Source organism: Helianthus annuus, chromosome 9, assembly GCF_002127325.2.
Source record: "Helianthus annuus cultivar XRQ/B chromosome 9, HanXRQr2.0-SUNRISE, whole genome shotgun sequence".
In the NCBI taxonomy this organism is placed as follows: Eukaryota; Viridiplantae; Streptophyta; class Magnoliopsida; order Asterales; family Asteraceae; genus Helianthus; species Helianthus annuus.
Window position 1 is genome coordinate 98,903,162 of NC_035441.2, and position 72,089 is coordinate 98,975,250.

Sequence of the window (72,089 nt, forward strand, 5' to 3'; positions counted from 1 at the left end):
CTCATTGGTTTGTACAGAACCTTGGTTATCCGATGGCAGTTCATGGCGGCACACGGGGCAAGAATTACGCAAAGCTAGCCACGGTAGAATGCAGTCCGAATGGTACAAATGTTTACACGGCATTTCTCTAGCTTCTGTTCCTAACTCAAACGCTTCTTTACAAACAGCACAGTGAGGATCAGTATGTATATGTTTTTCTTGAAACTCAATCGTCGGCATCGATTCAATAGCCGCCTTCGATGCAGGCGGATTAGTATCAATCCTCCCCAACCCATTAGCTTCAATCTGCGACAACTGATCCAAAAACCGATCAAACCCCGAACCCAACAAAAACTCCGACATACTCGCCGGCAACGGCCTCAAACCCGACCCTGCTTCATCATCATAATACAACTCAAACCCTCCAGTACCCGACTCAACAGACGCCACATCCGGTGTGCTACCATTACTAGTCGGTCCACGAAGAACAATAACCGGGTTAAACGGCGATCGATCACCCGTATTCCTTCTAGCCCGCCTAAGCACCGGCGGGCTCGGGCTCGGGCTCGAGTTTTGTTCGTTTGCCGCCATGTACATCGCCGCAGCAGGAAAACGACGATGAATCGATTCCGGAACCATCGATCCAGTTAACTGTGTCCTATCAATCTCCTCTACGAATCCCGTACTACAATTAGGGCAAATTAAAGACGTCTCGCGTATACCAGTAAGAACGGTTACAAACCGATTGCATCTATAGCACCAGTAGGTTGCTGATGTTTCCTCGGGTATAGGCATCTACAATTCAATTAAGATCTGAACAACAAAACAATTCTCAATTGTTTATACTATAGTCAATCCCCAAATTCACTACGAACTTAATGAAATTGAAAAGAATAACAATTAGGAATGATATAACAACCTCAGGAAAACCTTAATCGTGTTACTAGATCAGAAACGAAACCAACAAGTATATGATTCATGGGATGTATAATAAAAAAACTGAAACCCTATAAATATATATGAAGAATAACAATTAGGGAATGAACCTTTGATTGAGAAATTGTTGGGCGGAAACTTTGGAAATGAGATTGAATTTGGTGTGAGGGGAGGAGGAGAGTGATCGGAAAGTGGTGGAGAATGTGTTGATGGAAAATTATATGGAGGAGGGGAAGCGGCGTGATACAAGGGTACTCATGATGCCCACTGTTTGTGATGGATGGGACACGTGGCGTGTCTTGAGTGGAGGGGTAAAAGGGGGTGCTTTTATGAGTTTTACCGAACGTTGGAGGTATTTGAAGCTTTTTTACTTTGCAGACTGCAGTTTGCACACTTGTTTTGAATTTGGTTTTTATCTATCTAGAAGGAAACTAGTTATTTTTTTTTGTAAAAAGAAAGTAAATTACAGTTTAAGTTCCTGAGGTTTACATCCGCTTTTAGAGTCCGTCCCTATTTCAAAAAAGTTAACACTTGATGTATTTAATTGCTTACAATTAAAACCCTGGCACTAATAGACTATTAGTATTTCTGTGAAAAAAATAAAATACCCCCAAATTTTTACTTACAATTTCAATCCGTGTAGGTTGATCTCTTAATTTCCCTCAATTTTCAAATGTTTTTCCTAATCTAGTAATAAACCACATGTACCCAGAAAATTAAACAACAATATCAAGGTACTAAACATAACAACAACAAGAGATCAACACATGTAACAAGAATTGGAGTGCAATTTATAAGTTGAATTGGGTTTGACTTTTTGGAGTTGGGTTGAGTTTGACTTTCAATTGTGACCTTTAGGTGGTCAAACAGTTCATGTGTGATCTGTGTTCAAGTGATGCAGTTGGATTTACCAAACAACTCATCTTGGGTTGGGTTCAAGTGATGGACTATGTTTTGCACAACTAGATTTACCATAAATTGGAATGCAACTTAATTTCCTTCCATTTTCAAATGTCAAAGATCCATGTTCAAGTGATTGACAAATCCTGCTATGCATAAAATAGTCTATCAGCCCTGTTCCAGAGTTTGGTAAATCAAGTTGTGCAAAACATAGTCTATCATGTGTGTTCAACTTATAAGCAAGTTCAATTGAAAACATAATACAATGAGAAAACAACCAGTGTGCATTTCATGTTCAAAGCCTTATGTGCATTTCAAAACTTAATGTGCAGTAGTTGTTCAACTTAATGTGCATCAGCTATTCAACTTATATGCAAGTTCAATTGTTCATTTCATTTTCAAAGGATTATGTGCATTGAAAACATAATAGCAGACATCATCCTAATGCACAACACTACTGACATGATCCTTATGCATAACATAGAAAACATAATTGATTCTAACCCAACTTTAGAATCCTGTTTGACAACCAAACACAGTTAATGTTATTAAAGTCATTATCTTCCACTTTATTAGCCACACCCTGATTAATAACTTGAAACATAGTAGAATAATCATCATTAACACTTTCATTTAACCATTAAAGACTACCATTAGCATCCACTTAATAAGTAAAACATAGTTTAATAAGCATTAAGAACAGTTTAATTAGCATTCTAATGAACATCACAAAAAGGTAATCCTGATCATAAACTTCAAAACCCAAAAAATGATCAAGATCGGTCCAAAATCAACCCTATAAAGTGCTATACTTATCCTAATAGTTAGATATAATATGTACAACAAACCAAGCACACCCACGTCTTCATCCTTGCCGACTGAAACAGAGCTCAATCCTGAACCCCTTCCTGTCCTCAACAGGACTCGGTATTGGATCTGGATTGTGCATCGGGTGACCTACACGTGAATTCCAACTAGAATTCAATGAAAACCGACCCACATTTCAGATTACATACATGGCACACATAATGAAATCAACGAATTTAAATAAAGTTTATGCAATGTCGTACCAACAACATGGATTGTCATCAAGATTATTGCGTATTGCCTTATGTTTTCAAAGATTGGAGTTGATCGGAGGTGTCTGTGGGGCTTTACTGGAAAATCGTTGTTCGGCAGAGGGTTTTGGAGGAGAGAGGGTGTGATTGTGTGCTTCTTTGGGAAGCTAGAGGGTTAAATGGTGTGAAAAGGGTCAGTTTTTGGTGAAATGACCAAACTGCCCTTAACGTCGTTAAGTAGTCTAACGGTCAACTGACAGAAATTAGTGCCAGGGTTTTAATTGTGAGCAATTGAATACGTCAAGGATTGGAGTGTCGATTTTTTTGAAATAGTGACTGAACTTGAGAGCGGGTGTAAACCTTAGGGACTGAAACTGTACTTTACTCTAAAAAATATGGCTACGTTTCGAATTTGTTTTTTGAAAGAGTAATATATTTGGTTCTTTTCATTAAAAAAATTTGTTAGCTTAATATAAAATAATTGTTATACTTCTATACTTTACTTTAATAAAATACCCCGTCGCTCTTTCTTCTACTTCTTCAATTGGCTTCACTGTGATAAAAACTCATCATCGATTATAGTCATTGTGTCTTATATTTCACCGTGGTGATTCAAATTCAAATCGACATTAACTTAAAGAAGGCAACTTTGGTTGATCTTGTTGTTGACTAACATGCCATCCTTTGATCAATTTCTCCATAATGGTATGTGATGACGTGGGTACTTAGAGATCGCAGTCAGCAAAGTCAAAGTCAACGACAATCGTAAAAATAAAATAAAAAGCGTTAAACATAAACTAGAAGAAAGAAGCTGAAAGTCAGAAGCTAGAAGCTCCTGACCAGAAGCTGATACACCAACAACTGATGACAGGAAGCTAAGGTTACTGTACAACCTTAGGACTTGAATTCGATAAGTCAAACTGATTAGACATCTCTCTATAAAGCATAAAGGTATCCTCAAGACACACAAACCTGAAACATACCCAAAGAGGCAAGGCTAACCCTGAAAGCAACATCAGGGAAGGATAAGCTTACCAAGACTAGAAGGTGCAAAGCTGGCATGAGGCTCCCTTGGCAGTGCATCAAGAAACTTTACATTTTTTTCATTGTTAGACTTTTCAATACCAAACTTCTTAAGTTCATTTAAAAGTTTAGTGAACCTATGATATGTTTCTAAAAAAGTCTCATTTTGGAGACTTTTGAATCTTTCATATGAAGAAACACGGTTAGTTCTCTTGTTTCTTTTCATTCTTTCTCCTCCTTCACAAAGATTTTCCAGTTGATCCCATATATCCTTAGCAGATGCACAAGCATCTACTTGTGAAAATATGTCGTTTGGAAGTGCCATAATCAGAAGTGATTTGGCCCTTTTCATCAGCAGATACCAGATACTTATCTTTTTGACTCCAATGTACTTCACTTTTAGGAGCCAAGGAGATAGGGATAGATGGTGTGTGCTCAGTTACTGGAACTGCTGGTATTTCAAAAATGGGTTTATGATGCAGGGCATATCTTTTATTTAAAATTCAAATTTCCTGATTTATCTTTTTACTTGTGTAGTATAAGTAGGGTATTTAAGGTTTATTGTGTTTCAGTTTTTGGTTGATTATTATTCAGTTTATGAAATTTGACGTTTGTCAAGAAAACCTTTATGGTTTCGGTCATTGATTAATCGATTGTTCTTGAGCCATTTGAGTACGCTTCCGATCCGTATCATGTCACACCCTGTCTTTTGCGGAAGCGTATGATGTGTGACTGGTTTAATATCATTGCATTCAATCGTAATAAACAACTACATGATCAAAACGATGTTCATCCATTCATAAAATTTATGTATTACAAACATTGTTTATTCAAGTTTTTAAAACACAACCTTCGACTAGGTTACAAACCGACAAAAGTGGGTGACATCTAAACTTCTAGTTACGACACTTGCGTCCAAGATCCATCCTGTTACCTGAAATACATGTAATTTTGGAAAACATCAACAAAAAGTTGAGCGAGTTCATGCGTCTAGTTTGTGTACTGTAATTGTTGTAAATCTTTGATAGACTCTTTTGTAGACAGATATGAAAAACGAGTATGAACATGAATGTTTTACAAGAACTTTAAGGCATGTGAGGACATGGGGAGTACTTGTTATGACTCCTTGTCGGAATACTGGTTCTGATTCCTTGTCGGAATAATCGTTCTGATTCCTTATCGGAGTACTCGTTCTGACTCCTTGACTGTGTCGATTACCCTCGACTGTGTCGATTTCCCTCGACTGTGTCGATTTCCCTTGACTGTGTCGATTAACCTCGACTGTGTCGATTAACCTCGACTGGGACTCCGAAGCACTACTAGGTACTAGTTGTGACCATGAGTGGGGTTCCGCCGTACCCGTTAGATCTAACCCTCGTCCCTAATTAATGAATGTTTTTAATGGCTTGGTACTAGTTTTCACCAAGACTTTATGGCATTTTTAGTATTCAGTCGATGCTCACATTATCTAGTATTTCATAGGCATTTCATACCATTTAAGTATTTGTACATATATTTCACCCCCGAGAGTTATAAAACCAAAAACAGTTAAAGAAAAGGGGGAACATGAACTCACTGTTTTGCGTCTTCAGTACTCGTAACTCAATTCTCGTCAGCGAACACGACTACCTACAATGTGCTAGGGTCTATTAGACGAGCGGGCCGTGCCTTGCCTTAGTATTCATGTTTTGAGTTACGTTTTTCTTTATGTCTTTACATCATCCAGAGTTATAATACTTTTCAAGTATTTGTTTTCGCGTTTCTTTCCCAAGGATGGGAGTATTTCATACATGTATTCTCGTATTCTTGTGTTCTTGCATTTGTAGTCTCCAAAATAATATATTTTCACTTAGAAAATATACGTAGACTTGTTTTGTCCAAAATAATGTACCGTCAAGAAAATATATATTTTTCTTCAAAAAAATCATATATCTTCTAAATATTCTAAGAAAATATATTTTTACTTCCAAAAGTACTATATTTCCACTTTGTCGAAAATATGATATGCTTTGTAATAATAAAAATCATATTTTCACTTCTTTCGTTTCCAAAATTATGTTTACCAAAAATATATTTGTAATTGTATTTTCCGGAATATTTTATAAGTTACGTTCTTGTTCGGTTGTCAATATTTAAGCGTGTAACTTATATACTTTATTCCTTGTAACTTTTGGTATTATTTTGGTGTTGTAAATTCTTTATATTTGTGAGTTATATTATTTTGAATCCTAAAATAATATAACTATTTCACATAATCACACACAAGTGTCTTAATACAAAATATATTCTAAATATATATTTATCCATTTTTGTTTACAAAAACCAACCTCCAATACTTGTATTTTTGTAACAAAATCTATGGCAAAGTTTATGTTGAAAACCATAGCTAAAACTCACTTGCAAATACTTGTTTAGAAAATATTTTTCTAAGTGTTTATATTTTTTAGAAATTTTGCCATTGTTTCCCCTAAAAAATGGAGGTGTCCATGCTTTCAAAGCATGTCATTTTCTTTTAAAATCATCATCATTCATCAACAATTCATTCAACACTTACCATATGTCAAAAATATGAAATTTACACTATGTCATGAACTTGAAAATTTACAAAAAAATTGTAGTAACCTACTCATGTGTTTAGTAAGCTTAGTTACCCTTTAAAGTGTGGTTGTTTATTTAAAAACATCATTTTTGAAGAATTTAGATCTTTACAACTTGTAAAATATTTTTCTAAAAATATTTCTTCTTGCATTTTTCTTGTTAAATACATGTTTATACACCTGATTAACCATTAAAAATGTGATTGGTTTCTTTAAGAACCAAGTTTATATAAATCTTGTAATTTAACTTAGTTTCTTGAGAAAACTAGTTTTGTAATCACCCATTTACAAGATTCATAACATGTTTCATACTTCATCATATATAAAAATAACTTCATTTTTTTTTCAAGTTCATGTTTACATAAAGGATGATCATTATGATTTTCTCAAGATCTATCCTTATACTTGCTAGATCATGTGTTTAATCATCATTTAGCAAGGTTCTTATTATGATCAACATCATAAACACAAATAATCAATCATAAAGAAGCATAATAACACTTAACAACATTTCTTATGATTTTTAAGCTTATGTTTAAGTTTCATGTTCAAGATTCATAGTGTTGTTCAAGATTAGTTACTTATATCATTCTTTAACCAACTAAATAAGGTGTAAAATGGAGTTTAGATGATCTTACCACTAGCTCAAGGCTAGGGATGAACAAGAGAAGAAATGAGGTGGATAAAAGCACTAGAGAGAGGTCCTTCCAATTCCGTTGCTTACAACCTTCTTAGATAGGCCCGAGACACCTTAGAATTACCTTGGATTGTTTGGGATTGGATTGAAAATGGAAGTGTGAAGAGGGGTGATTGGGGTCGTGAGTATGGAAGAGAAGAAGAGGGGTGATGCTTGTTGAAAGATGTTGGATGAAATGGGTTAAAGTCTTAAGGTCTCTTTTATAAACTTCCAACATAAGTATAGCATATGGAATAATTGTGGGTATATTCCCCAACATGATCTAATAAAATAATCAAAGAAATCAAATGTGGGAACTATGTCCCCTAACCGGTCATCAAAGTGGGGGGGGGGGTCTAGTTGGATCTTGATGGTTAGTTACTTGGTTAAGTTGAAATCTAAGAGTAATAGTTAGTGTTTTAGTGTTTAGTGATTTTTAAGATGTAATATAGTGTTTAGGGTTCATAACTAGCTTCATAACACTAAAACAATGCTTCTAGTAATATTTTAGTGTTCCGGGTAATGTCCGGTTGGTTACCGGTTCGTTAAAGTGCTAAAGAGTGCACTTTAGTGTGCTTTATGTTATATTTTATGATAGTTTCGATTCCCGACACTTAGGAAAGTATTCTGGACCATCAAACCATTTTTCTGCATTATAATTAGATGTTTAAATGTTGAAATAGCTGAATTTCAGGTATTTTCTGCAGAATTCTGCACTTTTAGTGTGTTTTAGGCACTTTCCGGCACTTTATCTATCACCTAGAAAAGCAGTTTTGTGGTCCTTACTTCCCTACACACTATACTAGTGTATCACTTGGTCTCTGGCTCATACTGGGCCTCAAAATATTGTCTGTCTATGTACTGAACATCGTCAGTATTTTTTTTGTTTGTCTAATAATGGTGCCAATTCTGTTCTGTGCATTATTAGCACTATATCGTGTTGCATGTAGCAACGAATTTGAAATGCCATTGTATGCATATAACAGTAATCAAAAATTCATTTGTCTTGTAAACTAGATCATGCACAATTATTACAGTACAGATTACTGTTTAATTAGTGTACGGAATGTACAGAAAAGTGACGGTTGTCACATATCATTTGGTATTAGAGCTTTTGGTTTTCAAATGGCTCTACGTGGAAAAGAAGAAACTTTCGTTCGTAGATTCGCAGCCGGAGGCAACGACGGAGTTCCTTTTAATTCGCGAGGATATGGTGATCATTCTTGTAGATTCGCCGCCCGAGGCAACGAGATTGTGGACATTGAAAACTTTCGTGAATCATGTGATGGTTATCATCCCCGTAGATTCGCCGCCCGAGGCAACGAGGATCCTGACCTTATCTATGATTCTTCTCCCGTATTTGATGAGTATGAGGATGATGTGTGGTATGCTTGGGCAACCAGTGGTTCATATCGTTGTGGTTTCGATGAAGCCGTGAGACTGAATGAGAATTCCTTGAGTCCAAAGATCGCAGGAGTTGAAACGGGTCCGTCGATGGGATTGAACGGAAAATCCGTAAATAAAGAGAAGACAGAATGTACAAAGGTTCCAGCGGCTATTTTCGTTGATCTTTTTTCCGGTGACGAAATCATTATCGGAGGTGGGGCGGTAAGTTCTGGCGGTGAATTGCAAAGCATGGTAAGTACAGGTGGTGATGTGCCGTATTTAGAAGTCCCAATATTTCAGCCACCAACTAAGGAAATTTTGAATTTTGAAGTGCACAAGATATCATCTCCTATGAATTTGGGATTTCAAATCAATGGTGATCTTGCGGAATTAAATAATGGAATAAACATTCAAATTGAAGAGAATATTTTGGTTGCTATAGATAAGGATAATTTTGATGGAAGTGAGGTATGCATGCAAGATAATGGTACACGTGGACCTGCCAATTCAAGTAGCTTGCATGGGAAAATAAAAGATGTCCACGTAGGTAATATTACCATCCAACAAGGTCATCTAATTATTCCTAAGGGTGGGCCTCACAAAATTGGTGAAAACATTTCTTTTGAAGCAAATAATGATAAAGTGGACATGGGCTTATTTGTGAATGTATTTTTTGCTAACAACAATCGTCTAGTAGATTGTGGGCCACAAGATCAGATGGTAAGAAACGATTGCGAATGGCCCATTACTACTACTTTCGTTGAGATTAATTCACTGACTTCAAAAATTGCCACAATAAATTGTTTAGTTGGAGTTGAATTGTTTGAGCGGGTCAAATCTATAGCGAACAACAAACATCACGATGTTCCCTTTGATCCAGGTGGTACAAGTGCGGAGTCGGGCAAAACGATTCGTAAAGTTGAGCTGTTTAAGTGGGTCGTGGTGATAATAAATCGGAATTGGGTTGATGTTCCCTTTGATCCGGGTGGCTTTGGTTCGAAGACAAAACTCGAGGACGAGTTTTTTTTTTTTGAAGAGAGGGAGTATGATGCAGAGCATATCTTTTATTAAAATTCAAATTTCCTAATTTATCTTTTTTACTTGTGTAGTATAAGTAGGGTATTTAGGGTATATTGTGTTTCAGTTTTTGGTTGATTATTATTCAGTTTATGAAATTTGACGTTTGTCAAGAAAACCTTTATGGTTTCGGTCTTTGATTAATCGATTGTTCTTGAGCCATTTGAGTACGCTTCCAATCCGTATCAGTTTATGTGGGTCTCTCACAATTGATTGAAACAATGCTCGATCATGCCCATTTAGGAAATTGATCATCCTGATTTTCCATTGGGGGTACTCCTCTCTGACCAAAGTCGGAGGCTTTGACATAGAACCAATGTTGAAAGCATTATTCTAGGTTTGAAAGTTTGCTATTTTTAGTATATGAGATGGATATCAAAAAAATATAAGCAGTTGATGTTTTGAAAATAATTTATTCAATCTGCTCTGATATCAATTGTTGATCCCAAATAAAGATACCCAAAAACTTAATATGGCAAATAGATTTCAACAAATAGGAAAATATTGTGCGGAACTAGAAATCAAACTTTCAAGAAACAACTTACAGAATTTCCAAGTATATTAATGACTTTGTAAAACAAAGTATTGACTGTTACAAAATGAATGCTTAAAGAATTCCGTGTGAAGGGTAATGGAGTTTGTGGTGTGTGTATTAAATGTTTAGCTCAACTCATTTAACCTTCTGGGTTGACATCTCTAGTTATAGAGAGTCTGGATCATGAATAAAATTTGTTTATTCATGCACTTGCTCTGCACAAAGTGACTTTTTAGCATATTCATTGAATCGGTTATTGCCAACTTGCTACTTTTGAGTTGTGTCAGGGCTTATCTCTAAGACAAGTTGGTCCACCAAAATTTCTGATGACTAGCTTACCAGAATTCTGATGAAATTGATCATCAGAAATTCTGATGAACAGACTTACCAGATTCTGATGATGAATACCAGATTTATCATTAGACTTCATCAGAATGGTCTTGCCTGATTGTCTTTTCTGTCTTGATCACTTCCTGATACTTAGTTTAAGATATGTCCTTCATTTCTTCTTGTCAAGCTATCATGTAGGCACATTTTTAGTGATATTCCTTGACTGTATCTTTAGCGTATGATCAGGTTGATCATCTTTTTCTTCATTATTTACATAAAAGTTTCCTAACAGTTAGAAGGCAAGGACACCGCCAAATTGATATGTCTTAACTTAAAGGACAATTAGTGTAATTTTGTAGTTAAATAACACTATCCGAAGAACATTTAAACATAGAAGGGTGTAAAGTGCAATTTAGCCTTATTTTTAAAACTATGATTTATTTTTAAAGTACTTAAATAATAAAAAAAATGATATTGTCAAATTGTCAAAAGAAATTAAGATGTAACATGATTAATGAATGGTGTTGAACCCACATGCCTGACTCACGTGAACTATAGTGAAATTGTAATATAATTAATATTTTGTAATTACATATTTGATATGTTGACATTTTAAAATTGAAATGCAATAAATGGGAATATTCAATTTAACTTTTATTCGTGATTTCTTGTTTTACTTTTTTAATAGAATTAAATGCCATTTTAGTCTCTATGGTTTAGGCAGTTTTGTCAGTTTAGTCAAAACGTTTCATTTTTAACCTGTGAGTCCAAAAAGTTTTCAGCATTGTCATTTTAATCCAGCCGACTAACTCCATCCATTTTTTAATGTTAACTCGAAGGGCATTTTCATCCTTTTCCTAATTGTTTATTTATATTCATATATAATTTATTTATTTGTTTATTTTTGTTATCAAGTTTTCAACCATATTAACCCAACTCTGTTCCACCTCAGGCACATATGCTCTATCTCTCTGTAACTATGAACACCACCACCATCACCAAGAATTATTATCCCCACCACCACCTCTATCCAATAACCACCACCACCACCTCTATCAGACAACCACCACCACTATCTATATTCGGCCATCACCACCAGCCCCTATGTTTGGCCACAAAATTCATCCTCACCACAAAATTCAACCAGCCCCTATGTTTGACCACATATGTCCGGCGACCAACATCACCATCAATTTCCGACCACCATCCCATGCCACACTAATGTTTGCAAAAAAAAAATGTTTCTCTACATAAAAAAAAATCAATTATTTGCAAAACCCCAACAGGAAAAATAAATTAGGAGCCGCACCAGATCTCGATCGTCTTGTTTTTATTACGGTGAAGGATCATAGTCGCATTAGCACCATCGGTTTTGGTCAGATCTGAACGATTTTGTGTGGAGACAAGGGTTGTGAGGGATGGCTATGGGCGGTGGTGGTTAGAGGTTGTGGCTATGTGCGGTGGTGGTTAGAAGTTGTGACTGGTAGTGGTGATTAGAAGTGATGGCCGACAATGGTAATTAGCGGTTGTGGTAGATGTGTGGTGGCTGTGGTGTTTGGTGGTGGTGTTTGCCATTTTAGGTTTTCAAAAGCTAGTGTAGATAGATAAAGTGAAAGTGCAGATGAATATGATGTTTGGGATTTGTTTTAAAGTTTTAATTAAAATAATAGAAGAAATGACAAAATTGCCCTTTGACTAACTGAGGTCATTGGATGAGGTTAAGTCGGTTGGACTAAAATGGCAATGCTAAAAACTTTTTGGACCCACAGGTTAAAAATAAAACATTTGGACTAAACTGGCAAAACTGACCAAACCATAAGGACTAAAATGGCAATTAACTCTTTTTAATATTATTTATCCATATGAATAGAAAGTTTGGATGAATAGTGTCATGATATGATAGTATATTAATTATCGAGAATAAGAAAAGTCATGAAATGTTAAAATTGTAAGAAAGCTCCATGAAAGCTGTTTTTTTATTATTCTTTATATATCTAAGGTTAGGTATTTAACCAATCAAATTACATAAAAACAACTTACATCTATATATAAATGAGATGGATTTGGGCTAGGTGGCATTTGTATTTGGTCATCTTGGCTGATGTGGCAATTTAGTTTAGGAGGGAAATCCCATTTTGCTTTCTACATTCACGATTCCAAGAAAAAAGAGGCGGGATCCGAAATGTGTTGGGTCGGGTTTTTTGAATTCGGGTCATAGTATATATTTCCTTTTTTTTCCTCATTCTTCTTGCACACACTTTACAAACCCTAAAAAACTAAGTTGCATCCTCTCTCCTATCACCACCACCAAGATCCTCAATTCTAAACCATAGCCAAACCTCTGCAACATCATCTTCTTCACACAAATCAATCCTATTTAACCAATCAAAGGTATGTTTCTATGTTTTTGATTTTATTGTTTCTGATTTCTTTGTTTTACGATTGTAATCTACACAATCGATCCTAAATCTGCTTTATTTATGTTATTCAATTCTATAGAAACTTGATTTTATAAAGATTGTGTCGAATGCTATTAACTTCTTCTTTGTCCTAAACTTTGTAGATCTGATCATAAAAATTGAAGGTATGTTGTTTTAATTTGTTGTTTATCTATTGTGTATCTTTAATCAAGCGATTGAACATTTATCTTTTTGTTTTTTTTTTGCAAACAAAATCAAGATCAGAGGTTTTATTATCATCATCTACATTTATCAAAGTTACTGATTTTTGTTGATTTTGTTTTTCATGTGGAACCCTAAATCTTGGATAAAATCGGACTCCGATCATTCGTGAAACAACAGAGGTTAGTTAAATGTTATAGTTGTTTTCTTTTTTTTTTAAGTTTGTGTAGGTTTGATTTTATCCTTTCTGTTCGGTATTTTTTTTCAAAAATTAATAACATATGTTCTGAATGTTTTATGGTTTGTTTTTCTCATGGTAAACCCTCAATATTTTGTGACAATTGGACTCGAATTGTTCGTCGACCAAAACAGGTTAGTTCAGTTTTGTTGGTGTTGTTTGTTTTTTGATATGTATAGTCTTTCTTTTTTATTTTTGTCTTTAGGCGTTAATTTGAAATTTTATGTGATTATCTTTTGAAGTTCTTATGGTTTGTTTTGTGAGTTATAATTTTTTGTATTTAGTTATAATTTTTGTATTTAATTAGTTTTTAATTCTTTAAATATGTCTTTAATTTCTTTTTAAATCTGTTTTTGTTTCTATAAATAGATTAGTGTTGTTAAAGATGATTTTTTTATTCGAAATTATGATTCGGTTTCTGTAAATAGACTTTGTTTCTATAAATATATTACCGTTATATTTTTTTAAACAATGGTTACTTCCATTGCAGTTATGGATCATGAAAACAACGCTCCTTCGTTGTTAAAGTTGATTGAGGACTATGATCCTATATTTTTCGAATTGTTCGTCGACCAAAAATAGGTTAGTTCAATTTTGTTGTTTGTTTTTTGATATGTATAGTCTTTCTTTTTTATTTTTTTCTTTAGGTGTTAATTTGAAATTTTATGTGATTATCTTTTGAAGTTCTTATGGTTTGTTTTGTGAGTTATAATTTTTTGTATTTAGTTATAATTTTTGTATTTAGTTAATTGTTAATTCTTTAAAGATGTCTTTAATTTCTTTTTAAAGTTGTTTTTGTTTCTATAAATAGATTAGTGTTGTTAAAGATGATTTTTGTATTCGAAATTATGATTCGGTTTATGTAAATAGACTTTGTTTCTATAAATAGATTACCGTTATATTTTTTTAAAACAGTGGTTACTTCCATTGCAGTTATGGATCATGAAAACAACGCTCCTTCGTTGTTAAAGTTGATTGGGGACTATGATCATATATTTTTGGTATGTTTCTTAAGTTTTCAGTTTTGTGCACACAATAAGTTACTGCAACTTATATGTTTTTTTTTTTGTTTCGATTGATAGGAAATACCGTATGATTTTGCAACCTTATTGTGGGGAGAACAACTTCCATATGTCAATGTCTTAAAATTATTGATGATGATTTATCGTGAGTCATTTAGTTATAATTTTTGTATTTAGTTAGTTGTTAATTCTTTAAAGATGTCTTTAATTTCATTTTTAAAGTTGTTTTTGTTTCTATAAACAGATTACTGTTGTTAAAGATGATTTTTGTATTCGGAGTTATGATTTGGTTTCTTTAAATAGACTTTGTTTCTATAAATATATTACCATTATATATTTTTTAAAACAATTGTACTTCCTTTGCAGTTATGGATCCTAAAAACAACTCTCATTCGTTGTTAAAGTTGATTGAGGAATATGATCCTATATTTTTGGTATGTTTCCTTAGTGATTTGATTTTTAAATTTTAAATTTTGAAATCAATCATTATTTTTAATTTAAATTTTGAAGTAAACCATTATTTTGTTTGATTTTAAATTTACAATTACGAAGTCAATTATTATTTTAAATCTAAATTTGAAAGTTTTCCATTAATGTGTTTGATTTTAAATTTTGAATCTGTAAATTGAATTTAAATTTGAAAGGTTAGACTTTCCTAATAAGTTTGCTTGATTTACGGGATTGGATATTAGTGATTTGATTTTCAGATTTTAAATTTTAAATTTTGAAGTCAATAATTATTTTAAATTTAAATTTTGAAGTAAATAGACTTTGTTTCTATAAATAGATTACCGTTATATTTTTTTAAAACAGTGGTTACTTCCTTTGCAGTTATGGATCATGAAAACAACGCTCCTTCGTTGTTAAAGTTGATTGAGGACTATGATCCTATATTTTTCGAATTGTTCGTCGACCAAAAACATGTTAGTTCAGTTTTGTTGTTGTTGTTTGTTTTTTGATATGTATAGTCTTTCTTTTTTATTTTTTTCTTTAGGTGTTAATTTGAAATTTTATGTGATTATCTTTTGAAGTTCTTATGGTTTGTTTTGTGAGTTATAATTTTTTGTATTTAGTTATAATTTTTGTATTTAGTTAATTGTTAATTCTTTAAAGATGTCTTTAATTTCTTTTTAAAGTTGTTTTTGTTTCTATAAATAGATTAGTGTTGTTAAAGATGATTTTTGTATTCGAAATTATGATTCGGTTTATGTAAATAGACTTTATTTCTATAAATAGATTACCGTTATATTTTTTTTTAAAACAGTGGTTACTTCCATTGCAGTTATGGATCATGAAAACAACGCTCATTCGTTATTAATGTTGAGTGGGGACTATGATTCTATATTTTTGGTATGTTTCTTAAGTTTTCAGTTTTTGTGCACACAATAAGTTATTGCAACTTATATTTTTTTTTTTTTGTTTTGATTGATATGAAATACCGTATGATTTTGCAACCTTATTGTGGGGAGAACAACTTCCATATGTTAATGTCTTAAAATTATTGATGATGATTTATTGTGAGTCATTTAGTTATAATTTTTGTATTTAGTTAGTTGTTAATTCTTTAAAGATGCATTTAATTTCATTTTTAAAGTTGTTTTTGTTTCTATAAACATATTACTGTTGTTAAAGATGATTTTTGTTTTCGGAATTATGATTCGGTTTCTGTAAATAGACTTTGTTTCTATAAATAGATTACCATTATATATTTTTTAAAACAGTGGTTACTTACTTTGCAGTTATGGATCCTAAAAACATATCTCATTCGTTGTTAAAGGTGATTGAGGAATATGATCCTATATTTTTCGTATGTTTCCTTAGTGATTTGATTTTTAAATTTTAAATTTTGAAGTCAATCATTATTTTAAATTTAAATTTTAAAGTAAACCATTATTGTGTTTGATTTTAAATTTACAATTACGAAGTCAATTATTATTTTAAATCTAAATTTGAAAGTTTTCTATTAATGTGTTTCATTTTAAATTTCGAATCTGTAAATTGAATTTAAATTTGAAAGGTTAGACTTTCCTAATAAGTTTGCTTGATTTACGGGATTAGATATTAATGATTTGATTTTCAGATTTTAAATTTTAAATTTTAAATTTTAAATTTTGAAGTCAATCATTATTTTAAATTTAAATTTTGAAGTAAATAGACTTTGTTTCTATAAATAGATTGCCGTTATATTTTTTTAAAACAGTGGTTACTTCCTTTGCAGTTATGGATCATGTAAACAACGCTCCTTCGTTGTTAAAGTTGATTGAGGACTATGATCCTATATTTTTCGAATTGTTCGTCGACCAAAAACAGGTTAGTTCAGTTTTGTTGTTGTTGTTTGTTTTTTGATATGTATAGTCTTTCTTTTTTATTTCTTTCTTTAGGTGTTAATTTGAAATTTTATGTGATTATCTTTTGAATTTCTTATGGTTTGTTTTGTGAGTTATAATTTTTTTGTATTTAGTTATAATTTTTGTATTTAGTTAATTGTTAATTCTTTAAAGATGTCTTTAATTTCTTTTTAAAGATGTTTTTGTTTCTATAAATAGGTTAGTGTTGTTAAAGATGATTTTTGTATTCGAAATTATGATTCGGTTTATGTAAATAGACTTTGTTTCTATAAATAGATTACCGTTATATTTTTTTTAAAACAGTGGTTACTTCCATTGCAGTTATGGATCATGAAAACAACGCTCCTTCGTTATTAATGTTGATTGGGGACTATGATTCTATATTTTTGGTATGTTTCTTAAGTTTTCAGTTTTGTGCACACAATAAGTTATTGCAATTTATATGTTTTTTTTGTTTCGATTGATAGGAAATACCGTATGATTTTGCAACCTTATTGTGGGGAGAACAACTTCCATATGTTAATGTCTTAAAATTATTGATGATGATTTATCGTGTGTCATTTAGTTATAATTTTTGTATTTAGTTAGTTGTTAGTTCTTTAAAGATCCCTTTAATTTCATTTTTAAAGTTGTTTTTGTTTCTATAAACAGATTACTGTTGTTAAAGATGATTTTTGTATTCGGAATTATGATTCGGTTTCTGTAAATAGACTTTGTTTCTATAAATAGATTACCATTATATATTTTTTAAAACATTGGTTAACTTACCTTGCAGTTATTGATCCTAAAAACATCTCTCATTCGTTGTTAAAGGTGATTGAGGAATATGATGCTATATTTTTCGTATGTTTCCTTAGTGATTTGATTTTTAAATTTTAAATTTTGAAGTCAATCATTATTTTAAATTTAAATTTTGAAGTAAACCATTATTGTGTTTGATTTTAGATTTTCAATTTCGAAGTCAATTATTATTTTAAATTTAAATTTGAAAGTTTTCTATTAATGTGTTTTATTTTAAATTTTGAATCTGTAAATTGAATTTAAATTTGAAAGGTTAGACTTTCATAATAGGTTTGCTTGATTTACGGGATTAGATATTAGTGATTTGATTTTCAGATTTTAAATTTTGCATTTTCAAGTCAATCATTATTTTAAATTTAAATTTTGAAGTAAACCATTATTGTGTTTGAATTTAAATTTTGATTGCTTTGAAATCTTGATGATTTTTATGAGATGCTTTGACTATATTATTTGTAATTTTAGGGATGCTTCGAGTCTTCGACTATTATTTTTGTACTCGAGTTGCATATCTAATTCAAATTGTGTTTTGTATTTTTAGGTGAAGAGCTTCTTTCAGACTCCTTCCCCTACAAGGAACTCTTGAATGAGATCCTATGAGAAGTTGAAGGAAAGTTATATCTTGCACCGTTCTTTATCTATATCTATATATCTATATATCTTAAATGGGATCCTATGGGAAATTGATCTCTATTCGATTCACTGATGTATATTTTTCTCCTCACCATTTTGTTCCGTTAATCAACTCATGTGTGCTCTTATGTTTGATACCCGATCTTAATCCAGTGATTAACATCCGCTTGGGTAACCCAATCTGAGTGTGATTTTTTTCGTTAACGATTCAGGTAAAATTCCCGATTTGGGTTTTCTGCAAGGCTAATCATCTAAATTAATTTGTTATTTTTATGGTTTACCATTGCATAAGTTAGTATAATTTGTTGACAAAGTTTTGTTTTGGGGGATAGTAGTCATAAATTGAGTAATATTCAAGGTTTATGTGTTTTTATTTTGATTCATTAGGTGTTTATTTTGGATGGTCCGGGGTTTTTGGCTGCAACTATGTTGGACAGAGATATGCTTGCTATGGCTGGAAACAACATTGTTATGCTTGATTTTAAATTTTAAATTTTGAAGTCAATCATCATTTTAAATTTAAATTTTGAAGTAAACCATTGTTGTGCTTGATTTTAAATTTTCAATTACGAAGTCAGTTATTATTTTAAATTTAAATTTGAAAGTTTGCCATTAATATGTTTGATTTTAAATTTCGAATCTGTAAATTGAATTTAAATTTGAAAGGTTAGACTTTCCTAATAAGTTTGCTTGATTTATGGGATTGGATATTAGTGATTTGATTTTCAGATTTTAAGTTTTAATTTTTGAAGCCAATCATTATTTAAAATTTAAATTTTGAAGTAAACCATTATTGTGTTTGATTTTAAATTTTGAATGCTTTGAAATCTTGATGTTTTTTTATGAGATGCTTTGACTATATTATTTGTAATTTTAGGAATGGTTCGAGTCTTCGACTATTGTTTTTGTACTCGAGTTGCATATCTAATTCAAACTGTGTTTTGTAATTTTTGGTGATAAACTTCTTTCAGACTCCTTCCCTTACAAGGAACTCTTGAATGGGATCCGATGAGAAGTTGAAGGAAAGGTATATCTTGCACATTTCTTTATCTATATCTATATATCTATATATCTTGAATGGGATCCTATGGGAAATTGATCTCTATTCGATTAACTGATGTATATTCTTTTCCTCACCATTTTGTTCCGTTAATCAACTCATGTGTGCTCTTATGTTTGATACCAGATCTTATTCCAGTGATTAATATCCGCTTGAGTAACCCAATCTGAGTCTGATTTTTTTCGTTAACAATTCAGGTAAACTTTCTCGATTTGGGTTTTCTGCAAGGCTAATCATCTAAATTAATTTGTTATTTTTATTGTTTACCATTGCATAAGTTAGTATAATTTGTTGACAAAGTTTTGTTTTGTGGGATAGTAGTCATAAATTGAGTAATATTCAAGGTTTATGTGTTTTTATTTTGATTCATTAGGTGTTTATTTTGGATGGTCTGGAGTTTTTGGCTGCAACTATGTTGGACAGAGATATGCTTGCTATGGCTGGAAATTGGTACCATGTCGGTTGGTTTTGCTTGGCAAGGTTAGACTTTCCTAATAAGTTTGCTTGATTTACGAGATTAGATATTAGTGATTTGATTTTCAGATTTTAAATTTTAAATTTTAAATTTTAAATTTTAAATTTTGAACTCAATCATTATTTTACTTTTTTAGCTAATAGTTTGATTGACTCGGTTGTTAGATTTGTGACGATGCGTCGGACAAACAACATTGGAATAAGATACAACCTTGAGCCTTGGCAAGTTAACACATTAGTTAGGGTTATGAAGTTTTTCATGGCACTGACACATTATTGAGCAGTAGCGCATCAGTGTAGGATCGGATTCTGACCTAAACGAGTTGTTCAGAGGCTTTCTCCTTGGTTTCAGGTGCGGAATAACAAGAAACTAAGGTAGAAATAGCACGCAGATCACTTTAACTACTTGTTTTATTGATTTGACGCTGATTACACTTCAAATCTCGCACCGGCAGAACTTCGGCACGTTTTCACTAACTGTTCTAACTGTTACTACTCAAATCGCTCATAAGGGTATATATAGGCCTCTGGGACCGCTTATTGGACAGGCCCAATAAGCGGCCCATACATGTCATTGGAGCGGTCCAGACAATATGTCCACTCGAGCGGTCCAAGTTGTTTGCTGTTCGAGCGGTTCAGTCCACTAACCGTTCGAGCGGTTCAGCCCATTAATGACCTAATGAGCGATCCAGCTTGCCTAATTCTATACAATCACTATTTCTCGTATTTCGTACATTTTACAACCATTCCTATTCTAAGACTCGAACGAAGATGTAGTCGACAGACAACTGCACCAACAGACTCCCCCTTGAATGTTGACGGAATCTTCAGTGAGAGTCTTCAACAAGACATTCTCGGATATTGTTCGGTCTTCTTCAAGAAATCTGCCTGGATCTTTCTTTCTTTGACTATAACTTTCATCAGACTCCCCCTATCACCCTGCTAGGATAGTCGTCTGGGATTTGTTACCACCATAGAAATTATCTCCTGGCTTTTTCTGTTCAGCTCATCATCTGCATCATCTGCATACATCTCAAACACTCTATCATAAACAAATAAAGTTGTGATTCAACTTAATGAATCAACAAATCATTTGAGAATTTTTACAAATTAAACACTGATCACAAATTTGAAACATTCCGATTTCTAATTCAAATTAATGAATCATTTTAAACATTTCAAATGACTTAACCAACCTGTCTGTTCATCAAGTTTAGCCTTTGAGATTTTGAAAATCAGCTCTTCACCATCAGTTGTCGAAAATCTTTTTGGATTTTTCAAAATATGAAATGTAAACTCAAAGACAGAAATTTAAATGCAAAACAAACATATTTTTGTGAGTTTGTGCAAGAGGATCATATCAGTTTTGAGACGCATCACAAGCACCGTTAAGCTTCTAATCGTTTTAAGTTCTAAACGATTCACGTAGATTGACGATATATTTGTCCTCTTAAATTTTCATACAATTTTCAATCTATTCAGGATACTATTTAGGCGTTTTATGAACTTAGATCAATTCATGTGTCCCACCTCTTGAATATACTCCCATATCCAGAATCCCAATATTCAGTCTTACAGGTATGAACACTACAATGATGTCTGTACATAAATTAGGGGAAAAATGCGAGAACTGAGGGATCTCAGGTCAGAACTTCCGTTCAGCAGAGAGATATCAGCTTCGACTTAGCAGTGTGTCCCCTTTAGAGGATCTTTTCAGCTACAACAGATGATTATCAATTTTATTGTCTAATCAACTGAGGGCTTTATGCTATATTTCAAGCATTTTATGGAAAGTATTAGCCAAGGACTAGGTCAGAACTACCGTTCAGCAGAAGTCCCGGAATAATACCCCAGACATCATAGAGTATAAACACCTAGTATATCAGAATATGAGACCTTTCAAACGAGATTTCAGGGGTTACCTATATATCCAAGTAGTGTTCCCCACGAATTTCATAAGTTTGAAATCTTAGGTTTATATCCCGAATAAATCTACTAAATGTACAAAAACCTATCATCACATCATTAGTGAGACCGTTTATCACATTTTACATTACATTTCTTTAGCATGCTGTGATAGTCCAACTGATTTACTATCATGTCCTCTTGTTTCGCAACAAAACTCATTTTTACAATTTTTCAATGTTTTTTACATTTTCAAATTTTCTAATTTTTTTAAAAATTTTTCTCCCCCTAAAATCAAAATATGTTTCAATTTTGATTTTCTGGGAAAATTTGAAACAAACTGTACAAACTTGACAACCTGATGAGAATCACTTCAATTCTCTATCCACCTAGCATAAACAATCAGAACTCCCCCTCATAACAAACTATTTTCCCATTGTGATTTCAAAACACTTAAGTTTGTTTTAATCAAAATGGTTTTTCCGGAAAACTTAGTTTGTTTACCAAACAGTTTAGGTACGGGGTTACTTCATCATCTTGTTTTCTACACAAAAGTAGGAAAATCCAAGTACAAGTTAATGTCCTTGATTTACCATATGCAGTCCAGAATCCTCTGTACCACTTGTAAAACATTCACAAACACAACCAAACCTCTTTACCGTTTGCATGATTGACGTTACCGAATAAAATTCAAGAAAGATGCCGATTCATGATCCACGATACCATCTTGGGATCTCCGGCAAGTCAGATTTTTCTATTTGAAAAGTTTCACCCAAGCCTGACCAGCCTTGGGTGATTTTGAATTCTTATTCAACAATGGTGGAAAATTTTTCTCATCCATTGTTAAACTAGAATTCTCGACCTTTACCTCAACACATGGCTCCTCTGGCTTTACCATTCCAGAATCATTTCCTGAATGTGGCTTGTCTGACTGTAATGAGTCAGATTCATCGCCGACATGTGGCTCCTTTGTTTCCGAAGAAACAGATTCATCGCCAGGAAGTAAAAACTTCACTTTCTTCTTTTTCTCCTCTTTTGTCCTCAGATTTGCATCTGATGAATTCAACTTGTTTGACTTTGCAGTTGAGGGAGTTGATTCATCAGCACTCTTCTTTGATCTGTCGGATGAACCTGAGGACAAAATTCTCTCTAAATACTCTCTCGCTTTCTTTCTCTTCTTTCTCAGTCGGTCTTTCTGCCCCTGAGACAGTTTCACTTTTGTTTCTTGAACTTTAGGTTCTTTGACCTTCTGTTCTTTGACATTTTGGCCTGAAGCTTTCAATTCTTTGGGCTTGACAACAACTGGTTTCTTCTTTGCCATTTTCTGAGAATTGGCTCTCAATCTGTTATTCGATCTTCTTGAGCAATCTCTGGCAATGTGACCTTTAATATTGCAGTTATAGCACCTCCTGGTCTCATAACTCCAGTACTGGCAGTTAACAGCAATGTGTCCGTGATAGCCGCAGCTGTAGCACATTTTGTTATCATACCAGTTACCACCGTTGTTCCAAACATTCAAGTCGTAACACTGTTTGGCCTGGTGGTATTCCTTCCTCACATTTCCTGGATTTGACGCTTTAGCACTGTGGTCTGACCTGCACCACTTATTACCAACAATTTTTGAATTTTCATTTTTTACTTTTTGTAATTTTTGTTTTTGATTGGATGATCGACCCGATGAACTTTTATTATCTTTTTGTTTCTGTTCTGCTTTCTTCTTCAAAGACTTTTGCTTAGAGCATTCACCTTTTTCAGTTGATTGCAGAACAGTTTTCTGAAATTTTTCTTTCAACTTTAAAAACAATTTTTGTTTTTCTTTTTTAACATTTTCATCATCAGGTGTCTCATCACAATCTTCAACTTTAACAGAGTCAAAGTTTGTGACTACGTCACTTATTGGAACTGAATTGATCGGTTTTGGACAAGGAATATTCAACTTGTCAGATTTAGTCGCAAAACTGATCAATTTCTTCTCAAGTTCATCTATCTTGATCCTGGAATTCTTAGCTTCTTCCTCAAGCTGAGATATTCTCTCAAGATGAGACTTGATGGAATTTTCATTCTCAACCTTCAAATTTTCAAGAACAGATGTTTTATCTTCCAGAACTTTTATATGTTCTTGAAATTTTGATTCATTCGCTTTCAAGTTCTTGTTTTCCAACTTGATCCAGAAATCTTCATCTTCTGATAATTTCTGTTTACTTTCAATCTCTTTTTCCAACTCTTTGATTCTCATTTGAGCATATTCACCTTCTTTTTCAAGTTTGATAATTTTCTGAAGATGGGAATTTATCATTTTCTGTTTTTCAATGTTGTTTTTACTGAACACATTTCTCCCATCTTCAAGAATTTTCATTTGCTCTTCAAATTCTTGATTTTTCAAAGTTAAACAGTTAAAATCATTTAACAGTTTGTCATTTTCTGTTTTTAGTTTCTCACAGTTTTCATGTAACCAAAGAATCTGGTTTTCAGCAGCGTGCTTCTCGTTGTTCAGCTTTTTGACTTCAGATGCCAAACTTGTCATGTCTTTCACGAGTTTGTCATTATCAGTCTTGACGTTATCGCATTTTGAGCACTTTGTTTCATTCTTCACCGATTCTTCAGCTTTTGGACTTTCTTTTTCCTTTGCTATGTATGTACCTGCACAAAACATTTTAACGAAATCAAGAGGATTTCCATTATTATCAATATAACAACCTCTCTTAAAATCGTATTTCATCACATGTTTTGCCCTGATACATTTGCCAATCCTTTTGATCATCTCCTCAAACACATCTAAACTCAGATCTAGCACATTATTTTCCAAAACCTTGATCATTTCTTTCTTTTTCTTTCTGGTTTCAAATTCATGATCTCTAAGTTTGCTGATGAATTGATTTAGAGGAAGTTTTGAAAAATTTGAGTCCTCCCTTAAATTTTTCAAACATTCACCCCATTCAATCGGTAATGCATCTGCAAACTTCTCTATCTTCTCAACATTTGACGGATATATCTCATGATCTTTCAAATAATTCAGTAAGACACTATATCGGTCTTTAAGATCATCCAATGTTTCGTCTTTCAGACACACAAAATATTTAAACCTTTTTGCCCATCCATCTTTGCTCACTTTTCTATAACCCTCATCTAGATATCCGTGGTGCCAATTATTAAATCTTTCGAAATAATAGTTCTCCTGTTCATCAAACATCATCGCCATGTTTCGCAAAAACTCGACACGTGTTTGTTGACAAATAAGCGAGCTAAATGTGACAGAAAAGCGAACCAAACAGCAATTGTGCCAAATAAGCGGTCCAGATAAGCGATCCGGATGACTATACGATCGAGCGATCCACTACCCGTCCGTATAAGCGATCCAAGAATTGTCCGCTCGAGCGGTTCAAGATCTGTCCGTTCGAGCGATTCCAGACGGTCCAAATAAGCGATCCACCACTCGTCCGTATGAGCGGTTCAAAGTAGTCCGAATAAGCGGTTCACAACAGTGAATTTGGAGCGGTCCAAGATCAATCCGACCGAATGAGCGGTTCACGATCCGTCCGGATGAGCGGTTCAAGAGCAATCCGACCGAATGAGCGGTCCACAATTTCAAATCCAATTTTGACCCACTTAAACTTCGAATTTTGATCTGAAACTTTCCAGGGTTTGTCACGATACTATTGCGCACAATCTGTGAGAATATGAGCGAATTCTGACCGTGAAATCTTCCCGAATCAGAAAAAGAAGGTGTAGAAGTAAGAAAAAGTGACGAAATCCGGCTAATTTCTGCAGAGAACCTCCTCCTGAGCTCTGATACCAATTGTAGGATCGGATTCTGACCTAAACGAGTCGTTCAGAGGCTTTCTCCTTGGTTTCAGGTGCGGAATAACAAGAAACTAAGGTAGAAATAGCACGCAGATCACTTTAACTACTTGTTTTATTGATTTGACGCTGATTACACTTCAAATCTCGCACCGGCAGAACTTCGGCACGTTTTCACTAACTGTTCTAACTGTTACTACTCAAATCGCTCATAAGGGTATATATAGGCCTCTGGGACCGCTTATTGGACAGGCCCAATAAGCGGCCCATACATGTCATTGGAGCGGTCCAGACAATATGTCCACTCGAGCGGTCCAAGTTGTTTGCTGTTCGAGCGGTTCAGTCCACTAACCGTTCGAGCGGTTCAGCCCATTAATGACCTAATGAGCGATCCAGCTTGCCTAATTCTATACAATCACTATTTCTCGTATTTCGTACATTTTACAACCATTCCTATTCTAAGACTCGAACGAAGATGTAGTCGACAGACAACTGCACCAACAATCAGGTTAGTGATATTAGACTTTGTGTCTTGAGAAATTTTGTATATTGATTGATGTTTGAAATTGATTGTGAGGTCTTTGATTGTGCATTGTATTGCTGATTGATATATGAGATTTTGTTGATTGGCATAAGGTATTAGATAAGATGTGTTTGAAGTTGTGAAGATGATTAAGTGAGACGTGTGTAACAGATATTAGTGAGTGCACAACACATTAGTTAGGGTTTTGAATTATTGATACAGGTTAGTGATGTTAGAGATTATGTTTTGAGAAAGTGTGTAGATTTATTGATGTCTGTGTTTGATTGTGACACCTTTGATTGCGCATGAAATTGCTGGTTATATGAGATTTTGTTGATTGTAGACAAATAAGTTTGAACAGAACTTATTAGATTCACATTTAAGTATAAAAAATGAGAGGTTGTTATAAACTGAATTATATACTAAACGAAAAACTGAAAGGAAAAGGAAAAAAAAAAACAATTTAACACAAAGAAAATGAGAGAGAGAGAGAGAGAGTTGCCACATTTTTTAAAACCAAAAATATAAGGTAACCATGCTTCTAAAATCTACTATACTTTTTAATAACATTTGGTGGAAAACTAGATGGAAGCTCCCCGCCGCGATGCGGCCGGGGGCCTACAAATTAAGACGCACACCCAACTAAACACAATCGATTAAGCATTCAAAAGCTGTAAATTATCAAATCATTATGATCTTATTGACCGTAAAAAACGTAGCAAATTTTCTCAACAATTTCAATCAGATTGTAAATCTATAATGATTACAGCTAAGTAATCTAAAAGCAATATGGGTTACTAATTCATAGTTGATAAAAAAATCTACAATGCAACATGGTTTACTAATTCACATTTGATAAAAAAAAAGATCTACAATCTTGCATAAATCTATTAAACAAACATGTAGCAAAACTCACATTCTCATGATGCGAATGTCGAAGAAGCTTAATCTCATGAAGCGTCCGCTTTGCATCCACACAATTATTGAAAGCATACGCAATCTTCTTCAATGAAACCATCTCATTCGTCTCTGAGTTCAGCATCAAACTGATCACAATCACAAAAATATACACATACCACATGATCCCATAAGCACTGCGTCCAATCAACATCCTACCCACAGTTAACAAAGAGAGTCGCAAACTGTTCTTGGGTTACGTACATTTATAAAATAGTAAAAAAGATACATTATAATCTAATTTTTTACCAATAAGCAACAAAACAAAAACATATTTTCTTTTATATATATCCTTATTTACCTGCTAATCAATATCAAACACACATACTGTTTTTTTAATCACATCGTCCCGTCGTGCCATTCTAGTTCTGCTGTTCACCCCCCAGCCCCTTCTGTCCATGATCAGAATTCCCCTTCTGATCATAAACATCATAAGCCACCAAGAATTCGCAAACTAACTGAAAACTTATACCTTTGTAGGAGTCTAATTGAATAACTGATTCTTTAGAAGTGATTTGTCGAGATCTATAGCAGATGGAGGCTGATGGTTCCCACTTGCATACAAAAAGTTTTGAGCTTGCCTGTAACAACTCTCACTAAAATCAATACTTAGTATGATAATTATCCAATAAGGAAACCCTAATTGAGACACCCAAGTGATTTTGCATAAACCCTAAAATTTCCAGAACAATCGGAATCAGGATCAGGGCCCCTAAAAACTCAGGGGGGGGGGGGGTAAAACCTAGCCAACGATTATCTAACTAATTCGTTGTCAAATTAGAATTTCGCAAAATTGTCAAGTCAGCAAGCCTAGTCCCGAACCCAGCTACCCTATAAATAGACTGCTTCTCTTACGGACCGTGAGGGATATGGCTTACGGTCCGTAAGCATGTCCAAAATTCGGGTATAAATAGCAGACTTTGGGACTGGATTCTGGGATGTGAAACGACGTAAAAACTCACTGTGTACGTCGAGTTATAGCAGAAACAATACAATTAACACACACGATTCACGAATCGCTGCCGCAATCAGGGTAATAACTCGATCGCTATTACGATTCAACGTCCGATCGATTATAACTATCCAACGATTGTTTGAGTGCTGCTCGAATTGAGCTTATACTTTGTTATTCGTCGTGATTTCGACTTGAATATTTGAGTATTGTCTGAATCCGGACTATGCTCTGTTATTCGTTGTGAATCCGTTGAATTGTTAAGTATTGCACCTTATTAATCGTTGTGAAGGTTAATCTCGTGAATTGTCGTAACTGCTGTATTAGTTACTAACCTAGTTTGTGTGCATTGATTGTTTAAATTAGGTTAATCAAGGCTAATCAGTAGGCTTATACACTGCTCGTTAAATCTGCAATGTGAGTCATTCTCTTTTTATCAACTGTTTTACAAAACTCCAAATTATTTTCAAAGTTATAATTACAGGGATTAAGTCTTTGTAATCACCAAATTATAGCCGGTATGTGGGGTTTTGTATACATTACTCGATAATCTTCACCATTGGACAACGAGTTAGCCAAGGGGTGATATGACCATAGTCACAGACACTATTGGACAACAGGAGGGCCAATGGGTCGAGTGACAAATACTGTGGGTAGTTGGTTGATATCAGAAACATTGTAATCGCTCTTAATACTGCAAATTATAACAACCATATTGTTTTTAGTAAAATGAATGATTCACTCAGTATTTCCCCGCTGACAAAACCTTTTTCAAACATGTTTCAGGTGATCTGTTGTGATCCAAGAAAAGTGCCGTGAAGCACTACAAGCTTAGAAAAGTGGCTCAATGTGAATAAATAAAGAAACATGTTTTGGAGAAATAAAGATTTCCCTGTGAAATCATCTTACTGTAAATTATGGGATTTTATCCCTAAACTTTATGTAATATATTAAACGGGCATTTTTAGTATTAAAAGATCCTGTATTAAAAGACTTCCGTTGTCGCCTAAATTAGATACTACGGGATTCCTGCCTCGCGGCTCTTGAACCGGGTCAAACCGGGGCCGAGGGCCGTGACATTGCCTCATCAGACTATTTGTATTCGCTTGTAATATTGTAAATTTCTTGTTAAAGGCGAATTTGTGGGATATTACAACCAAATTTCACTTATTTTGACTTGTAATATGACATTTTATCAGGCTAACCTTGAGGGAGAACATGTCGAAAGAGCTTTGTACAGTTTTCAGCATTGAAGCAACAATGAAGATGGCTTTCGCGACTTTAGTTTAAAATATCTCCATTGCATATGATATGCATACCCTGCCAACGTGATGACCAACCAAAATCACCTACGAAACTGAGTAGGAATACCAAAACCGAGTTATAATAGTTTGCGAATAAGCATTAGCTTAAAAAAGATGATTCATCGAAGTATATCTATTGCTGCTTTTATATTACAACGAACATCAATAAACAATAAAAATTATAAAGTATATATGTTGTAATTACAGGAATACATATTAATACTTATCATGGCAACTTTAAATATCCAAAGTCTTTTTAAAAGAACCAAATTAAGAAGGTGATAAACATTAATCATTAATTGAGAAAAATAGCTTTACCTTATGAACTAAAAAGATGTCACTTTCCTATACAGTGTTCTAAATTGGAGAAAACTTTCTGCAAGATTGGCCACAAAGTCAAACTTTGTAAACCCAATTTCAAATGTATGTCATGTTAAAAGTAAAAAGATACATAACTCCTCATATGGTGTTATTCAATAAACTATGAAAATCATAAAGAAATTATAATCAGCTAGAAAGCATCACATGCATCACTTAATGATAAGTAGGTTCCTAGCTGTGATGATTATGCAAGCATTCGAACAATACAAAGCATCAAAAAGAATTAAAAACACAAACAAATTAATACTGAAATCAAGATTGATGAACCTTAGAAGCTGGAGTAGAGAATTGACAATGAGGAATTTAGAAGATAGATAAGAGAAAGGAGAACACCACCGTCAAACCACCTACTAATAATCAATCAAAAATAGCAAAGGGTGAGATGAATAGAAAAGATTCAAAAGAAAAGCCCCAATCTTGAAAGTTGAAGAAAACCAACCCTCGTCCAGGCAAAGGCGGTGACGCCGCGTACACCATCTCCGTCGTCATCATCGCCTATCAATCGAGTGAGATCAGGTGGAGGAGTTGTTGATGAGAGTGAAGTAGGCGTCGGAGTGGATGCAGGAGCGATGGGAAGACGGAGAAGAGGGCGGTGGAAGATAGTTAGGGTTTCTATTGATGTTTTTGTGTCCTTCTCTCTCCCCTGCGATTTTGTGAGGACCTGATGATGGGTTTCCAGCATCAAAAAGTTAATGTACATATATCAATGCTCAAGGTACAAAGGTTTAGCTTGAAATACAATAGAAGCACAAGTTACAACAACTAATGCACCTTTTTGTTGCAAATTAGAGTATATATAAATGGACTATGTTGGGTAGGTAGTCAAATATGGTTTTTAGGGTCAAAACGACTCTGTTGGGTTGACTCGGGACACTTTTATGAAAAACTTTATGTTTTTGACCTTAATAAACCATTTTTGTAGATGACCAGTGTATATCTTTACTTAAGGAATTCTCCAAAGATCCAGAGCCGATTGTATCATAGAGCTGTGAAGTTGCTCTAAACATACTGGATTTTGAATGATCCGGCAAACCATTCGAGGTACTTGGAAGATTAAGTTTCGCTCATTTTATACGAAAAATGTATCGTGTTAAGAGCGATTAGTTTAATCTATGTTTTCTGCAGTACATCTTTATGTAGGCACCTCAATTGCAGGAGGCAGCATGATGGTTTCACTTTGTTGTGTGTTTTGTTACCATTGAGTACTAAATGGCATACATTTGGATAGAGTTTTTAATGATTTACTCAACATTATTATTTGAATGGTTTTTTAGTGTGTGTGTTTTATTTATTGATTAGCGTATCATATTAGGTATGAATGAATACCATTAGCAAGTCAGTTTAATGTCTTCAAAGTTAATGGATTTTTTTTTAATAAGCAAGTGATTATTTAAAAATGGGAACAATCAACACTATATTAATATCCATGTTATTAATTTGTTATATTTCGATTGGTCATGATTGTTAAAAAAATATATAATGTATATTTAATGAATAAAGTTTTTTTTGTTTATATTTTCTTATGTAAACTTTTAATTAATTTCTAAATTTAATTAAATGAGTTTGTTTTGTAGGTTCGAACAACTCCATGCGTATATTTTATTATAAAAAATAAAAGTTTTTTTTTGTTTCTTGGGTCATTCAGTGAGGCAAGTTTCTGCCTCTGGTTCTTGCCCGAAGTTTCTGACCTTACTCGCAACCCAATGACTACAATTTTCAATTCAACACAATTATAAAAAAAATTATGTTCGAAAACATGTATTTTTATTTTATTTAATGACATAGTTCGATTAATATAAAGTTAATGTTTCTACCCGCGAAGTTCGCGGGTGATAACCTAGTACATTTATAAATAAAATGAATATCGTAAGAAAACATATTATTACATTATACGATGGCTGTCCAAAAAGCTCGCGGCTCGGAGCTCACTCGAAGCTCGCTCGGATTTAGCTCGGAAAAAGCTCGCTCGATATGGCTCGGTTTGAAAGTGAGCCGAGCCGGCTCGGCTTGGTTAGAAAGTGAGCCTAGCTCGGCTCGGCTCGTGACGAGCCAAATTGGCTCGGTTTGGCTCGCTTGGTAGCTCGGTTCGGCTTAGCTCGAATTATTTTACTTATAATAGATTTTATTTTTTATACATCTAATATATTACAAAAAAAAGTGATTATTATTTACATGTATTTAGGCTTATAGTTTGATATCTATGACATATTTAAAGGTTGATTATCGTGCTAATGAACAAATACTGTATTCAGTTCAAATATAAAACTTATTTTGCGTTGTTGAACGTGATATTGGCTTGTAATGTATTAGGTTGAACTTATTTTGAATATATTCTTTTGAAGTATTGAATAATATTTTAGAATACTGAATTTTGAGAGTTATGTATTAATTTTTATTTTAAAAAACGAGCCAAACCAAACCGAGCCGAGCCAGCTCGGTTTAAAACCAAGCCGAGCCCGAGCTTAGATTTTCAGGGTTTCAAATCTGAGCTGAGCCGAGCCAGCTCGGTTTACAATTGAGCCGAGCCCGAGCTTTCCCTAGCTTAGCTCGGCTCGGCTCATGAACAGCCCTACATTATACATATTTAAAATAATAAGTATCCTATACCTTAAACCCTAAACTCATAAGAGATGTCGTGCCCTTACATAGTGAACTGAATTGAAACCAACCTAACAACAACGATATTGGTACCGGTATTTAATTTTAATGTTTTTTGTTTCGATAACTGAAACTGTATCACTACCGTACCGTATTGCACAACATCGGTACTGGTATATGTATTTTATTTTATGGTAATTGGTTTCGATACATGTTAATATATAGATAAAAGAATATCGGTACCAATAACATGACACTGATACCGGTGTTCGTTTTTATTTTTTTCAGTTGATGTAAAATACGTGTTAACTTCTATACCAAGTGCATGTACCGTAAGAGTACTGTAACGAACTGAACCGATGCCGGTCGAATGCCCGCGATAATATACCGTTGCAACGCGCGAGCATATAACCTAGTTCAATATCAATAGGAATTTAAATTGTAGTGACATCTTCCAAATCCCCCTTTAAAATCCCCCTTTAAAGGGTACCTACAAATAGATTCGACCATCCATACTATTCAAATCAAAGCTATTACCCTTCTGTTCAAATGGAAACCATTCTCTTTAGAGTAGGGGTGCGTAAAAAACCGAATTAACCGAATCATAACCGAATTAACCGATAAAACCGAGACCAAATAAAACACCTATGGGTCGATTAATGGTTTTTTTTTGAAAACCGAAAGTAGCGGGTCGGTTGTGGTTATCATTTTTTCCATACCTACCATAACCAAACAATCGACATGTAATAAATCTTTGTAGGATTTAGGACTTCTCACCATATTTTTAATATTTGATGTTTTTGACTGAATATTTTTAGTACTTATGGGTTTTTCATATCATTTTGTGGTTTTGATTGAATGTTTATTTGAATTTATAGAATGTATCATATCACTATATTTGAATATTCGATAGTCATTGGTATTAATATTATAGATTATATGTGTTTTTTAATACTATATAATATGTTAATATATACAAATATGCAATAACAATTTATTCTATGTTAAAAAGATTAAGTTATCTTTAGCTAAGCTAAATACACGGTTAACCTTCCATAACCGACCCGCTATAACCATCAAAACCGAATAACCATAACCACCATAACCGATCGGTTATGGTTATGGTTATCCGGGGGCTGCTAAATATACCCCCTCTTATTACTTTTCTGAGTTTTTTTCCCAAACTAGTGTTGGTGGAAAAAATATTTACTATTTTGGTGTTCTCTTAAAAATATTTACCAAACTAGTGTTTTTCATTTATTTTGTACTTACCTTTTCTTTTAATTAACATATTATACTTTATTTATTCATTTATTTTGTTATTGTAGTTACATTTTCTTTATTAAGTAATAAATAGAACGAACATCTGACAAACTTACATTTCAGTTGAATATTGAATCAGATTCATATTCTTCTTATATAAAATACAAACCAAGTCATGGTTTCATCATTCTTATGATAAAGTACAAAGATTGAAATCTTAAATTAAGTTGTAATATAATAAGCATAAGTAATATCAAATCAAGTTTTAATACTTGATCAGTTACTATATTGAGACTAGTAGCGACCGGCTTTATTTGATATTTTTTCGTCTTTATGTGATATTAAGACCAATATCAAATCAAGTTTTAATACTTGATTAGTTATTTTATGTTTCTTATTTCATTGTTTATATTTATTTGGGATGATTTTTGTAGTTAACGAGTTGACGTCAACCCGCGCGTTGCGGCGGGATCTTGATTATGAATGTTTTTAATACCGATGATTTTTAATTCCCAACTCTAACTACACGTTCGCAAGGCTTTTGATACTCACAGTTTCAAAACACAACGAAAAACCTAAATCCACAAATGGTGTTTGAAGATCAAGATCAATATAAACTAAAATAGCATAGTAAATTTGTCTTCTAAGTAGTTATTCAAGCTGCAAAGAGCAACTTATGGCGTTCATATCTCATTTATATATGCACAAAACTGACAATGAAAAGTGGACAGGAAGTGAACGACATGGCTACTATTAAAAGATAGAATAGCAGATGAGATGTAGAGATAAATTATACGTAGGATTATTGGTTGCTTAAGAGGTTATACACATGCTTTTAGGGACCTGTACTGTTTGTTAAAGTTAAACTAATTTTCAATGTTTGACGGAACCCTAAACGATGCCGCCTTGTATCCGCCACCTCTTCTGTCTCTCTCTCTCTAGCGTATGCTGTTATACAAAACAAACAGATGAGAAAAGTTTCAAAAACATGTGCTGCTAAAAGGGACATGGGGTGCATGGCATGTGGAAGGCTGACTCACAACGTCCGAGTTGTAAACTTTTCCATTCCACCTAGCTTTCCGACTCTACGGATGATCACCCCCTTTGATCAGAATATCACCTTTTGTCCCAGTGTACATCTAATCTCTTAAACCCAATATCACCCTTTACTGAAGTTATAATGTAATATATGGTTAAAAAAGTCAAATAGACTTTAATTGATATAGGTTATGACATGGCAGCCAGTTTAACCAATTAACCCATTAAAAATCTGTCAACCAATTTACAACTTGTCAACTCGTTTGAGACGGTTAGATAAACGGGTTATAAAAATCATATTCGGGTTAAACAAATATAAATGTGCTTAGGTTAGGGTTGGTTTACAATACCGATAAAAATATGGGTAATGTCCGGCTTCACCAATTCAACCTGACACGAATGCCACCTCTATTCGTATATGTTGGGGCTCCGTTAAGAACAACTGCTCAGGCCTACGCAGCACTTGATTGATTGATATCCACCTACAACATAGAAAAATGCAATCTAAATTACAGAAAAAGGAAAACCTATCAAACTTCAAATCAACGCCAAACACCATTTCGAGTGCGTAGATCAATATATTATATACATAAGTTTCATTTTCACAACTAAACAATAGAATTAGTTAATCAAAAGTTATACTTCATATAAAATGTATATAAGATTGAGATTCTAAGGCTTTAATTGAGTTTTTCTAATTAAATGAAATATAAATTTACATGTCGATGGCATCAGATGTTAAAGCAATCTCTTTAGTAGACCCCTTTCTTTACAGAATTAAACATTACCCATAGCAAAAGGCTTTTTTTTAACCAAAACAGTAAACCAAAAAACAATATTTGCCCATATATAATCATATTCCTTGAATGTGTACCGAGGTCTTACAACAAATCCATATGCAAATGCAATAATGAAATTAGCATGCATAAGACAAAATCATTTACTTTCTTTTAAACCAACAATAAAATCATATTTGACAGTCAAATTTATCTAATTGAGGATTGATTCTACTTTGTGAATTCTGATGATTAGTCTTAGTGCATACACAGAGATGTCACAAAAAGGAATCAACCGTAACACAGGCAATTCTGCACATGTTTCACCATGATTAAATTTCAATGTTAAACTTTATTATCTATAGTGCATTCAAACGTTTCTCTTCTAGATCGCCAAGATCGAGTAGAACATTGTTTGAAGTTCGAGTAGATCTTTAAGCAAATCGCCGCTGCATCGTTTGAAGGTCTACCCGAAACGTCATGGTGAAGATTATGGACGATGGGTCGTGATAGAAGGACCCTTTCGAAGAGGTGTGTCCATGGTGTGGCAACCTTTTGAATAGTCACATCTACTGCACCATCGTGACCATTCATATTAATGTATGTGATTTAGCAAACCATAGCATCCATTTGAAGATCATTATACATGATTGTTGGTCGTTTGATCAAACCATTAGGTCTGTTTATCAAGCAACAAACTAACACATCAATTTTAGGGATTGATATGACGATACTACCAAACCAGCGAATCCTTTCGTGATCCATCAAACCCTCTGGTTGGTGCGTCTGTGTCTTGAATCAACGGGTTTGGTAGCGATTCAACCGCATACTAAACCATCGCATCCCTTATGATCACTCTGTTTGAAATGATCCATACGAACCATGGAATCTATGGAACAAAATATTTCCAAAATCTTCTTCAACTTTCTAAGACTCAGATTTATGTGATATTCCTTTATGAAAATCATTTTCCCCACAATTTATAACTAATTTGTCTGTAACTAATTTGAAAACCCTAACAAAAAAATTTGGAACGAAGGAAACCTTGATATAATTAATTCAAGAAACAGCATAAATGGGGTAAAACCGTAAAGGGTATGATTAAAAGGGTACCATGTGGGTAATGGCATGGGGTGGAATGCATAACGACGGTAAAGTAAAGATTGGAAGTTAGGTTGTAACGTCAAGACGGTAAACATAACGTCAATTAAGTTGGTTTTTGATTAAGTATATATATAATATAATAATAAAATGAAAGGGTGTGATTAAAATAAACTAAAAGTTGTGACTTTTAAACAAATGACACATACCCTAAGTTGGTAATTGTATAAGGGTATAATCTGTGACGTGGGTTGATTGAAAAAAGGAATCAGCTGGTAAAAAACACTATAAAAAACACCATAATGGGTTGATAGATTAAAAAAAGGATTGAATGAATAAAAAAAGAATACAAAAAGTAGAAAATAGATTGATTGAATAAATAAAGTATAATATGTTAATTAAAAGAAAAGGTAACTAAAAAATAAATAAAAAACACTAGTTTGGTAAATATTTTTAAGAGAACACTAAAATGGTAAATATTTTTTTCACCAACACTAGTTTGGGAAAAAACTCTACTTTTCTTACATCCTTTCCATAAAATCACATTTAAACTTATCATATTTACCCCATATACATGTCGTCAATTTTTAAAAATATTCTTTTTGTTACAAAACAAATTCAAAAATGTAAAAAATATTGTAGACATTTTTTTTTTCAAAATTTTTGTTTGTTTTTTATATTAGTTAAAAAAAAACATATTTTTTAAAGAGTTCACTTTGATCGAAAGTCTTAAACTGGTTTTAACTTGCTTATAACATACTCCTTACACTAATTAAATTTGAACTTATATAGATTGTTAATTTATAGATTGATAAAATTATTTTAGTACTTATTATTTATTTATTCACTTACATAGATGGTTTGAATGATTAATATGTGCTAGAGCTACAGACACTGTTTTAAAAAAGAAAAAACTTTATTACTTTTTAATAAATAAAAGTTGTTAATTATTTTATAAACCCATTTAAAGTATTAAAAATTATTAAAGTAAGACCCTTAAAATAAAAACTAGATGAGGGAAAAACATAATATAGACTTTTTTTTAAAAAGAGAATTCAAAACTTTTTTTTATTGTTTTTATAAAAATGTTATTATTTATTTGTAAAGATGTTCAATAAATTTGACAAAGTTTCTTTAAAAACAATATCCGAGAACTTCTAAAAAAATACGTTTTTTAAATAAACATTAAAAAACAAAAATTTTTCTTTGAAAAAAAAAACGTCGTAATCTTTTTTTACACTTTTGATTTTTTTTTTGTAACAAAAAGAATATATTTTAAAATGATAATTTGTATAGGGGGTAAATATTACAAGTTTTAATGTGATTTTATGGTAGGGGGTATTTAAAGGTATTAAGAGAGGGTACATTCAGCCTAACCCTATCCAATAACCGACATCGCGGTTATGGTTATGGTTTTTGGTCAAAACCAATCCATGCACACCCCAACTTTAGAGTAACAACAAAGTCCAAATATCACTGCATGGAGCGAAATGGAGAAACGAAACGTTTGGTAAAAAATCAAATCATATCAAAAGTGAAACGCAACTACGCAAGTGAGAACCCCACAACCAAAAGTCTAGACGCCATAGAAAAGCGTTACATGGAGCGATGACTGAAGTATGGAACCGGAGAGAAGAAACTACATGTAAAAAATCAAATGCGCAAATGTAATTGAAAACCCAACATTTGATTCTAGATTAATCCATTCCAAAGAAACCTAATGAATCACTCTAAATAAGAAGGGAAAAAAAACATGAAACAACTTCCAGATCGTTTAATGTGAGCGACGTAACCCATGACAAATTTCTGAGAGGGGACATCCTTCCTTCACGGTTCTCACCATTGTCGTGGAAGTGCGCTAAAGCACTTTAAACCTGCACAAAGATTTCAATCTTTTGTGTTCACGGTCTATAAAACCCTACAGGGCATAGGGTTCCAAATTTCTAAATGTTGCCAATTTCGTCAACAAAGAGGAAGACGGATGTCGGAGCCGGTGGGTGGAGGGTTTCTAGTGAATGGACACAGCTGTTCTTGTTGTTGTCTTCTCTCTGCAAATGCATATCTATTGTTTGTTTCTGAAGAAACACCGCGTGGCCACAAAGATAGCCAGTTAACCGTTGGATTAAAATGAATGAATGGGTTGGATCTTTAAAAACACTATTCATTTCCTTTTCCTATTAACAGATACTAATAATTGCTAAATTAAAGAGTTTTATAGGTGAATGAAAGAGCAACAAATGTGATCTAACTCATTCCAATTGTTGTATCAAAGAAAATAACTATATTCAGACTAAGATGATTTTTAGGAATAAGCTTTAGAGCTAAGGCCACCCATAGTGGGGCTTCATATCACGGGAAAAAGAGGCATAGCTCCCCATAGCGCCGCCGCACACCACTACGGCCGGCGCTATGGGCTGGTGGATTTGTGTCCTCGCGAAGAGCATAGCGGCGTGAGGGGGGAGATTTTGATGGAATTCATGAAGACTTAATTGTTTTGTTTGAAAAGCTTTAAACTTTTCTTCTTCTTGATCTGGATACAACAGTTGTTTATATAGAAGATGATGATGATGATGAGTTGTTTGAGGATCCAGAATCAGACCCTGGTGAGGATCAACAACCCCCCCCTGTTCCAGCTTTTTCGGTATCAAAAAACACCCAAAGTTCAATAAAATTGAACTAAACTGAATGAAACTGGATCAAGATTCAATCTTTTTTCTACAAAATTGGCATCAGATTGAATTTTGTAGGCTAACCCATCTCTTTTTGTTTAAAAGGGTTCGTTTGTATCAATTTGGAGAAAGGAGAAGAACAGAGGTGATGAACAAGGGACAAGTGGGTTGAAATGAAAAAAATAGAAAATTCATAATTGAGTAGGGTATGGGGCTTTTCTTGTGATATAAAGCCCCCCTCTTACGCATTTCGCCACTTGTCGCATAACGTCCCCTAAGGGGCTTTATGACTACACATGGTATAATGAAAAGGAAACGAACATCTTGATACTAAACACGCGGTTGGAAACTCAGGATTATACACAATCAAATAGACATTGAACTAATCCTAATAGGTAAGAATATAATTTGATTTTTTTATTAGTGTCAACAAGTGAACTTGTAGACACCAGACTCAAGTGTTATTCATATATAAGAGGCATTTGATTCATCCTTAATTTTGATGCTAGTCCCTTATCCTATTGAGATCGAGTTGTGGTTGATAATAACATATTTCTCTACAAAACACATATTGGCCATATTGTGTTTAATGTTTCACCAAACCCTTATAAACAAACAAAAACAGAAAGGTAGCAACATCCATAGAAACAGAAATGTTTAACATTCTTTGACAAATACTTCTTGTCCATGTTTAGAATGTATAATTGCAGCTTCCATCATCACTTCTAGCCGTTGGGTCAAAGTTGTCCGCAGTACGGTCTGTGCATCCTTCAGGGACCGGAACCTGAACCTGTTGGGCTGCTTTCCCTGCACTCAACCACACCACATGAGCCAAAACATTACAAACAACACTACAAAATATTATGAATTCAAACCCATGCTAAGGATCAATGGAGCTAACCGTAGAACTCTCCACGGCTTATGGCATCCCTGTTAGCATCCCCAAGTGCAGCTGAATCCAAATAGGTGTCGGCTAACTGGACTCTCTTCACATTCTCTTGTTCTTGAACCAACATGTATCCGTACTCTAGAAGCTTGTCAATTGTTATCTTGGGTTGTTCAAATGTTGGTGGCCCTTCCCTCGAGTTGACAAGCTTCTTCCCGATTGAGTCGACCCCAACGCCTGAAATCCACTTCCTTACTTCATCGTCATACACTCTAGCCCTCAATGCCCCAAAGAAATCTGAAAACATATCAAAGAAAAATGGTTGTAGTACATTTGTAAATATCTTTGTACTAAACTAGTTGATGTCAACCCAAATACGACCTGCTTATTAAACACGTTAGATATGATAACGCAAAACAATCATACCTATAGATTGGCCCGGGAAAGTGTCAACTAGCTTGGTAACATCTTCATTAGACACACCATCAGTTTGGAAAATACCGCAGCAGACACCAATTCGGTCTTCTCTAGTTGGTGCCCAGTAGAACTTCTCCATACGCCCGTCACGGATGAGGGGAGCATAAAGTGTCGAAAAATCGTTACCAGTGACGATAATGGGGACACGAGGGTTCTCTTCCTTGTTGTACATTCCAGGGAGTTGAACATTGGTGGGGTTGTCAGCAATGTTCATGAGAGTAGCGTTAACCATCTGGTTGTTGACGGTGTACTGGGTGGTTCCGCCCATTCTTCCTGCTCCTGCGTCGAGATCGTTGATGAAGAGGCAGCACATCTTACCCTTTTTGATGATGTCTGCGGCTTCACGGTATCTTTGCCTGATCAACTTTGCGGGTTCTCCAGCGTTTCCGCTTTCTAGTTCTCCAGCACTCATCATAATTGGGCTGGAAGAATTTCATATACAGAATTATGAACTCAAAATAATGCAAATTTGTATTGAATATCAAGAGTTGAAACTTACGTGATTCCCATCTTGGCGAACACAAGTTCACATTGGAAAGATTTACCTTGACCTTTGCCTCCCCAGACACCCAAAATGAGGGGAACCTGTAGTATCAAAATAAGGATTATAGCGACTTTTTTATATGTTATAAAAGCATTCATATCATATCATACAATCTTCATCTCAATAATAATACTAAGAGTTAAATGTTAGTAATTTTGTCAGTTTAGTATAAAGGTTTCGTCCAAAAAGGTTTCACCATTATCATTTTAGTCTACTGGGTTAACTTCATCCATTTTTTCTGGTTAACGAGAATGACAATTCGATCATTTTATGTGTAATTCTGTTAACTAGAAGAGCAATTCGGCCATTAAAATTACCAAATTGCCCTTATCGTTTATAGAAAAAATGGATGAAGTTAACCCAACAGACTAAATGGCAACAGTGAAATTTTTTTGAATCCACAGACGAAAAATGAAACCTTTAGACTAAACTGACAAAATGACCCAAACCACAGGGGCTAAAATGGCATATAACTCTAATACTAAAAATGACTATTTTCTCTCTTTTCTATCAATTAAATAATATTTTTGTATACCTTTATCATTACGTTTTTCTCTCCTATACTCACAACCATTTTCTAACAATATTAAAAAAATTATAGTGGTGAACAAGGTTTTTTTTTATTTACAGATACATAGTAACATTTTCTCTCACCTCAACTCACAACCCCTCGTAACCACTATCTATCGTACAGAGGATCCTCTCACAGATTTTTATGAACAGGATATGATTGCTCTAACTAGGGGAGTTCATGAACTGTAGAAACCAACGGTTAAAATCGATAAAGCAGGCCTGTATATATATGATCCGGGTCTGGTTAAGTTTTAACTGCTTAAGGTTTATGATTCGATTCATGGTTTGAAAATTTTATTCGGTGGTGTAAACTGAACGGCCATTTTATGTATTTTTTTTTTTTTTTAGTTTTAGAAATATAAAGTTGTATTAACCAATAATTTTATTAATTAACTACATATTTAAAAGACAACTTACAGAATAGTAAAGTTTCATTTAGGGTTGCAAATGAATCAAACATTCCATAAATAGTCCGTAAACCACTTAGTGAAAAAAATTCGTTTGTGTTTGTTCAGTTAATAAATGAACGAACACAAACACAAAAATCTGTTTGTTTAGTTAAATAAATAAACATAAGAGACCCTGTTCGTTTATTTTTGTTCGTAAACGTTCGATTACAAATCTATTTATGTTCACTAGTACTATATCTTGGGCCGATCTACATATTGTTTGCGATTAGAGATGCCGATTTTATTAGAAATTTAAATATGTTCATTTGTGTTAATGAACACTTGTTCAAACTGTTCATGAACGTTGCTATGTGTTCGTTTGCGTTCGTTACCTAAAACTAACAAATGAACACAAACACGATTATTTCCTTAATGAATGAACACAAATAAAAACTCCTGTTCGATAACTTTTCATCAACAATTCATTCATGAATACATTTATTTTCTTTACGAACGAATTCGTTCAGCCTATTTGTTTATTTCTTTTTCCTTACATCTCATACTCTAGCTTAAATAAAGTTGTTTGCTTATTTCTTTTTCCTTACATCTCATCCTCTAGCTTAAATAAACTTATCATCATGTCCCTATTTTGTCTTTTGATGTAAATTTTCATGTACAATTTATATATTTAAATTTTAATAAAGTTATTATACACGCCATAAGTTTTAATGAAAACTTTTCATTAATTTAATTTATTTTTTACCGATTGGCACTGCACCCTTGAAAGTTACAATCTTTGGGCTTTTAACGAATTTTCTGTTGCGACATCGTGAATTGTTTTTCAACGGTTTCGTTTTTTTGTATGAAGTTTTTAATAATATCAACGTCACCACTGCATCGCGTTGGTTTTAAATAATACACAGTTCAAACGCCTTCCCGCAACATACGGGTTTGTGTTAACGTTTTGACGTAACTTTTTTCCCTGGTTTATCACCACCGTGTAACACGAGGCTTTCGTCTACTAGTAATTTTTAAAACTAACTAACATGGACCGTGAACATGCATCCCTAGTTATAACCAACAAAAACACATGATTAAAGAATTAATAATAACCTTGATGTTAGGCAAAGTCATGAAGTTCTTTGTGATGTGAACCACAAGTTTGTCCATGAAAGCTGGGGCAATGTAGAATCCATCCTTTTTGTTGTCCATGTATCTAAAGATTCAAAAAAACAACATCAAAACTCAAAACAACCTGAATCTTTGTCATAGATGGATAGATAGATAGATCAATGCTTACGTGCGAAGACCGGTACTAATGTATTCATATGAATTCATGACAGCATAATGGGTTCCCGCATCTTGTGGAGCTTGGAAGAGAGCATCTACCATTCCCTTACCTCTGGTGATGTCTTGTTGATCATCAGAGATGTCGTATGCGAGTCCTCTCCATCTGTCTTTGTCGGTTTGTTGGGTTTCATCGATCTCTTTTTCGGCTGCAAGTACTTTGAAGGAGAGAGACTTGTTGTTGTTGTTTGTCACTCTTGAATTCGATATCTTCTTCAAGCTGCTACCAAAGAAAGTTGAGTTTGGGACTGCAGTGTTACCAGTGCTTCCATTCAAGCTCAACTGTAACAACAATCACAAATTTAACATACCAAAACAAATATATTTTGTTCGGAAAGAACCCCGAATTTGTAAGGGTGAGTTATTGGATTTTATCACCCCCAAGTATGGGATATTGACCGCTGCCACCCTCAACTATCACTTTGCTCGCCACCCCAACTTAACACTTAGTGTGTTCTGTCACCACGTTGTTATTGTTAACTGAGCACTAACTCAGTTATGTTTTTTTCCCTACGTGTCACTCACTAAGTGTGTTTTTTTCCTACGGAGAAGTAACACTTATTGACACGTAGTAAAAAAAACATAACTGTGTTAGTGCTCAGTTAACGACGTGGTGACAGAACACACTAAGTGTTAAGTCGGGGGTGGCGGGCGTCAAAGTGATAATTGGCGGTGACAGCGGCCAGTAGCCAATAATGGACGCAGAGGCGTCTCTGAGAATTCACATACCCTGTTCGAGCGTGAAAAATTGTGCCCTTCCGTTATGTTTTGTTATTATTTAAAAAAAAAATCAAATTAGTATTAGGTTCAATAAACCTAATTCCAAGTGGGTTAAATTCTAAACCATAATAAATGATTTGTAAATGGGCCTATATTGGAAGTGGTATGTGTTTACTATGTAAAAAAAAATAACATATACATACGTATCGGATTTTTTTTAAAGCGCATGCCCCTAGAAATCGTGGGCCTTGTGCGGAGGTCCTCCCCGCACACCATCAAAGCCTCCCATGAATGGACGTATCACACATTTAACAACTTGATATTTATCTAATTCTATTAATTCAATGAATAGCAGAAGAATGGGAAGAAGAGGAGTACCGGGGCGCGGTTGACGGCTCCGACGGTGGAGACGGCCGTTGCCATTGATCTCAGGCGACTGTTAGAGAGGAAGCTGTGGAAGTGAAGATAAGTTGCAGAATGCTATGAAGTCAACAAAAGAAGATAACATATATAGAAAGAATTTAGCTTGTGAACTGTTAGAGGCCACACAATCAAGATTACTCGAGATGCCACATGGGTGTTAACTATTGATTGTTGGCATAAAGATTTTGGATTGGAAGACGGGCTTTTGGGGTTAGGATTTAACGTTTGATCATCACCACTTATGTACCTTTGGGCTCATCTTTTTATTTTGTTGTTATCAAATAGTTTTTTTGGACCTTTTCGGGAATATAATTGTAGTACATAAGTCACTTATATTGTAAGTGGAACATAAATGTTTGCCCATAAAAATGAAAATAATAAATAAATGAAGGAATAAGATAATGATGAAATTATAATGTTGATGGACTAGACATTATTGTTGTATAATTTTGATCGACTAGATATTTAATTTAGGGTTGGTTCATATTATAAAGGGGTGTAAAAATAAGAAGGGTAAGAAACAATCATAAAGTAATAAGTATCTAATAAGTATTTAAGTAGAAGGGTAATTTTGTCCAAGAGAACAAAAACTAATATGCACATGTAAGTCACATACCATTTCCACCTATTTTTAAACGTTCGTAAGCGTTCTTTTATCTTTAATATGTGTATCCTATTGTTATAGTTTAAAAAAATTGAAAGCTCAGTTACGTAAAACACAATGAGTATCAAACTAAAAACACAATGGAAAGTAAACCAAAATTACAATCGATGACAACAGATAAAAGACACAATGATCAACAAACTAAAACACAACGAACATAACGTAAAACACAATGAGTATCTAAAGTTAGTAGAATCATTTTAACTCGTCTTGTTATTCAACCTACAAAAAAACAAAACCGGTCAACGCGATATCTTTTGTAATAACATCGATACATTTTTATTATTAAAACAAACCAGAGTGTACCTAAAATGTACCAATCAGTATTAAACTAAAAACGCAATGAAAAGTATACTAAAACACAATTGATGATAATAGATGAAAGACACAATGAACAACAAATAAAAAACACAATGGACAACATACTAAAACACAATGGACAACAGCTAAAAAACAAAATGAAAATAGACTAAAACACAATAGATAACACACTAAAACAAAATGAACAACATAATAAAACACAAAGAACAATAAATTAAAACACAATGGACAACAAAATAAAACACAATGATCTCTTGTCCTAGTGGTCAAGAGGGAGGTGGGAAGCTTTGCTTCTCTTAGAGGTCCTAGGTTTAAATCCAGGCAAGGTGGATTTTAATACTAACTAGGTGATACTAACATACTAACTACTAACCCGATTAGCGACACCCTAACCGTACGCCGCTAAAAACGTATTAAAAAACAATGGATAGCAGACTAAACACAATGACCAGAACCTATAACACAATGTATAGAAAACTTACCCACTTGAAAAACACAATAACTAGAACCAATAACACAATGTATAAAAAACCAAACATAATAGATTGTGTTATAGGTTTTGATACAAACGCGGTGGTTAGAACATAAATTAACATTCTGTTATAAGTTTTGATAATAATATAATGTATAGAAACCCTAGTAAAAACATAATGACCAAAACCCAGTTGAAAGACACGATGACCTGAACCTTTAACATAATACAAATAAAACCAGTAAAAAATATTAAAAAAATTTATTTTTAAATAGCAATGTCATACTTATAAACGCATGTTACTATGGTGTAATTTTTTTTGGAAAAGAATGTTGTATGAAAATGTTATGGAGGTTTTAAATTGATGAGGGAATTGACACACGTCTTGTAAGTGGAGAGAGAAAGTTAATAAATGAAAGATTCATTTTATAACCTTCCACTATTTTTTACCCTAAAACCAATCTCAACATTCCGAATCTAAGATCAATAAACTAAAATCCTTCTTACCATTCTTATTTATTTTAGCCTTTGTATTTAATCCTAATCTATTTAATTTAAACTAAGAATTGTTGAATATCGACAAATTTGATAAATATGAATATGAATTTAGTATAGGTATATTAACGAATAGATAAATAATTAAGGGCTTATAAAATCACTAGTGGAATGCCCGCGCGTTGCAGCGGGTGTCCCGAATGAATTCATATTCAATTTTTCAATTATATACGTATAATGCATTGACTTAATAAACCGATCCACGTAAGTTGTGTTTAACCATATCCCGTTGATTACCATGAGTTTTCTAGTAACGGGTTATAAATTTAACAAAAACATAGTGAAATAACCGTTTGATGTAAGCAATAAGTAGTAGTGATGAAAGCTTTGGATTATGATGATGCTTATTGTTTGGTTTACGCAGGCTCTCAGCAAAGTACATGGTTTAAACATGTCCGTGTTCCCTAACCTGAGTCAATTTTTCGCTCGGTTATGGAAAGGTTAAGTAAATCGATTTTAACAGGTTTAGTTCTGGTCTTTATTTGACTCGGTTGTGAACCTGGACATGGTCGAAAGAAATATGCGTGGTTTTATTAACATGTATAATTTAATGCATTATATTATACTATAATCATTAATCAAAAGCAAGATTAGAAGTCATAATCTTTAAACTATTATGAATAAGTTACACACATATACCCCCTATTGACTTTGGCCACTAAACATGCCTTATTATGGTTGCATTAACCATCTAACGAAAGGTGCCTGCGAATTAAACATGAGTTGGTAACTCAAGCTCATGATCTTGTTGACCATTTTTATGAACAACCTCAAGGGGTTTAAAAGTGTAAAACTTTGCATAAAGCAAGTAGTAAACCAGATTAAGAACTTGCAACAATGTGATTATCCAATAAAAATACTCCAACCTTCCTTTATTCAAATTATCATCAGGTAACCAGTTTGATCCATCTGCCCCTTGGCTGAACTTGTGCACCAAAAGGGTACTCATGTAATTTCCAGCTGCAATCGCCATCCAAACCAACGCAGCCGCAGTGCTCCTCATGCTCTCGGGGGGTTTGATCATACAAAAACTCAAGATGCCCGACTGCCATAAACGCTTCAGCCACCCCATGAAGGCTATACTGCAGTACCAACCAGAAAACCGTTTAGGGAATTGTATCATGTGGCTTATCGGTTAAACCATGGGCAAAAGCGACATTTTTACGCTTTCTTTCCATAAAACCGGCTACTAATGAGGCTACGATTGATATAGTAAACCCTATGCCCATCCTATTAAGGAAAGAAACTCCCCTTTCTTCCCCTGTGAATCTTTTCATGATGGGACCGAACACACGGTCATAAAAGAGAATAGTGGCCAGCATGGAGCCTAAGGTGAAGGCCAACATGGAACCAGCTGGGATTTGGAACGATTTTGTGAGGTGTCGGTTCATGGTATTGGCTTGTTGAAGTGAGAAAGTGTTTTGTTGAACATATGCTGTGAATAGAAGGATACCAGAAGCCCAAATTGGACACATTCTGAGTAGTGATTTGAGTTCTTCAACTCTGTGGACTGTGTTTAGTCTCTCCATAGATTTGGTTTTGATTGAGAGTTTGCATAGTCTTCTTGGGTCACAATGGCAGCTTTGTCCAAGAACCTGCAATCAAAGTTGCAATCTTTTGGTTTAAAAGGGATGTCGTTTGACTTTTGCGATCAAACATACAATTTTAAGATAAAAAAACTTAGGATTGTCAATGAACCGAATGTTCAGTGAACCATCATGGTTTCGTTTAATTAACAAACATATATATAAACAAATTTTGCCCATTTGATGAAACCAACTACTTAAACACATGTCTCGTTCATTCGGTTCATGACCGTTTGTCTATATTCATTAGTTCACCTTTATTAATTTTTGTTTACATATTTATTCAAAGAAATGAGCCCAACCCTTTTTAACATCACTCATCCTTGTCCAACCCATAGTGTTCTTTTCTTTTAAAATATTAGATACTATGGAATCATCTTATTTTGCTTTGTATGTTTGATTGTAATTTTGATATTATTGTTTTATTTTAGATGGTGTGCATTTGTGTCCATTTATGTTCGCATTTATCGTTTAGAATATTGTGAACAAACGTAAATAAACGCATTTATTTTTTAACGTGAAAACTCGAAGATGAAATTTTTTAGTTTAAACGTTTGTGGCCAGTTTAAAGTAAAATGAACTAACACGAAAAACCCATGTTTGGTTCATTTACAGGACTACAAACAATATTTGCTTGACAAAATGAGCGTATTTGGTAAAAGAAGTTTCTTTATGGAGTATTTAAGTAAACTTGAATTGTATACCTCAGCCCAAATAATACAATAGTTCACCCTTATAAAACTTGTTAACTTAAAACGGATCCAAATGGGTCAACACCACCCGCGGCTATTGGTCATTATGGGCGCTACTGGCGCCATAAGAAAACTAAAGTTGTTCAACCCATTTTGTAAAGTATTTTTTTTTTTCTAAAATCACTTGGTTCAACTCAAGTCCATTTTGGTCATAATCCATTTTGACCCGAACCAAATGATTTTTTTAGACCCGAAAACCGTTTAACCTGTTGCCCAAACCGAGGCTTACTACCAGTTATTAACAAAACCTGCATGAACAAATGAAAGCTTACAATTTGATAAATAATGGAAGCAACTGTGATGGTCCAAAACCCTTGCAGCAGTTCAGTGTGTAGAATCTGAAGTTCCACCAGCTCAGGTCCACCACTCGACCTGCCACATATTTCTTTCCCGTGTATACAGATGCGGGTACCGTGAATCTGTCCAAAAATCAACCCAGGTATTGCCCGAATCAAGTTGTACACCTCCATTCTAGTCTCTTTATTATTTTCTTCTACAACCTTGGCCACCTGTTTCCATGGTCCCGCGACCGGCACTTTGACAACTACTATCTTTTCACACACCTGATATATCTTCCCAGTTGTTATATTGTTATCGCCTAAGTCAACCTTCAAATCAATAAATGAAGTCAACTTAGATTATATAATGGGACTTACATACTGCATACTACTGTTGACAAACAAATTATCACATGGATTATGTTCTTTCTCAATCAGCTCAAAAATCTTATATAAATTACCAAATTTAGGACCGTAAATTTCCGATTTAATTACGAGATTACCTCTCCTCCATCCCCCAATACATAAACTTCCCCATGCTCAAAAGGGGACATTGTTCCTGCATCTGTACTGCATAGCACAAATAGTTATTAGATTGACATCCATTCATAGTGTGTCTGTGTGTGTAGTAGCATACAAGAATGAGACAGGACATATCACCATATCCAAAGTTCATGAAATCTTGTTGAATTCACAAGAACAACAAACATCTACCCACTTCACAGGGACAGGTGGGTGTGTATTAAATCACAAATCTTGATTTAAAAAATAATAAAAATGTAAACTTTTTAACAAAAAAGAATCAGATAGATCCAATAGACCAAGATCAAGAATATTGACAGAAATTTTTTTAGATGCACAAAAGTAAGGATGTGAAACAGTAAGAAAACCTGAACTTCTACTGAACTGCATTACTTATACCAGTTCGAGATTCGAAAGAAAATACTAAATTTAATTTAAAAACGGTTTATTAATGCTTTGGGCCCAAACCGGTTTAGAACCCAATCCTAGTCGATTCGGTTTCTGTCAAAATGATTTGGGCCTCCAATATAAAAACTGATTCGGTTTGTTACAACAACCCACGCATATTAAGTTGCAACCACACTGATTCTAGCAACAAAAGTATGACATGGTTCACATCGTTCAAAAGTATGAATTATTCAATCACATATATATATATATAACCGCTCTCTACATCATATTATATTTGAAATATATTTATGAAATATCAAAAAATTAATCATTCATGTACCTTATGAACATATAGGAATATATTTGTTGTTCAATCTTCGTTAAAAAAATTCTCCAGATCCAAGCAATACCTTCGAAATTCGAAGAAAAAAAACAAATCTGAAAATGAGATTGAGTTTTTCTTCAGAAGGATTAATTATAAAAAAAAAACGTAGCCTAACACATACAAAGTAAGATTATTGAGAAAGAGATAAAACCATTACCCTTGAGTACAAATGCCCACCAATGTCATCAGAAAATTGCTGCCGGAGCTCCCACACCGTCGTCCTCATCACCACTGGAGACCATCAAGTGGCTGGAACCCTAGAATGACGGCTCTTAACCTTTTATTGAATGTAACCCAAATCGAGTGAAATACATGTACCATTTGATCGATTCCAACTCCCATTCATCAATTTAAAGTGTATCTCTGACTTGAGGCTTGGATGCGAAACGATTCGATTGCGGCGTTCAATTTTCAGTGCGGTGAGGGGATGCAGAATAAAGGACGTGTATGAATGGAATTGCCAACGATTGGATTGCATACACTGATTATATATTGAAAGGTTTGTTAATAAATTATGGTTTAAGAGATGTATTAAATGAGATGTATTAAATGGAATTGCCAACGATTAGTGATGAATGATGAGCAGGGGTTTCGATGGATGAGAGTTGTTTAATTGAAGGGAATCATTGAGTTTTGTAGGGAAAGGAGGGCAGAATAGGAATAAAAATGTAAAAATATAGACATTTGTTTGAGACTTTTAGCCTGCCATCTTAAAATATAGGGATGAAATTACATCTTAGTCCATAGGAAATGCTTATATATAGTATATAGATAGGTATATTAATGAATAGATAAATAATTAAGGGGTTATAAAATCTATGGAATAATAAACAAAATGATCATAATACAAAAAATAAGAAATATAATATTTATATTAGAGATTTACAATATTAAAAAATAATAAAATATGAATCAAAAGTTTATATATGTTTTCTTCACATATCATAGCTAAAATAGCATCTTCATTGGTTATCAATCTCATCGTCATGACTATATATGTGTTGATCTTCACGCTAAATAAATTCTTCGTCTGGTTATGATTTAGAAGTCTTCCTTTCCATTTGCTTCATTTTCTCTCACACGACTGATCATAAGAGTTTATACACTCCTAATTCGGTCCTTTTCCCATCACTCTACATCTTCACAAGGTTCATGTTCTCTTCCAATCCACTATGGTATAACACCTCGCTTTTTGGAACTTTCCTTATTTAGAAAGTTGTCTTGTATTCTATTTTTGGAAACTTGTGTCCTCTTGTAATCGTATTTCATTTCCAATCATTGTAATCCGAGGCTTTGATCGTAATAAAACTTAATCATTTTACACAAATTATACATTGGTTATACATACTTGCCATACATTCATTTTATATACGTGCAAACTCAATACATTCGTCTCTCACGCAAACTCATACTTGTATACAATCTGTCGTAAATACGTGTTTTGATATTATTTATACATGCAAATTCTTAATCATGCATTCATTATACTCGATTTATGGTGTCATACATGTTTATAATTAATAATATGGTAAAATATACAAGTAATGGATTAATATAATAAAAACATCAAAGTTCAGGGGGCTGTATTGTAAAAAACAAAGTTTCCCGGATAAACATGCGCCACGGCACGCGGGGCATCCCCCTCACCCTGTCGCGTGTCACGAAGGACCCCGATCCGCAGCCAAGTGCTTCCTGCACGCGGGTTGGCCAACTTTCACCTACTTTTTCATACCCAATCACCTCTAAACCTCATTTAACATCATACCCTAATCACCCACTATATAAACAAGCTTCCTAGAACTCTTTTTCACTTTCCAAACTCATCTTAACACTCAAAACTCTCTCAAATTTGCTAGAATTGCAAGAACAAGGCAGAAAGTTATAAGTGCTAAAAGTGAGTCAAACTCACTTTTCTTCATCTTTTCTCCATCATTTCTTCCTCTACAAAGCTTGGAACACCTCTAGGATTATTTCCACAGGTTTACCTTGGTAAACCAAGGTGTAACATCACCATTTTGAGGTCCAAACTTTCTGTTTTGGAAGAATACATGAAAATCTTTTATGAAACTTAACTTTTCTTCATGAATCTCATGCCTAACATCTTCCTAAAAACATCTATGGTTGTGGGACTTGTTAGAGCTTTGATTCTTACAAGTTTAGAGGTGCAAATACCCTCTAAACTTTCTGTTTGATAGGGTTTAAGATAACCCACAAGTGTTGAAGTCATCTAAGTCTACCATAGTTCATATGTCAAGACTTGTGTTGTGATGAAAGTGTGAACCTTGGAAGCTTTGGCTATCCTAACTTGTTCCACACCTCACTTGATGTTTTATTTTGCTATTCCAAGTATCTTACTAGTCCTAAAGTAACATAACCCCGTCTAGCCTCCAACATTTAGTTCATTCTTTCCATGTTGAGACGACACACCCAGGTTAATCTTACTTGGCTACTTGAAGACATATTAGTTAGTTGTATATTTCCTTTTCATTCATGACCATCCGAATCATCCTTGTGATGATTTGTGCATTGGTGAATTCATACAATGAGGTAATCTTACCTCCATGCTTGACTTATATGACATATATGATACTCTTGATGGACTTAGCTTAGGATTACTATATAACTATATATATACACATACATACATAGCCGAACTCGTGATGATAATCGGTTTATGATTTTGTGTCATGAACTTAGGCTACTTTATCTAATGTTCTAAGTCTCTCGTTTTTTCTTATAATGGGCAAACTAGGACCCATGAAATCATATACAACTTAGTGTCAAAATGAGTACTTAGACAAGATATACTTTTATGCATATATACTTTTTGTACTTTAAATTCCAATCCGAATCCTTCGTCATAATTCCGAATACTCACACACCTTCGTTTACCCCATGTAGTGTGACGTCAGTGTTTCCAACCTCCAACTCTTCACGGGATTACCAAAGGAACGCTTTGCAAAACTGTGAGTACACTCAAATGCCCTTTTTATGCTTTACACTTTTGGGTGCAATATGTTTGACTTATCAAATTACACAATCACACTTATACTTTATGTAAACACAAACAATCCAATCATACATGCTTAAATACGTGATACTTGATTTGTATTATTGGAACATTCTTATGTGATTCACTTGTCATTAACTTCGTACAAGCCTCCCCTTAACATGTATAGCGGTATAGGAGTAACGCACCGCCCGTAGTCTTTTGGTCCTGTTAAGTCTTTAATTCATGCGGTAATCAGAGGATTGACTTGTATAATTGCATGCCATGATTACATTAATCTAGTTAACTATTTTTTGCTATGTGGATATGTTTAAACCGTTTTCTATACTTATGTTATTATTAAACTTGTGTACTCACCAATACTTTGTGTATCGAACTATACTTTTAAACATGTTGCAGGTTGATGATGTTGATATTGACGAAATCTAGTAGGGATGCTTTAGAAACACATTTAGAAATACTTTATATTATTGCGTTGTTGTTGTACTTTTGTCGTATTATTTCAAACTTGTTGTACTTTAAATTTCCAAATGTTGTACTTTGATTTCTTATGATGTACTTGACAATTGTTATCGATTAATGAAACGTTTTGAATTAAGTATTGTCACAATAGTGTTATGAAGTCTCGAGCAATCTCGTTTTTGTCTCACTCCAATGTTTCCGCCATCAGTTGGAGTGTGACATTCGGGGTGTTGTCATGGGATACCTTACCTACCAACCCTTCATAAATATTGCCTCCATCACCATCCTAGTATAGATTCTCAAACTCTGAACTGATAGATCACAAACCACCAACCCCAACATTGAGTGCCACTCACACCAATCCTATGGTCACTTGATGTGGTGTCTTTAGGTGTGATGTTTTTAGGTGATTTTTGTTCACATGAAATTAGGTTTCAATTTATAAAAATGATAATCACATTAACTAAACACACACATAATTGGCAAGTTCACATATCGCAACGTAGTATAGTCTGGGTAAGAATCAAGTATCAAATCCAAGCACACTCTCAGCTTTCAATAGTAAACTTTCGTTGTCGGTTAGTTGGAGATTGGTTGTTTGCAAGACAATAGGAACTTCCCAACATTTTTTTCCCTTCTGGTCAAATTCTCTTTTCAAACTTCTCATTTTGAAAGTTGGAAACTTTTTGTTTTGGAGATCCACAAGGAGATCCACAAGGTTCATCATACATTTTGTTTTTCAACTTGTACAAGTAAGGATAGTTATAAGAAACATGTCCTACTTCCACAATTGTAACACGTTCTACTACCAACAAATTGATTATCATGTCTAACAGTAGGAGAATAAGAGGATGAAGCACGTGAACTAGAACTCGAACTCTCATTTAACCACTTTTGTTCATAAAAATCTTTATTGGATTTGTTTTCAAAATTTTTCTTCTCATCGACACTACTTGGTCCTTTCACAAACTCTATCTTTTTCTCATTGTTTTGTCTAGGATTTCTGGTGTTTCTAGAATGATTAGTGTGAGTGCATATGTCTATCGCTTGCGTCAATCAAGTAACGTAGCTAAAGCAAATGAGACAAGACTGGTGATAAACTGAGAAAAGCAAAAAGACTATTGAAAGAAAGTGTCTTGGTTCGAAGGGATGGTTCGAACTAAGCCAACATGTTATTCAAGTGTGCCTTCGTACGAAGGCTTATGGCTTCATACGAAGGCTTATGGCTTCGTACGAAGCCGTGTATGTCCTTGTACGAAGCCATGATCTCTATATATATGTGGCTTGGGTCTTGAGTTGGACAAGCTTTTGGTCCCTGAGGGGAAATGTTGTCCAACTGGTCTAGTGGTGCTGTAACGTTGGATTATCAATAAGAGACCAGATTATGATCTCTCTATATATTTGGCTTGGGTCTTGAGTTGGACAAGCTTTTGGTCCCTGAGGGGAAATGTTGTCCAACTGGTCTAGTGGTGCTGTAACGTTGCATTATCAATAAGAGACCAGATTATAAGTGACTGCTCGGTGTTCTATTCTATCTTCTACTCATTTCTTATCATTTATTTTCACCGAACACGTTGTTTCAGACCAAAGCTCTGTCAAACTCACCAGATCCTTTTTTTCAATTAGTCATAGACTGGTTGTTCCTAGACTAATTGTTTCTAGGTTGGTTGTTCCTATTCTGATTATTATTATTCTGAACAATAGGTTTCTTAGAATTCTATTGACGAGGCTTTTCTTCAACCCGACTAGGTTTTACCTCAACTTGTTTGTTTCAACTTCCTAAACAACCTGAAATTTCTTAACTATCAAGTTAGTATTTAGGTTTTCAGTTGGAAATTCTTGGTCCGAATAAATCCTACTTGAATCCTCTAGTTGATACATGAAAACTATGTTCTTAGGATCACCCAAAATATGGTTTTTCAAAAGAATGTTATCAGCCTTTGTAACTTTCATCAGCTCAGCACCATTAATTTCCTCTACCTCAACAACCTCACCAACAGATTTTTTGTCATGAGTGACAGACAAATCATCAGGTAAATTCTCACGTGGATCAATAACCAATGGTGTTGTAACCACAAATTCAATAATGTCATTATCCTTAGGTAATTTTAAAAAAATGTTATTAACTGGTGGTGGACATTTTTTATAACCCACCCCATTTTCCTTGTTTTGTAACACCCTTATTTAAAATAATATTTAGAAACGTTGTAGCGGAAATGGGTCCCAACTTGTTCAACTTAAAACGATGTGATAATTGATTTATAAATCTCAACTACATACTTATGTTATACATCATTATCAACTTGAAGAAACACATAACTAATTTTGGGGTTAATTAGTTTGGTTTATGTTTCTACCATAAGGGTTAATCTTTTTTAAAACTTTCCTGAGCTCCTTAATGATCCGATAATCCTGCAAAACAGAACACCGTTAGCCTCGTTAAGAGGGGAATATGGGGGTTTCCCTCTTAACCAGACTCCGGCGTGAGAATAAGTATCTGCTTTGAGGGAATAAGTGTGTGGTAAGAGTGAGAGTAGAGGGAATAGAATGGATTAACCTGTGAATGAAGTTCCCTATTTATAGCCGGAGAGGTGTAAGAGGAGATGGGCTGATGGGCCTTAGGCCGGAAGGCGACAACTTAGAGGATATGTTCTTTGTCTCACTGGTGTCGACCGTTAGTGGCTTCTAGAAGTTCTCCGGTGCTGGCGCACCACGATTGGAGCCACGTGTCACTGTTGTCGGCCTCGTTGTCCCTCTGCCATCAGCAGGTTAATGGAGATTGTGAGGCAGGTGTCGCCACCCCCTGATTGGTGCCACATAGGCGTCATTATGTACTCTCTGTCTCCTGCACGTCAGACGATCATGGAGTACGATTGAGCACAGCCTGGAGGACGCTAATTGGCTCTTTTCTTTTGCCACTTGTACCTTTTGTACCTTCTGAAGTGGCCTTGCGCTATAGCTCCCGCGCGACCCTTGCTGAGCACGTAACTAGCCTGCGCAGGATTATAGGTGCTGAAGGCTCTTATTCAGAATGCTAAGTGTAAAACTGATGTTCTTTCTTGTTTGGACCTCACGCGAGGTCAGCCTTTATTGAAGTAACCCGCGCGAGACTAAGATTGATCAGCTTGTTGATTAAGGAGTATGGTCCCGCGCGCGACCTGGAAGAAGGTCTGCGCGGCTTTTTGGGACCATACCCCTTCAAGTCCCCCCAGTCCAGTGCTGCACCATGCGCGAAGCAAGTGGTTGGAGCTCTGGACTTAGAAAAAGGAAAGTACTGAAGAAAAAAGCTTGTTTGCAGTTGGTAGACGGCGCGCGTGTAAATGTTTGCTAGTTGCTACGGCGCGACTACCATACCTGGCTGTTGATGATTCCCTGCTTTTGAGTGTAAGCGCGCATGTTCATTCGATACTTATAAATATTGCGCGGCCTGAGTAACTTCTGCATGAAGTTTGTAGTAACTTTGGGTGGGAAGAGCCTCGAATTTTGAATTCTGACAGGTTGGTGCCAATGTCGTTGAAGGCGACGTTTGAGTTGACTGCTGACACGGTTATGATGACGCTGTTCCTGACGGTTCGGCATTCCGTCAGGCGAGTGAGGCACACGCGCGCGTGGTAACCGTCACTCCGGGATCCTCGCCTTAAGTGGCGGCTCCTAATAGGTTACACGCGCGATGAATCCGACACGCTTACCCATCGCATTAAATGCGATGGGTATATATATCCAATGAGGGGAGAGAGAAGATCACCATTCCTTCTTCTGTTGCTATCTTTTCTCTCTATTCGTCTTTGAATCCTCTTTGAATCTTCAAACCTTCAACGGAGCAGTAGCAGATCTTCAAGTGCAGATCTTCAAACATTCAAATTTTACTAGAAGATTCTCAAGTTTCTCTTAAATCTCTATGGCTGAAGAAAATCCTCAAGAAGAAAACCCTGGTGAAGAAGGTCCACTTCGTGTCCTGAAATGGGACCTAGGTTTATTCGAGCAGATTTCGAGAGGGTTCCGGTTTCCACCAGAGTGGGATGCCCGATACCCCGGTCAACATCAGACGGCTGCCGATGCACCGCCAGGGGACATCACGCTTTTTGAGGAACTTTTCTTGCAGGGTAACTTCTGGTAGCCGGTGACTCAGTTTATGGCCCATATTCTTCGGTATTATGGGTTTCATATCTCACAGCTGAGTCCACCCGGCATGGTGAGGGTGAGGCACTTTGAGTTTTTATGCCGGGCCCATGATATAGAGCCCATAGTGGATAAATTTCGGGTATTCTATCAGCTGATCAGAAAGATGGGGTTCTATTCCTTCGGCAACCGTGGAGCTGCCAAGAAGATCCTTTTGAATCCACCCAAGAGTTTCCATGACTGGAAATAGAAGTTCTTCTTTATTAGGGAGGAGGTGATGCCGATTGCAATGATCTTTCGTGCACAAGACACGATTGAGAAGGAGGAACTGGCGATTCCGAAGAAAGAAAGCTGGTATGTGAAGCTTACCGCCACACACAATCGCGTTTTTGGTGAAAACGTTCTAGTGGCGGCGCAGATGAGTGATCAATGGTCGGAAGATAGCACTGAAGTGCCTGTGCTGAAGTTTCAAGATAGAGGTTAGTTACTTCTTTGATTATTTCTCTTTTTGTAATTTTTCTGCGCTTAATTTGATGATTTCGATTGTAGAAACGCATCTTTGGCAAGCTGCTTTCCCACCTTTGGTGGGTCCATGAGCTCGCGCCCGCTGGAATCAGGGGAGCCATTTTGATATGAACAGATCAAGGGAAATTTCTTGTATCCTCCTGCTGGATCCTTTGCCAATCCACCTACTGCAACCGAAGGTGACCATATACCTAATCCCCGGCCCTTGCGAGTTATGACTTCTGCTGGGAAAGAGATTGTTTATCTTTCCAGCGAGGAGTCTGTGGGGTCTTCCAATGGGGAGCTAAGTTCGTGTCTAACATCTTTGCAGGTGTGTTGCGCGACCTGGGGATTGACCCAAAAGAGAAGAAGAAAAAACCAAACAAGAGGAAGAAAGGCGCTGAAGTGACCAGCAAGAAAGGCGGGAGTAGCCGCGCGACTGCTGGTGCTTCTGATAAAGGTACTCTATGCTTTCGTCAGAGTAACTTAGAGGATTATGTTGTCCTCAGTGATTCACTTGAGGGTTTGTCGCGTATAGGCGAAAAGAAGACTGTTGCCGCTAGTTAGAAGAGTTCAGGTAGCGTGGGTTCCCAGAACCCATATGCTGGTGCTACTCCCTCTTCCATCGCGGTTGATGACGAAGAGGAAGAAGAAGAGGAGGAGGAGGAAGAGCCTGCTGAGAAGTTAATAAGCAGGAAGAAAAGTAGAGAGGAGACTACAGCTGGTGCTTCTGTGGCGCAGAAGGCTGGTGGAGCCCACGTAATCGGAAAACAGAGCAATCTGCGCTCTCTCTATAAATTCTCTTCCGGTTAGTTTCTTGACTTCCTTGTTTTCTTTGTTGCCACCTCCTTTTAACACTTGGTTTCTGCAGAGGTCAAAAAGAAGACCCATGAAAAGAAGGGTGTTATGTTTAAAGACCCTCAAGAGCTGACGCAGAAAAAGACCAAGGTTACAATTAAGCCTTTCTAGACTATTGGGTTAGAGGCTGAGAAGGAGAAAAAGAAGGCTGCTGAGAAGCCTGTTGACAACGTTGTTGAGAAGGAGAAGGAGAGAGAGAAAAAGAAGGCTTCTGAAAAGCCTGCTGAGGATCCTAAGGAGACCGGGGCCACTGCTACAACTGCTCATGAGAAAGCGCAGGGTCCGGAGGTCGTCCATATCACGGGGCTTGACCAACCCCTTCATAAGAGGAAAAAAGGGCCCGAGGTTGTTAAACCCCTTCATGAAAAAACACAGGTTGACGCCCCCACCCAAACTGCTCAAGTTACTTCTGCTGCTGGGGGGTCAGCTGGCACTGCGCATAAGGAGGCTACGACCGCTGCAGGTGGCGCGGGTGCGGCTGGTGGTGCAGGAGGGTCGATGCCACAGACTATCGGTCCAAAGGATACCGTGGGTGATATATACTACAAGACCTATACCGAGGAGGCACGTGGTAATGCTCCCCACCTAGCTCCATGGGGTTTAAAACAGAAGGACACTTTCTTGGAGTTTGGTGCATGTCGCGACTGGTTCCTGAACTCCTTCCCTCCTAGTGAGGTTAACCGCCAAAGGGCGCGAACTCACGATGGGCTATACCAAGCCTATGTCGTTAGGGAGGCGAATTCTCGCGCCGCCAATCACCAGATCGTGCGTGAGTGGCGCACGATGGTTAAAGAGCGGGATGAGTGGGAGAAGTACCGTGAGCGCCCGGTGAGGCAGGTTAAGGAGTTTGAAAAAGCTAAGGCTGGGTTTGCTGAAGAAAAAGCTAAGTTAGAGTCCGATAGGAAATCAGAAGAATGGGGTCGTGAAGGCCTTAGGGGTAAGCTTCGTGCCACTGAAGATCTGTTGGCAAAGGAGCGCGCGGAGTGGAAGAAAATATGTGAAAAAGATAACTGATGTGCGTGAAGTGTGTATAGTTTTTAATGTATATTTTAAGCCCTTGTACACTTTTTAGCCAAGTTTTAAATTTATAAAACACGATATTCACTAACACTAAACACACATATGGGCAAGTGCACCCATCGTGAACGTAGTATAGTGTTGGTAAGATACCGAGGTCGTCCAAGGACACAAGAGCTTTTAGTACCGATTTATCCTCAACGTCTAATCAAATCAAAAGTTAGAAAAAAGGTTTTTAAACTAGAAAAATAATACTAACTAAAATGCTGAAAAATAAAATAAAAGTAAAAACAGATAGACAAGATGAATCACTTGGATCCGACTCGTGTGTTAGTGTAACCTTTGATTATTTCCGCACTTTTGCACTTTTTAAGAGATTATCTTAGTTATTGTAGTAGGCCCCTCTTTTGAAGGTGACGTTACCCTCAACCAGTAGTTTGAGTCAGCAAGGATACAATTCTAAAGGGTCGGATTATTGAAAGATAATGAATTAAGTTATTAATGCATAATGTGGTAGGCCCCTCTTTTGAAGGTGACGTTACCCTCGGCTAAGTAGTCTGAGTCAGCAGGGATACAGTTCTAAGTAGCCGGGTTAAAGTTTTAATAGTAGCTGACTTATGAGGGGATCAAAAGTTTGGACCCCCGCCATCCAATACCGGTGGGTATTGAAGGAGGTCCTACTAAATTTGACCCAGGTCCTTTGCAGGATCTATACACTGAACAATGGCAAGACTCTTAGCAAACCGTTCCCTTAACCCCCGACCAGGTAGCTGATGTGTGTTGGTGTATATATAATTTAGATGTATAATTAAGCCCTTTTTACACCTTTAGCCAAGTTTTAAATTTATAAAAACACGATATTCACTAACACTAAACACACATATGGGCAAGTGCACCCATCGTGGATGTAGTATAGTGTTGGTAAGATACCGAGGTCGTCCAAGGACACAAGAGCTTTTAATACCGGTTTATCCTCAACGTCTAATCAAATCAAAAAGTGAGAAAAATGTTTTTAAACTAAGAAAATAAAAACTAACTAAATGCTGAAAAATAAAATAAAAATAAAAACAGATAGACAAGATGAATCACTTGGATCCGACTCGTGTATTAGTATAACCTTTGATTATTTTCGCACTTTTGCACTTGTTTAAGAGATTATCTTAGTTATTGTAGTAGGCCCCTCTTTTGAAGGCGACGTTACCCTCAACCCAGTAGTTTGAGTCAGCAATGATACAATCCTAAAGGGTCGGATTATTGGAAGATAATGAATTAAGTTATTAATGCAAATTATGGTAGGCCCCGCTTTTGGCGGTGACGTTACCCTCGACTAAGTAGTCTGAGTCAGCAGGGATACAGTCCTAAATAGCCGGGTTATAGTATTAATAGTAGTTAACTTATGAGGGGGTCAAAGAGTTTGGATCCCCGCCATCCAATACCTATGGGCATTGAAGGAGATCCTACTAAATTTGACCCAGGTCCCATGCAGGACCTCTAAACGCTGAACAAGGGCAAGACCCTTACCAAACCGTTCCCTTAACCCCCGACCAGGTAGCCAACATACCTCCATATAGACCGTGGAGATATGAATGGTGAAAATCTTTTATTTTATATAGACAGTAAAATAATGCCAAGACACCACGGACAAACGATAAGGAAAGATCACCTTCAACATAAGCAACTAGTTATTAAAGTCATTAATACAAAACCAAATAAAAAGTGCAAAAGATTAAAAATAAAAAGTATTATACTAAACACTTGTCTTCACCAAGTGATGTAAGAGACTTAGGCAAACATGGCTTTGATTGTCAAGAACTCTTACGATCAATCTTGGATCCCGAGACGACTCACACACTCTACGATGGACAATGGATGATGGTGGTGGATGATGGTGTTATGGTGGTGGTGGGTGGTGGATGAAGTGTGAGAGAGGTGGTGTGCCAAGGGATGAGATGGAATGAAACCAAGCACCCCTATTTATAGGCTGAACAGAAGGCTGGGCACGGCCCCGTGTCCGCTGGGCACGCCCCCGTGCCCGTCTGACACTCTCTCTCCTCATTAATTGTAATTCGCAATTACAATTAATGCGCCTGCTGTACTTTCACCACGCCCCCGTGCTCGCTGGACACGGCCTCGTGGTGGGCAATGGAAGCTTCTACCGGTTTGTCTTTTATGCTGCTTCTTGGGCACGGCCCCGTGCTGGCTGAGCACGGGGCATGTTCAGGCTTCTGTTTTCTCTTCTTTGCTTTGGAGGATGCCGTTGAGGGTCCGGGCAGTCTTCTTTTATTCCTTTCCTTGTATTTATGCTAGAATTAGTTGTCTTTTTTGCTTCTTTTGTGAATTTGAGCTCATTTCATCCTGAAAATACAAAAGGAAGACAAAAACACTCTTTTTCCAACATTAGTACTTAAAAAGGGTTAGTTTTATGCCTTAATTGATGTGATTTATATGTTGCATTTTACACACATCAAATACTCCCACACTTGAATTTTTGCTTGTCCTCAAGCAAAACTCTTTAAAATGTGGCTTATACTCCCAAATGGAATAGGTAGAAGAGAAAGTTTTTGGCTTGTCATAGAGTGTCGGGAATCCAAGATCTTTTTAGGTTTTATTTTTATTTATTCACAATTTTATTCGTTATGATTTATTGAGAACGTCTCATAGGATAAATTACTTATTTGGGCATAACATGCCTTTTTTAAAATTCTATTTATATACAAGCTCACATACCTCACGGGATAAATCACTCAACACTCGACCGTAGATGTATTTTTAGTGAATCACTCGAGAGCGGCATGGAACTCACACCTTCCATAGGCTTGCCAAGCAATCAATCCTCCTCCTTTTTAACTTTTTACCTTTGTAAATATCAAGAGGACTTTTTGGGTGAAGGGTTAGGCTTGGGCTAAAGGTGGGTGGTTGGGTTAGTGGTTAGTAAAAGGGCGAAAAGCGTAAAAAGCGTCGGTTTTCGAAAAAAAAAATTTTAGTGACTTTTTATTTTGAAGTATTCCTCAAAACAAGCTTTTGTTTGTATAGCTTTGTTTGTTTTTAACTTCATCCTCATATATATATATATATATATATATATATATATATATATATATATATATATATATATATATATATATATATATATATATATATATATATATTTAGTCACATAAAAGAACGAGCTTGCGAAAAACCGAGCTTTGTTACTAAAATAAGGGGTGAAAAATAAAAAGGTTTTTGGTGGGTAAAAAGGTTTTTAGGGTAATGAAATGAAAGGTTTAGGCTCAAAGGGGTTAACTAGGGGGATTTTGGGTAGGTGGTAAAAAAAAATTGAAAAATAATGGTGTAGAAAGAAAAAATGGTTAGTCCTAATGCCTCCATCATTTACTTACTTGGGTTTAAGTTGGTAAGGACCGGGAATGAATCGTCGTGGCAAGTTCTAGAGTTGTAAAAACCAAGCGGCTATTCACACAAGAAACGAAAAATGAGCATTTAGTCTAAAGATGTAAATTTGTATGCTCAATAAAGGCTCAAAACTCACTTTTGTGGGAATGGGTTTTTAATGTGATCAAGTATATATAATTAAATTTTAACTAGACTTGTTATGCCGTTTCGTAATTTTCTTATGTTGGTTCTTGTATCAAGACGCTTTCGGTTGTAAATTTTATAAAAATATAACCTTATTGATCTTGTGATTCCTAACTTAAACTTTAGACAAGTAAAAATGAAAGGATTTTTGAAAAAAATTTGGGTGTTTAGCGGTTCCAATAGAGTTTTGTGTAAGGCTTGTTGTTAGGACTTGCAAAATTTCAAAGTGTTAGCTTCCCCCCCACACTTAAATTACACATTGTCTTCAATGTGTCCCAAAAATAAATTTTTAGGTTGATTGGATGTGTGGTGTGGTGTTAAAAAGCAAAGATTTTTGTTACTGGCAGCTTGGACACGGCCCCGTGGTGACCGGGCACGGCCCCGTGGTCAGGTGCCAGTAACAGAAATTAAAGAAATGAGATAGAAGCCTGGACACGGGGGCGTGTCCGTTGAACACGGCCCGTGTCCAGTTACCTGAACTGGGCGTTTTTCTGCAGGTGGTTCAGCACGGGGCCGTGTTGGTTGGGCACGGCCCGTGTTGAGCCTTCTATGATGGAGATTTGTGTCGGGTTGCTTTGTTCTTTGTGCATGGGGCCATTTTTCTCATTCCCTTTTTCATCCATTACCACCATGAGTGTGTTTTATTCATCAATAACCATCAATCTTAGAAACCATCATATCATTGCAAACATAGAGAATTACATATAGTTAATCTAAATAACTAGGGGGATACATGAGGTTATCATAAAGGTTCTACTTATTTATGAAAATTTCAGGAATAGCTTCCCGATGTAGTAAGACCCTTTAGCCGATGGCTCCTCGGTTATTGTTCAAAGCCACTCTTCTATCTCCCTTGGGAGGAAGAAAGCAGCTTCATTCTCTTCAGTGGCCTGAGGAGGAACATTCACCGGGACTCCTTGCACCACCCTTTGCTGAGGCCCTTGGTGCATGGCATACCATTCGGCCGGAATGATGACCTCGGGTACTACATTCCACGCTCTTTGGGTTATTACGGGAACCAAAGGCGGGGATGCGAGAAGGTTTAACCTCTGGTGTAGGAGGTTCACTTCTTGCAGACAGCCCTCCAACCCCACCGTCAGATGATTAATACGGTCCACTAGCGCTTCTTCTACTCCCGTCATCTCGTCTATGGTTTCCCTTAAGGCGTAAACGTAGTTTACTAGGGAGTCTTCTGCTGTGGACGACCTTCTCCCATTGCGGTTATTTCTTGAAGATGATCCGCTAGTTCTGCTGGCCATTTTCTGTGGAAGAAACCGGAGATAACTGAATTTTTGCAAAACAGCACCTCGAACACGGCCACGTGTTCACTGAGCACGGCCCGTGTTCAGTTGTCTGCAGGATTTTTGGCTAAGGATTCTTGGGTTTTAAATTATTTTCACATCTTTTAACTGTGGTTTAAGCTTAGATAATTCAAAACAAAGTTATAAAATCAACTTTAAACAAGAATCCATAGCAAACAATCTTACAAACTTTACATAGAAGGTTGGAATCATGGGGTTTCCAAGCTTCCATGGAGGAGATGTTTGAAAAATTTTGAAAGAAGGAGAAATGAACAAAAGTGGAAAGGACAAGATGGTCCTTGGGAACCTTCTTTTAGCACTTACCTAGGATGGTATATGTGAAGATCCCAGGAATCTCTGTCTAGTGAAGTGGTAAAAAATGAGCAGGAATCAGGCTGCATTTAAAGAAAACGACAGCACGCTGGACACGGCCCCGTGTCCGCTGGGCACGGCCCCGTGTGCAGAGAAAATCCTGACACATTTTGTCCGTATCCTGACAAAATCAGCAGAGAATCTTCTGGGTGGGCACGGGGTCGTGTTTACCGGACACGGCCCCGTGTCGGGAGGCTGTTTTATGGAGTTTTGTTGCTCCTAAAGATTTTTTTTTATATCGGGTGGTTCTTGATTGGTTGGGACAACCCCAAAGTGCCTAAGATACCTTAATTGTCCTATACTAAGGCGAGAACGCAAGAGGTTATCGGTGAGGGTAATTCCTATTTTCATTCTAGGTGGACAAGTCCAACCCTTTTCCGGGCTCTCGTTAAGGAAGGTGTATGCCGAATCGCTCAGGTCTATGTATGCACCGAACGAAGTCGATGGAGAGTCCTTCACGGCACAATCGGCACAGGGACGACTACCGTCCAAATCTTTTCTAGGTATGAAGGTATTTTCGGGAGCAACGAGGTTGTCGGAATGCGGTCCCAACATTTCCTCATGGTCATCGTCTTGGGGCGGATCAATAAAATCCTTCCTAAGTTCTTTTGACCAATTTAGAATTAGTTCTTCTAGCTGAAATAACTCGTCAAGGAGCATTTCCCCTAGAATATCTGGCTGGACGCATTCGAGGGAGAGATAGTGCTTATTTTTACTTTCGCCCCTCTTAAGGTTATAAGGAATCGGTGGGTCTATATAGTGGGGCCTATAATTTAGAAAATAACATTTTAGTTCTTCATGTTCGCCTCCACATAATCGACACCACGTACCATAAGAGTTCCGAAAGTAAAAAGAATTACTATCACTCATGTTTGTGTCAGAAATTACCAACCGCCGGAATCTAACGGTTCTGTTTTCAGTAAGAGAATCTTGGGCACGGGGGCGTGTTGAGTGGACACGGCCCCGTGTTCAGCTTACTGTCTGACTTAAGACAGGATTGCCAGTTCCAATGATTGAGCACGGGGGCGTGTTCAGCGGGCACGGCCCGTGCTGAGCTCTGCAGAAGCTGAAAAACTAAAAAAAATCCTAAAAATTAAAAAGAAAAATAAAAATATGATTAGGCCGTTGATTCCTAACTTTCTTAAAATCCTTGTGTCCCCGGCAACGGCGCCAAAAACTTGATGTGTGTTGGTGTATATATAATTTAGATGTATAATTAAGCCCTTTTTACACCTTTAGCCAAGTTTTAAATTTATAAAAACACGATATTCACTAACACTAAACACACATATGGGCAAGTGCACCCATCGTGGACGTAGTATAGTGTTGGTAAGATATCGAGGTCGTCCAAGGACACAAGAGCTTTTAATACCGGTTTATCCTCAACGTCTAATCAAATCAAAAAGTGAGAAAAATGTTTTTAAACTAAGAAAATAAAAACTAACTAAATGCTGAAAAATAAAATAAAAATAAAAACAGATAGACAAGATGAATCACTTGGATCCGACTCGTGTATTAGTATAACCTTTGATTATTTTCGCACTTTTGCACTTGTTTAAGAGATTATCTTAGTTATTGTAGTAGGCCCCTCTTTTGAAGGCTACGTTACCCTCAACCCAGTAGTTTGAGTCAGCAAGGATACAATCCTAAAGGGTCGGATTATTGGAAGATAATGAATTAAGTTATTAATGCAAATTATGGTAGGCCCCGCTTTTGGCGGTGACGTTACCCTCGACTAAGTAGTCTGAGTCAGCAGGGATACAGTCCTAAATAGCCGGGTTATAGTATTAATAGTAGTTAACTTATGAGGGGGTCAAAGAGTTTGGATCCCCGCCATCCAATACCTATGGGCATTGAAGGAGATCCTACTAAATTTGACCCAGGTCCCTTGCAGGACCTCTAAATGCTGAACAAGGGCAAGACCCTTACCAAACCGTTCCCTTAACCCCCGACCAGGTAGCCAACATACCTCCATATAGACCGTGGATATATGAATGGTGAAAATCTTTTATTTTATATAGACAGTAAAATAATGCCAAGACACCACGGACAAACGATAAGGAAAGATCACCTTCAACATAAGCAACTAGTTATTAAAGTCATTAATACAAAACCAAATAAAAAGTGTAAAAGATTAAAAATAAAAAGTATTATACTAAACACTTGTCTTCACCAAGTGATGTAAGAGACTTAGGCAAACATGGCCTTGATTGTCAAGAACTCTTACGACCAATCTTGGATCCCGAGACGACTCACACACTCTACAATGGACAATGGATGATGGTGGTAGATGATGGTGTTATGGTGGTGGTGGGTGGTGGATGAAGTGTGAGAGAGGTGGTGTGCCAAGGGATGAGATGGAATGAAACCAAGCACCCCTATTTATAGGCTGAACAGAAGGCTGGGCACGGCCCCGTGTCCGCTGGACACGCCCCCGTGCCCGTCTGACACTCTCTCTCCTCATTAATTGTAATTCGCAATTACAATTAATGCGCCTGCTGTACTTTCACCACGCCCCCGTGCTCGCTGGACACGGCCCCGTGGTGGGCAATGGAAGCTTCTACCAGTTTGTCTTTTATGCTACTTCTTGGGCACGGCCCCGTGCTGGCTGAGCACGGGGCATGTTCAGGCTTCTGTTTTCTCTTCTTTGCTTTGGAGGATGCCGTTGAGGGTCCGCGCAGTCTTCTTTTATTCCTTTCCTTGTATTTATGCTAGAATTAGTTGTCTTTTTGCTTCTTTTGTGAATTTGAGCTCATTTCATCCTGAAAATACAAAAGGAAGACAAAAACACTCTTTTTCCAACATTAGTACTTAAAAAGGGTTAGTTTTATGCCTTAATTGATGTGATTTATATGTTGCATTTTACACACATCATAGCCAACATATCTCCATATAGACCGTGGAGATATGAATGGTGAAAATCTTTTATTTTATATAGACAATAAAATAATGCCAAGACACCATGGACAAACGATAAAGAAGAATCACCTTCAACATAAGAAACTAGTTATTAAAGTCATTAATACATAACCAAATAAAAAGTGTGAAAAGATTAAAGATAAAAAGTATTACACTAAACACTTGTCTTCACCAAGTGATGTAACAGACTTAGGCAAACATGGCCTTTGATTGTCAATAACTCTTACGATCAATCTTGGATCCCGAGACGACTCACACACTCTATGATGGACGATAGATGATGGTGGTGGATGATGGTGTTGTGATGGTGGTGGTGGGTGGGTGAAGTGTGAGAGAGGTGGTGTGCCAAGGGATGGTTTGCAAATGAGCCAAGCACCCCTATTTATAGCCTGAACAGCAGCTCGGGCACGGCCACGTGCCCATTGGGCGCGGCCCCGTGTCCGTTCTCCTTCTCTTTCTTCATTAATTGCAGTTTGTCTGCATTAGTTGACCACACCCTCGTGTACGCTGAGCACGACCCCGTGTGCAAAAACGTATCTGTACTATCAAGATTTCCCTAGATTCTGCGAATCTTAGAGTTGACCACGGCCCCGTGTCCGCTAAGCACGACCTCGTGGTGGGCGATAGAAGCTTCTACAACTTTGTCTTTTCTGCTGACACTTGGGCACGCCCCCGTGCTCATTGAGCACGTGGCGTGTTCAGCCTTCTGTTCTCTTGTTTTGCTTGGGAAGATGCTGTCGGGGAGGTCGGGCATCCCACGTTTGTTCCTTTTCTTGTATTTATGTTAGATTTAGCTGTCTTTTTTGCTTCTTTTGTTCATTTGAGCTCATTTAATCCTAAAAATACAAAAGGAAGACAAAAACATACTTTTTCCAACATTAGTACTAAAAAGGGTTAGTTTTATGCCACAATTGATGTAATTTATATGTTGCATTTTGTGCACATCAGATACCCCCACACTTGAATCTTTGCTTGTCCTCAAGCAAAACACTTTATAATGTGGCTTTACACTCCCAAATGGAATGGGTAGAAGAGAAGGTTTTTGGGCTTGTCATAGAGTGTCGGGATTTCCAAGAATCTTTATTAAGTTTTATTTTTATTTATTTACAATCCTATTCGTCATGATTCATTAAAAACATTACATAAGATAAATTACTTATTAGGGCATAACATGCCTTTTTAAAATTCCATTTATATACAAGTTCACAGACCTCACGGGGGATCACTCAACACTCGGCCGAATATGTATTTTAGTGAATCACTCGAGAGCGACATAGAACTTACTCCTACCATAAGCTTGCCAAGCAATCAATCCTCCTCCTTTTTAACTATACACCTTTGTGAATATCAAGAGGACTTTTGGGGTGAAGGGTTAGGCTTGGGCTAAAGGTGGGTGGTTGGGTTAGTGGTTAGTAAAAGGGCGAAAGGTGTAAAAGCGTCGGTTTTCGTAAGACTCGTTATTTTTCAAAATTTTTTATTTTTTTTTAAATTTTGATAAAACATTTCTTTCAAACAAAGTTGTTTTTGATGAACTTGTTTGTTTATTTCTTTTGGCTTCATCATCATATTTTTTTTTGGAACATCATAAGAAAAACCGAGCTTGTTACTAAAACAAAGGGTTAAAATTAAAAAGGTTTTGGTGGGTAAAAGGGTGTTTGTTTTGGGTTAAGAAATGAAAAGGTTTAGGCTCAAAGGGGTTAACTGGAGGGATTTTGGGTAGGTGGTAAAAAAAAGGAAAATAATGGTGTAGAAATAAAAAGGGTTAGTCCTAATGCATCCATCATTTACTTACTCGGGTTTAAGTTGGTAAGGACCGGGAATGTATCGTCGTGGCAAGTTCTAGAGTCGTAAGAACAAAGCGGCTATTCACACAAGAAACGAAAAATGAGCATTTAGTTTAAAGATATGTATTTGTATGCTCAATAAAGGCTCAAAACTCACTTTTGTGGGAATGGGTTTTTTTATGTGATCAAGTATATATAATCAAATTTTAACTAAGCTTGTCATGCCGTTTCATAATTTTCTTATGTTGGTTCTTTTTATCACGACGCTATCGGTTGTAAATTTGTATAAATATAGCATTTTTTTTAGAACTTGAATTTCCCAATTTAAACCTAGACAAGTAAAAAAAATTGAAAATTTTTGAAAAAAATTTGGGGTGATTAGCGGTTCCAATAGAGTTTTGTGTAAGGCTTGTAATTAGGACTTGCAAGATTCAAAGTTTTAGCATCCCCCCACACTTAAATTACACATTGTCCTCAATGTGTCCCAAAAATAAGTTTTTAAATTGATTGAATGTGCAAAAAGGTGTGAAAAAGCAAAATTTTATGTTACTGGGCGTCTGGACACGGCCTCGTGGTGTCCGGGCACGGCCCCGTGTTCAGATCGTCAGTAACAAAAGTTTGTAAAAAGAAACAGAAGCCTGGGCACGGGGGCGTGTTCAGTGAGCACGCCCCGTGTCCAGTTACCTGAACTGGGCATTTTCTGCAGATTGTTCAGCACGGGGGCGTGTTGGGCGGGCACGACCTGTGCTGAACTTGGTGTAATGAAGAAAATTTTGTCAGATGGCCCTGTTTTTGTGTATGGGGTGCTGGTGCAAGTTTCCTTTGGTATCGTTCACCATCCCGATTGTGTTTTACCCATTTCAACATCATCCAAACACCAAATTAATTAAAACCATCATTCATTAAGTCATAGAGAAATACATAATGTTCCTAATAAGTTAAAGTTCTAGATAAATAAGTCAAAAGAAGCACAAGAAGTTCAAACCAAGAAGTTCTAGCCTAAAATTTATTCTATTAGCAAAATTTCCGAAAAAATAATTCTTTCGGTTGGATGCGGCTTGAAGAACTTCTTCCTCCGGGCATGGATCCCCCACACGTCGGCGAGCCACTCCTCTATCTCCCTTGGGAGAAGAAAGGCGGGCTCATTGGCATCGGGTTGAGGGGGTGCAACCTCCACTGGGACTTCTTGTAGATCTTCAAGAGGAGGCTCCGCTGGAATGTCATCCCACCCGGTAGGATTGTTGATTCCAAGTGCTAGGTTCCAATCCTCTTGAGGGAGGATTGGTTCCATGGGAGGTGTTACAAGAATGTTTAGCCTCTGGTGCAAGAGGTTAATTTCTTGAAAACTGTTTTCCAGCCCCACCGTAAGATAATTTATACGGTCTATAAGGACCTCCTCTACCGAAGTCATCTCGTCAAGAGCTTCACGTAATGCCATTACGTAGCGTACGAGAGTTGCTTTAATCGAAGACCTTCTTTCCCTTCGACTGTTTCTGGAATGTGCAGAAGAGGTTCCACTGTTTTGACTAGACATTCTACGAAAACAGACCAAAAAGAGTTCATTTTACTGAAACATTAACTTTGGACATGGCCACGTGCTCAATGAGCACGACCCCGTGTTCACCTTTCTGCAGATTTTTGGAACAAGGAATCTTGGAGTTTCAAATTATTTTTCCCACTTATGAAGCAGTTTTGAGCGTAAATTACTTAAAACAACGTTGTACAACTTATTTTTAACAAGATTCCTTGAACAAAAACCTAACAAACATCACCATAAAGCTTGGAATCATGGTGATCTCAAGCTTCAATGGAGGTGTTGAAACAAGAAAGATGAAGAAGAAGGTAATGGATAAAAGAGGAAAGGACAAGATGGTTGTTAGAACCTTCTTTTAGAAAATACCTAGGATGGTAGGTGAGAAAATCCTCT

The 72,089-nt window shown here is 35.8% G+C and overlaps 2 protein-coding genes, 2 long non-coding RNA genes and 1 pseudogene across 6 annotated transcripts in view; 1 reads left to right on the top strand and 4 right to left on the bottom strand.

Moving 5' to 3' along the window:
- LOC110877952 (probable E3 ubiquitin-protein ligase RHC2A) overlaps positions 1 to 1,167 on the bottom strand; it is a 1,953-nt gene extending 786 nt beyond the window's left edge. The window contains exons 1-2 of the mRNA XM_022126180.2: positions 1,026 to 1,167; positions 1 to 792 (exon numbers count right to left, since the gene is read on the bottom strand). The exon at positions 1 to 792 is cut by the window's left edge and continues 467 nt beyond it. Coding sequence (XP_021981872.1) covers positions 1 to 774 — 774 coding nt within the window. The 5' untranslated portion in view covers positions 775 to 792; positions 1,026 to 1,167. The remainder of the gene's footprint in view (positions 793 to 1,025) is intronic.
- A 15,462-nt stretch (positions 1,168 to 16,629) lies between these two features.
- Positions 16,630 to 17,283, top strand: LOC110874425. Its single transcript, XR_002555940.2, has 3 exons — positions 16,630 to 16,688; positions 17,048 to 17,115; positions 17,194 to 17,283. It is a non-coding gene; the product is annotated as an uncharacterized LOC110874425 (long non-coding RNA).
- Positions 17,284 to 26,712: 9,429 nt separating this feature from the next.
- LOC110877951 lies at positions 26,713 to 30,169 on the bottom strand. 3 transcript variants are annotated; one of them, XR_004865941.1, is made up of 5 exons: positions 29,951 to 30,169; positions 29,779 to 29,861; positions 29,032 to 29,183; positions 27,347 to 27,455; positions 26,713 to 26,963 (listed from the first exon to the last, which is right to left on the bottom strand). It is a non-coding gene; the product is annotated as an uncharacterized LOC110877951 (long non-coding RNA). The 3 variants fall into 3 exon arrangements; XR_004865940.1 differs by having other exon boundaries at positions 26,713 to 27,029; XR_002557436.2 differs by having other exon boundaries at positions 26,713 to 27,455.
- A 9,273-nt stretch (positions 30,170 to 39,442) lies between these two features.
- On the bottom strand, positions 39,443 to 44,658 carry LOC110877950 (ribulose bisphosphate carboxylase/oxygenase activase, chloroplastic). Its single transcript, XM_022126179.2, has 7 exons — positions 44,271 to 44,658; positions 43,126 to 43,454; positions 42,939 to 43,041; positions 40,819 to 40,904; positions 40,269 to 40,741; positions 39,858 to 40,139; positions 39,443 to 39,763 (listed from the first exon to the last, which is right to left on the bottom strand). Exons 1-7 carry the CDS (start codon positions 44,313 to 44,315, stop codon positions 39,648 to 39,650), a joined length of 1,434 nt encoding a protein of 477 aa, XP_021981871.1. The 5' UTR covers positions 44,316 to 44,658; the 3' UTR covers positions 39,443 to 39,647.
- A 2,314-nt stretch (positions 44,659 to 46,972) lies between these two features.
- Positions 46,973 to 47,916, bottom strand: LOC110875906 (annotated as a pseudogene).
- Between the last annotated feature and the right edge of the window lie 24,173 nt (positions 47,917 to 72,089).

What these genes read in the sequence shown, in the direction of transcription:
- LOC110877950 (XM_022126179.2), bottom strand. Translation starts at nt 44,315, where the DNA reads ATGGCAACGGCCGTCTCCACCGTCGGAGCCGTCAACCGCGCCCCG. An exon ending in TTCGCCAAGATGGGAATCAC is followed by an intron (nt 40,742 to 40,818) that starts GTAAGTTTCAAC and finishes AAATTCTTCCAG; the next exon opens with CCCAATTATGATGAGTGCTG. An exon ending in TTTCCCGGGCCAATCTATAG is followed by an intron (nt 40,140 to 40,268) that starts GTATGATTGTTT and finishes ATATGTTTTCAG; the next exon opens with ATTTCTTTGGGGCATTGAGG.